The sequence below is a fragment of the Gopherus evgoodei genome, chromosome 5 (assembly GCF_007399415.2).
Source record: "Gopherus evgoodei ecotype Sinaloan lineage chromosome 5, rGopEvg1_v1.p, whole genome shotgun sequence".
NCBI classification, from domain to species: domain Eukaryota; kingdom Metazoa; phylum Chordata; order Testudines; family Testudinidae; genus Gopherus; species Gopherus evgoodei.
Window position 1 is genome coordinate 103,926,687 of NC_044326.1, and position 72,089 is coordinate 103,998,775.

Here is a 72,089-nt window from a genome sequence, read left to right on the forward strand (position 1 = left end):
AATTTTTTGGGTGGTGGCAGCAGTACCAACTCCAAGCTGGTAACTAAGCTTGGAGGTTTTTATGCTAACCCCCATATTTTGGACGCTAAGGTCCAAATTTGGGACTAAAGTTATGACATGGTGGCAGAGGTGGGAATAGACAGAATCCAGAAGCCAGTAGGAATATTTTATTTTTCTTTTCTCTGCTAGGGGCTTTTTAGCAGAGAGAAACAGTTTGGTTTTAAAAGGGAACCAAAGAGAATTTTTTTTTCTGCTCTCTCTGGCAGTTTGTGGCTTGCATATTAAGCAAGAACCCATTAAGGGGCTATTAAGAGTCTTTTGTGACAATAGCACTCCCATTGAGAGTCATTACCAGCACTATATACATGCAAATAAAGTGGTTTTTCTAGTTTACGCTAGAGGAAGAAAAGGAAATAAGCACTGTTGCTAGGCAGACCCCAGGAGGCAACACAGAGCCTGCAGTTCAGAAGATAAAAACCGGAGGGCACCCCAACACAAGATAACAGGAACCATGCCTTCCAATACCAAAATGGAGGCCGAAGAACAAATCAAAGAAGCTGAACACAGGCGACAACTGGAAAAAAGACAAAAAGAGGTGGAGCTGAAAGAAAAGGAAGAAAGCATCAAACTGGCAGCCTACCAAAGAGAACAGGCAGCCAAAGAGGCAGCACACAAAAGAAAACTAGAAGAAGAAGAGGTGGCCCACCGCTGAGACATGGAAGAACAACAAAAAGAGATGGAACTCCAGAGGGAAGCCCATGGGAAGCCCGACGGGCCATGGAATTAGAAAAGGCTAAGCAAAACACAGCCAACCCTAACAACCCTGCGCCAATTATCGTTCCACAGCACAGGAAATTTCCCACCTACAAGGCAGGTGATGACACCAAGGCCTTCTTGGAAAATTTTGAAAGAGCCTGTCTTGGGTACAGCATCCCTGAAGACCGGTACATGGTAGAATTGAGGCCACAGCTCAGTGGACCTTTAGCAGAGGTGGCAGCAGAAATGCCTAAGGAGAACATGAACGACTATAAACTTTTTCAAACCAAGGCCAGATACAGAATGGGGATAACCCCGGATCATGCTCGTCGGCGTTTCAGAACCCAAAAGTGGAAACCAGATGTGTCATTTCCCAAACACGCCTACTACGTTGGGAAAAATTATGAGGCCTGGATATCAGGACACAATGTTAAAACCTTGGAAGAACTGCACCTCCTCATACAAATGGAGCAGTTCTTGGATGGTGTTCCTGAGGACATAACACGCTACATACAAGATGGCAAAACCAAAAATCTCGCTGAGGCGGGGGAGATTGGAGCCAGATGGATGGAAGTGGCAGAAAGCAAGAAAGCTACGGTCAAGGGGAACGAGTACCCCAGGGGGCACACCGACCATAAACCCTACAACCGAGGACAGCCAAAGACCCCACATACAACCCAAGTCAAGCCACAGACGCCCTATTCGTCCACCTCACCAGTCTCCAGTAACTCACCTCGGCCCACTGACCCATCAGATGGAAGATGCTTTAAGTGTAATGAACTGGGACATATCAAGGCCAACTGTCCAAAGAACACCATGCGAGTGCAATTCATTACACCACCATCACACCAAAGATCCCCAGGCCCGGATGCTTCTCAAATACCCTTGGAGCAAAGGGAAAATTTGAGAGTGGGCGGAAAGAAGGTTACTGCGTGGAGAGACACGGGGGCACAAGTGTCAGCTATCCACCAATCCTTCGTTGACCCCAAATTCATCAACCCAAAGGCCAAAGTTACAATTTACCCCTTCATGTCACAAGCTGTAGACTTGCCTACAGCTGAACTACCTGTCCAGTACAAAGGCTGGTCAGGAATGTGGACTTTTTCAGTCTATGACAATTATCCTATCCCCATGCTACTGGGGGAAGACTTGGCCAACCAGGTGAAGCGGGCCAAGAGAGTGGGAATGGTTACACGTAGCCAAACCAGGCAAGCTTCCAGACCCATTCCTGTTCCTGAGCCATCCACAGAGGCCCCGTCTGTGTTACCAGAGACCCAGACAGAGGTAGTGGACCCGGATTCCATGCCTACCACTGAAACAGCCACAGCACCTCCAGTCCCAGGCCCGGAACTGGAACAGCAACCCGCACCAGCAATTGCAACCACATCTTCAAACTCAATGCCAGAGGGCGGCAGCGAGCCAGAACTGGCAGAAGCAACAGACAGCCATACCCAAAAGGCTCAGCCAGAGCCTGAAATACCCTCAGGTGCACCAGTGGAGAGCGGTTCACCAGCAACGGAAACCACCCCATCACCTACATTGCTTCCAGAGGGACCAAGCCCAAGTCCACAGTCTGAGGAAGAACTGGTGATCCCAGCCTCAAGGGAACAGTTCCAGACTGAGCAGGAAGCAGATGACAGCCTTCAGAAAGCGTGGGCGGCGGCACAGAGCACCCCACCGCCTCTCAGCTCTTCTAATCGATCCCGGTTTGTTATAGACCAAGGACTTTTATACAAGGAGATTCTTTCTGGTGGACACCGGGAAGAATGGCAGCCGCAAAAACAGTTGGTGGTTCCAACTAAGTACCGGGGGAAGCTCTTAAGCTTAGCCCATGATCATCCCAGTGGCCATGCTGGGGTGAACAGAACCAAGGACCGGTTGGGGAAGTCCTTCCACTGGGAGGGGATGGGCAAGGACGTTGCCAAGTATGTCCGGTCTTGTGAGGTCTGCCAAAGAGTGGGAAAACCCCAAGACCAGGTCAAGCCCCTCTCCAGCCACTCCCCATAATTGAGGTCCCATTTCAGCAAGTAGCTGTGGATATTCTGGGTCCTTTCCCAAAAAAGACACCCAGAGGAAAGCAGTACGTACTGACTTTAGTGGACTTTGCTTCCCGATGGCCAGAAGCAGTAGCTCTAGGCAACACCAGGGCTAACACTGTGTGCCTGGCCCTAACAGACATCTTTGCCAGGGTAGGTTGGCCCTCCGACATCCTTACAGATTCAGGATCTAATTTCCTGGCAGGGACCATCGAAAAACTGTGGGAAACGCATGGGGTGAATCACTTGGTTGCCACCCCGTACCACCATCAAACCAATGGCCTGGTGGAAAGGTTTAATGGAACTTTGGGGGCCATGATACGAAAATTCATCAACGAATTCTCCAATAATTGGGACCTAGTGTTGCAGCAGTTGCTGTTTGCCTACAGGGCTGTACCACATCCCAGTTTAGGGTTTTCGCCATTTGAACTTGTGTATGGTCACGAGGTTAAGGGACCATTATAGTTGGTGAAGCAGCAATGGGAGGGGTTTACGCCTTCTCCAGGAACTAACGTTCTGGACTTTGTAAGCAACCTACAAAGCACCCTCCGACACTCTTTAGCCCTTGCTAGAGAGAACCTAAAGGATGCTCAGGAAGAGCAAAAGGCCTGGAGCAACACTGCAGCAATGTTCTCTTATGTTTGGTTATTGGTATGCTACAATTCAGCTTGAGCTAGCCATGTAAAGGGCCAAAGAAGGTCCAAGTACAGGCTGCCCAAGCACAGGCTGCACTTCAAATTTGCCAAAAGCCCAAAGGGGTGTGGTTTGAGATTAGAACTGGTAGAAAAGATAAAAAGCAATTTCCTCTTCTGCACTCCTGTTTTTTATGTTGACAAATCATAAAATAAATAGTAACAACTATGACTTTCCTTTTGTTGTGCAGTGATTAGGTGCTTATTTTTTACTAATTGCTTCATTTATTTTAATGGAACATCAAGATGATACCAAATGATTAACACGCTTTTCATGCCAGTTATGTACATTAATGTCCCTATTTTTAGTCCCTTGAGGCTTTAGCACTGAATAGTTAAGATGTATTTCTAGATTCCATTTGAAAAAGATCTCCAAAGTATAAGCTTCAGGTATTACTGAGATGTGCTAAGTAAATAATCAAAACTCAGGAGTGCTGGGAAATTGGCTCTTTCACCTTATGTTTCTAGTGTTCCCATGTTGTCTTAGCAAACCTCTGCTAAGAAACTATTGAATCAACCTCTCATTCCCCAATTCCACCATTAAAGTCAACACACAGGATTTGTCATGATCACGTTAAGCACTTGCCAGAAATTGAGGAGAAGTAAAACAGCGAGTAGGAGAGGGAGAGAAAAAACAGTTACTTTTCCATAACTGGTTTTCTTTGAGATGTGTTGCTCATGTCTATTCCACAATAGATGTGTGTGCTCGTCATGTGCACCAGTGCCAGAAGTTTTTCCCCTAGCAGTACCCATAGGGGGAAGCGTCCTCTGCGACCCCTGGAGTGGCGCCTGCCTGGTGCGGTATAAGGGGAGCTGCGTGTTCCCCTCACCCTCAGTTCCTTCTTGCCAGACAACTCCAACAGACGGGGAGGAGAGCGGGATGTGGAATAGACATGAGCAACACATCTCGAAGAACACCAGTTAGGGAAAAGGTAACTGTTTTTATTACTTCGAGTGATTGCTCATGTGTATTGTACAGTAGATGATTCCAAGTTATGTCTGTTGGAGGTGGGTAGGAGTTCACAAGTTCCCAGGACAGAGGACAGCCCTGCCGAACCTGGCATCATCCCTGGTTTGGGAGATGATCGCATAATACGAGGTGAATGTGTGAACCGATGACTACGTGGCAGCCCTACAAATGTCCTGGATGGGGATGTGGGCCACGAAGGCAGCCAACGAGGCCTGTGCCCCGGTTGAGTGTGACCTCACAATGGGGGGCAGGGAAACGCCCGCCAGCTCATAACAGGAACAAATGCACAAAGTGATCCAACTGAAAAGCTGCTGAGTGGAAATCAGCTGGCCCCTCACATGCTCATCCGAGGTGACAAATGGTTGCGAGGACTTTCTGAATGGCTGAATCTGCTCAAGGTAGAAAGCCACAGCGTTTCGAGAGTGTGGTGGCGGCGCTCTACACTGGATGCGTGAGGCTTGGGGCAGAGGACTGGGAGAAAAATGTCCTGACCCATGTGGTAAGTGGAGACCTCCTTTGGGAGGAATGCGGGGTGTGGGCGGAGCTGGACCTTGTCCTTATGAAAGACAGTGTATGGTGGTTCAGAGGTCAGGGCCCTGAGCTCCAAGACTTGCCTGGCTGATGTGATAGTGAGCAGGAAGGCCATCTTCCATGACAGGTGAGACCAGGAGCACATGGCCAGTGGTTCAAAACAGGGGCCTTGTTAGACAAGCCAACATCAGGTTTAGGTGCCACTGTGGAACCAGGGGTCTAGAATATGGGAAAAGATGGTCTAGACCCTTAAGGAACTGTCCAGTCATAGCATGGGAAAACACCGTGTGTCCTTGCACCAGCAGATATGGTGGCCAGGTGCACCTTGACGGACTAGGGTGGCAGGTCCTGGGCCCTCAGGTGGAGGAGGTAATCAACGATAAGCTGGATCCGGGTGGTCACTGGGGAAACACCCTGGTCTGCCACCCACCTAGAAATCCGGGACCACTTCACCGAATAAACGTGGTGAGTGGAGGGCTGTCTACTTTCGAGGAGGACACACTGCACTTGCTCTGAGCACTACCTTTCCTCTCCACCTAACCATTGAGCAGCCATGCTGTAAGGTGAATAGCCACTAGGCTGGGATGGAGGAGGACGCCCTGGTCCTGTGAGAGCAGGTCCAGGAGGAGTGGCAATGGCCACGGCGGAGCTATTGCCAGGCCCGTGAGGGTCCCCTCCCAATACTTTCTGGGCCATGCTGTGGCAATCAGGAGGACTCAGGCCTCGTTAGACTTTATCTTCTCCAGGATCCTGCTGATTAGAGGGAATGTGGGGGAAGACATAGAGAAGCCAGCCTGACCAAGACAGGAGAAAGGCATCAGAGATAGAGCCCCTCTCCAGACCCCCCAGGAGCAGAACGGGGGCATTGCCACTACAGCTGAGTCACGAATAGGTCCACCTGGGGAGTTCCCCACCTTTGGAAGAGCCATTGGTCCACTTCTAGGTGGAGGGGCCACTCATGTTACAAGGACAAGTCCCTGCTCAAGCGATCTGCCCTCTCATTGTGGGTACCCAGTAAGTGGAAAGCCTTCAGGTGGATGTCATGGGCTACACACAAGTCCCACAGTCTGAGGGCTTCGAGGCAGAGGAGCGGGCCTCGCCTTGCCTGTTGATCTAGGCTGTGTCATCTGTGAGGACCCTGACTACCTTGCCCTCCAGGTGCGAGCAGAAGGCCATACACGCCAGCTGCACCGCTCTGAGCTCGTTGACATTTATGTGTAGGGTCAGGCCCCGAGCTGACCACAGGTGTTGGGTCTGAAAGCTCCCCACATGAGCCCCCCAACCCAGGTCTGATGCATCAGCCACCAGCTCCAGTAATGGGACTCCTTGGAGCATGTTGTTCGGGTGGACCACCATCACTGGAAGGTAAATCACAGCATCCAGCACAATGAGGACCTTGTCCATCCTGTCCATGGCCTAGGAGAAATTCAAGGCCAACCAGAGCTGGATGGGTCTAATCCTGAATCTGGTGTGATAGACCATGTACGTGTACGCAGACATATGACCCAAGAGTTGCAGGCAAGCCCTGGCTGTTGTCACTGGGAGCTTTGTGACTGAGTTGATGAGACCTTTCAGGGTCTTGAACCTGTCTGGTGGGAGGGAGGCCCTGGCTGACAATGCATCCAGGAGCACCCTGATAAACTCTATGCATTGGACCGGGACTAACGTGGACTGGGTGTTGTTTACCAGTAGGCCCAAGGTGGTGCACATGGACAGGAGGAACACGTGATCCCTCGCCTGCGACCAGGAGGTGCCCTTGACAAGCCAATTATCCAGATAGGGAAATACCTGTACTCCCTGCTATCTGAGGTAGGCCGCTACCACTGACATGCATTTTGTAAATGCTCTGGGGGCAGTGGACAGTCCAAATGGGAAGACCATAAATTGGTAATAGACTCATAGACTTTAAGGTCAGAATGGATCATTCTGATCATCTAGTCTGACCTCCTGCACAATGCAGGCCACAGAATCTCACCCATCCACTTCAATAACAAACCCCTAACCTATGTCTGAGTTACTGAAGTCCTTAAATTGTGGTTTGAAAACATCAGGCTGCAGTGAATCCTCCAGCAAGTGACACGTGCCCCATGCTCGGTCACTCCAATCCTTGGAGAACCAGCCTTACCCTGCTGTGCTACTTACAATGGAATGACACTAGCCAATATCTACAGTCCCAGAGACAACCCGAAACATCCTTAAAATTGTGGAGCTGATGGCTCAGTTTGATGCTGTACTGCAGGAGCATCTAAGAAGAGTCACCATCCAAGAAATGTCCACACACTACTACCTTGGAAAAATAATTCAAATTGAGATCACACATGATTCTGTCCCACCACAAAACGGAGGAAGTGCCCATGCCCCTCAAATATGTGGATCTAGAAGTATGCGTCCTATAGATTGAGGGCAGCATACCAGTCCCCGGGATCCAGGAAGGGGATGATGGAGGCCAGGGAGACCATGCAGAACTTGAGCTTCACCATGTGCTGGTTCAGGCCCCGCAGGTCCAGTATGGGTTTGAGACACCCTTTTACCTTTGGGATAAGGAAATAACAGGAGTAGTATCCCTTGTCCATGAATTCCTTGGGCTCTGCCTCTATCGCTCCTAGTCCTAGGAGCCACCCCACCTCCTGCTCGAGCAGAGCTTCATGCGAGGGGTCCCCCAGGAGAGACGGAGGCAGGAGGTAGTTGAGCAGGGAGGAGGTAAACTGGAGGGTGTAACCCCAGGAGACAGTGTTGAGGACCATCGGTCCGAAGTAAGCCAATGCCCATTCTGGAAGGAAAGCACACGACCAGTTGGAGCAGGGAAGCTTTATTGGGGGTGGATCCTTGATGAGGACTGGTGGGTTGCCCCCCGAGCGTCCCGTCAAAAATCACCTTTTCCTCACCTGCTTGCCTTTGGAGGGTCTCGGTTGGCGGGCAGGCCAAGACTGCCCATGAAAGCGTCTCTTATAGTCCTGTTGCTTCTTATGGGCAGCCTTGTACTTCGGGAGAGTGGTCAGGGTCGGAGTCTGCTGTGGTTTGAACTTAGGTTTTGCCAGAGCCAGGACATAGAGACCCAGAGAGTCCTTCATGCCATGCAGCCTTGTATCTGTTTCCTCTGTGAACAGAGCTTTCCCATCAAACGGAAGATCCTGCATGGGAGTTTGCACCTCACTGGAAAGCCCAGAGAGCAGGAGCTCACGGACACCGTGGAGGCCATTGAATGTGCAGCCATGTCCGCTGCACCCAAGACAGCCTGCAGGGAAGCCCGAGCTGCTGTTGCCCCTTCCTCCGCCAGCACCCTCAACCCCTCCTATCGCACTCCTGGAGGGAGACCTCAAATTTAGACAGGGAGCCGCACAGTTTAAATTCATACCAACCCAAGACGGCCTGATGGTTTGCCACTCATAACTGGAAGCTCGAAGATGAATAAATTTTTCTTCCGAAAGAGTCTTGCCTCCAAGAGTCTTTGTTCTTTGGGGTCAGACTGGCTGACCCTGTCATACCCTGTGGTTGACCGACTCGACCACCAGGGAGTTGGGTGTCGGGTCAGTATATAGGTACTTGTGCCCTTTAGTGGGTACAAGGTACTTGTGTTCTGCCTTTTTTGATATAGGGGCCAACGAGGCCGGTGTTTGCCATAGGGCATTGAAATTTTACTCACCCCTTCCTGGAGCGGCAAGGCCACCCGACCTGGTGCCGATGGGGACAACAGATTGAACAGGAAGTCTGAGGGCTCCTCCATCTCCTCTGCCTGGAGCAATCACTAGAAGTAATAAAAAGTTACCTTTTCCATAACTGGTGTTCAAGATGTGTTGATTATGTCTATTCCACATCCAACCCTCCTTCCCCTCTGTTGGAGTTGTCTGGCAAGAAGGAACTGAGGGTGGAGGGAATGCGCAGCTCCCCTTATACCGTACCAGGCAAGTGCCACTCCAGGGGCTGTGAGAGGGCACTCCCCCCTATGGGTACTGCTAGGGGGAAAACTTCCAGCACCGGTGCACATGGTGAGCACGCACACCTATTGTGGAATACACATGAGCACTCACTCAAAGAAGAAGGAGGGGATACCCTGATGAGGGGCACAGAGTTATAGGATTAGGAAATGGGCTGGGAACTTGAGGGGAGGGAGGAAGAAAAAGCAGCAGTGAATGAAGAGGTATGACATCCAGAGGAAGAGGAAAGCAGCATCTGTGGAGGTGGGATGGGTCAGGCACTCAGGGGACCGTGGGGCCTGGCCACTTAGATTATGGATGTGCAAAGCAGTAATGGGTGAAGTGGTGAGAAGCAGGTCTAGAAAGGCTATAAGGTGTATTCCAATTTCTTGAGATGTGGTCAGTTTTCAAAGACCTGGTCAGAAAAGCCATCCTAGGAAGCCTTCATTTCCAGACTCGGACAGCATGTGTACTGAAGAAAGTGAAAACTAATCTTTTTGGGAGACTCAGAGGCTGCCAGGCAAAGGCAACCATGCATTGTGCAGGCTCCAGCTAGATGACATAGGAGAAGAAAGGACAGCAACTAAATCGCCAAGAAAATTTTTACATCAAAGAGAAGGATTTACTTGGAAGCTGCCCCAAAAGATAAATTCCACACAGCTGATTTAGTGGCCTTGGAACTAAAGAATTTATGTTGCTTTGATAATAGGTTGACATTTCACTGAGAGCTTATACCCATCTTTAACCTAAGCCAAATTCATGATCTGGGGCACACTGGTTCAACTGTTGACTTCAGTTAAGTTATATCTATTTAAACTAGCTCTGAATTTGGCTGGTCTTTTCTTTCATATTTGTGTCCCCTGTGTTTGCCCCTTCACCATACACATTTCTGATCCTCTTTCTCCTCCCTCAGCTGCAGCTACTTCTCTGTAGGGAAACCAACATTGTTTTAAAAGTGAAGCTGACAGGATATTAGGCCCCAGGGGAAAAAAGCATGGTAGTGGCAGCAGTTTGACTTTCAGATGTTTTTTCTTTGGCTGTATTTGGACCACTGCCCACTTCAACAGTTCCCCCACATCGCATCCCAATGGCTTTTTGGGTTCATTGTTAAATCTCCATTACCAAGACCAAATATGCTTTTTTATTATGAACCTTCTGGCACAGATTATATCAATAGAAAATAATAATGAGAATGTAAACACCTATTTAAAACAGCCTATTACAGGTTTCTATGAATTATACAGTTATTAAGGGAATGTAAACTAAACTATCATACTTTCATCTTGAATTTCTTTCCTCACTGACTGAAAACCACCTGTCATCATAACTTTGATGTACTATGGGTTTCTGTGAAGTCTGAAAGGATTTAATGTGGTATTTTAGCTTGTTACCTCAGAGATATACTGAAATAGCAAGTGAAAAAGGACTTAATTGTCAGCAATTCATGCATTTAAAATTGAAATTTGCCATTAAAAAGTTGCCCCTTGATATTGTAGATCAGTGAAATATTGATTTTTACATACATTTCTCCTATATGCAAAAACAGTGCTATTAATTATCTAAAGATCTGTCCACAGGGGACAGCACGTTCAAATGATACCATTCATATTACATTGATGTACAGTCCTGACATGACCTCTAGTATCTTATATTTTGAGCTGATGTGTGCAGCAGAGTCTCTAGCAGTTTTTAAATCAATAATGCTAGATACAATATTGAAAGAAGTTGGTTTAGTGTCAGGGCATTTTTCTCAATCAGAAAATGTGGCATATTTTAGCCAATTAAAATATTGTCTGTAGGAGGCAGGGGGCAAAGTTGCGAGGTTGCTGAATCTATCATCTCCATCGTTTAAGAAAGCTTGTGCTCTGTCTGTTCTCAGCAATGCTATTCATATATGTTTAAAGTAAAGTATTTTTAAACTAGATTAACTTCAAGTGCTTCATTCTTTCAGTGGTCTTTGATATTTTATAGTGGATTTCTTTCATACATGTCAAGTGGAAATAATCATACATGTTTTCCATAGCCAACCATGGAGGTACACCATATAAGTGCTAACTACTTATGCTAAAGTTTAAACTGTTCGATCTTGCATTTAGCTATGACACAAGGTAGTGGTGTGTGTAGAATCTGTACCTGCAGTTCTGTGCTACTGATTATTCTTGGAGCAGTACACTGCCCAGCTAGTCACCATCCTAATGAACTGCGGGGGGAAAATCATGGTGTCTTTAGTTTCCTAGCAAGTGGTGTCCCACAAGGCAGCCAGTACCTAGAGTCATCTGTGCCATTTCCCCACCTAGGTCTACTCTGCTTCCCAGCTCAGAAATGACATATCAACTACAGAAGCTTATTCTTTCAATGTGGGAGACTAACTTCTTACAAGGAAGCTGGTGGTGACCTGTCACTCCAATTCAGGACTGGAGTGCTGCCAGTTTTACATTCTACCTTGTTAACTATTTAGAATTGATAATTAACTCAGCCTCTTTATGAAATTAGGGAGACCAATCTAGCCATAAAAAAATTAATTAGAGAAAAGCCAAGTGATCAAGAAACTAGAAGGATGAAAGGGAACAATTTTAGCAAAAGAATAAGCTGGACAAGGTTTTATTTTATGCATATGTGTAGTTTGCATATCATGGGACTCAACAGCACTCAAGTTTCCAATAACTTCTTTCCTGCTTGACTAAGTTTCTTTGTTATTTGAGTCCCTTTAGGGCTAGGAGCTGTTATTACAAACATATACATTACAGAAAGAACATTACCTGACATGCAAGTTTTTTGCATGGTTTTCATCAACTACTTTTACCAGCATTTCTTCATTTTTCTTACACCCTGACTCTTAATGTTACAATCTCCAACTGAAACTGAACAAAAGATGTGAAATATTACCCACAAAATGTGAGCATAGCTTAATATAAAAATAATCACTCGCTATATTTGAAACATGAAGGCTCTTCAGCCAATTTATTTGCCCAGTTTTGAAAATGTGTCCTCTTTTACCCATATCAAATAAAAAAATACTAATAGTCTCAAAGCACAAATTCAGACGTGAAAATAGTCCATTGTTAGGGCCAGCATTTTGAAAACAAGTACATAAACATGCAGTTTTGTGAGAGCATTTAGATGTTCCAAGGCTTGTGTTCACAAATCCTCATACCCAAAGCTGATATCCAGAACATTGGTCACCTCAAAGTGTATGCACACAAACTAAGAGGCCATGGTAAGGCATAGTTGAAAGTCCAGGTCTTAGCCATTATCTTTTTCATGACAAAAAAAAGAAAATAGAACCTTCTCAAAATAAGCTGAATAATAACTAATCTGATGCCTTCAAATTTAATTCTGACTGTAGCTCTGTTTGCCCAAGGAAGAGTCTATTTTACTATGGAACACAGACATTCAGACTAACTGATTCAAGTTGCAAATATGATCAGGAGCCTAAGGGATGAAATAAAGCAGATTGCAGGTTCCCTCACTTTCAATATGGGGTGGGGGGTAGTTCTGCTGACTACCTAACCCACAATAAAAATATTTGATTTTGATCCAAGTGCCCAGACCTAGGGCTGATAGTTTACTTCAGACCACAACTCTATATTAAAAGACTTTGCCGTATTCTGCAGGATGAGCTTTGACAATATAGAGGAGCTAAATGAGGTGCAGGAAGTTTTGACAATAGAATAAAAATCCTCTAAAATAGCCTTGAACTGCTCTGATCACAGCTACATCACTGACACTTCACACTCCTCTTTGGAGAGCAATGGAGACACCTCTTCACCCCCACAATTACCTTCCCAGAGCCTTCCCTTGTGCTGTGGGCACTGTCTTACTCCTTCTTGGACAGGGGATGTCTCCTGACATAGGGGAAGGAGCAAAACCCAGCAATCTAGAAAGAAAACCCATTGTGGGCTAAATTCTGTAAGCAAATACACTTCAGAAGACCTGTGATCAGATTCATTGACAATCTCTTTCCCCTCAGCTCACAGCCTGCCTCCAACACATACATTTGGCTCTGTCCCAGCCATGCTTTGTCCCTGGCAATTATGATGGAGGATGAATTCAAAATCATAACCTCTTTCCTTCCATTTAGAAATGGCCTACAGTATTTGAAGAAATTGTTTTAGTGCTTCCATCCCATTATAAATCAGCACGCACAATGAAATCTGACCTACAGTAACTCAGACTGGATACCTACTATCAATTCAACGCTCATAGCATTGCCAGAAAAGGGTTATTTTGAAACACTCTAGAAAGCTTTACAGATTGAAACTGTCAGTGCCAGCACTTCTCAAAAAAAGGTTTGTTGATGCTATAATGTGTACAACTGCAGTGTGGCATATAGAAGAGCCAAGAAGAGAGAGGGGGAAGCAAATTTGGTGTTGGTGACTGATTTACCATTATCAATTTAATTGCATGATGTTCATTATGAGCATTTCAGTCCTAGCTAATGCAGGACGTTTCATCTCATATTCCACAGAGGCTAGGGAATCCGTCCAAAATTACTGAGGGTGAGAGACTGTCAGCTAAAATTATTCCAAAAGTTTCAGTACTCCTGAACCTGGCAAATAAGCCTCCTGCCCACAGAAATTCCTCTTAACATCTGGTGCTGTGATTGTGTGTGCACATACACAAAGACAGGAGATTGCATACCCAATTGTATAAAGAGCAATGTCCAAATTCTATATTATTAAGGCTGCAATGCTTGAGTGGTACGTTATGTCAGTGGAACTCTTCAACAAAATTATAGCATACATTATACAGTTTCCTGGGTATACATGGGAAGTGAGGGAGAATAAAAAGAAAATAGCTTGATAATTCAGAAGTGCTGCTTCAATTCGAGAAAGCTCAGCATGTTACAATCATTATGAACAAAATCACATTGCAAAACAAATGAAACTGGCTTTAAAACTTTCTCCTGCAGTTCCTCACTAATTCTCCTTGCTAATCTGCAAACCCATTAACCCTGACACACAAAAACGCTCACCCTACTTTCAAGTGAGATTCAATACACGAGTGCCGCAGTGAGGTCTCTCATTAATGAAGCTTTAATACTTTTATTTACAATAATGTTTCACAATATCCTAATCAATGCAGTGTGTAAAACAACCCACATGTGACAAGTAAAATATCCTTGATTTTTTTATCATCTTTTATTTACTACTCATCCAAGGTCCAATTGTATAACTCTTACTCATTGCTGAGCACTTACTCATGTGAGTAGTCCCATTGACTTTAGTAAGACTTCCTGTATAAGTATTGCTCACAATTATGCCCTGATTTGGCAAGCCAAAATTCATTGAATTTAATTGACTCTTATTGACTTACCACAGAATCATGGAACTGGAAGGGACCTCGAGAGGTCATCTAGTCCAGTCCTCTGCCCTCATGGCAGGACTAAGTATCATCTAGAACAGTGGTCCCCAACCTTTTTGTGGCCAGTAGCACATTCATGTTTTCAGAAGAGTGTGGCGGGCGCCAAGAATTTTTCAAGGCTTATTTTGTATTTGTACATTAAATAATACGAAAAACAAACATAATATATGAATACAGAGAGAAGAGTGAAGCCAGAGAGAAGCCGCAAGGACAGCGAACACCGGCGCCCGCAGCCCCAGAGGCTTAAGCTGCGGCCACGCACCTGCCAGGGACCGAGAACACCGGCACCCACAGCCTGCAGTCCTGGAGTTCTCTGTCCCCATCAGGTGCGGGGCCGTGGCTTCTCTCCCCTGCTGGGCGCTAGGTGGGCGCACATAAATGCCCCGGCGAGCGTCATGGTGCCCACAGGCACCACGTTGGGGACCAGTGATCTAGACCATCCCTGACAGGTGTTTGTCTAACATGCTTCAAGGGGTTTGGGTCAGCCCCAATACTGTTTTAGGCTTTGCTTGCTTCATCAGAAAAAAAAAATACTAATGACTATCTAAGCAATTTTGTGAAAACAGTAGAATGTTTACGGGAGCTTAGCTTTCATGAGACTTTCCAACATCTTTTGTTTGACTAGTATAATAAGCATATGGAAGATCACAATGGAGAATAGAATTTAAGATGTCCTTTTTCAAATTGGACTTGTCTATTAACAATTAATCTTTTCTGAAGTGTATTATTTACAAACAGGAAATATGACTACCCATTGTGTTATATTTTTTCTAACTGAAAAATGTCACAAATCACTCAGTTTGTCTGATCTCAGCCTTTAATGAAAATTATATTTACAAAAACAAAGACCATCAGTGAGATTATGGATTAATTTTCTTCTGAGTGAAAGGAACAGCAGGAGGAAACTTGTGTTGTGATTAAAAATGACATCATGCTGCTGTCTGCAAACCAGCACAGTTTTAAAAAATCATGGGAAAAGCAGCTTGAGTGAAAAGGGAGGGGGAAGATTAAATTTTTGAAGAACAGTTAGTTTTGCAAATACTATTGCAAACAAATTGTGAGTTGAATTGTAAAAGCAATTCTTTAACAAAAACATTACAAATAGTTTTAGAATCACGTAATGAAGCTAAACACATATCTGATGGTTCTGAAAATACTACAAACCAACTGTAACTTAGATCTTATATCCATAGTTACTGATATTTACTTAGGCCTTGATCCTGCATAGACTTACACACATGCTGATTTTCACACTATATGTATTTCCACTGACTCTGATGGAATAAAGTTAAGCATGTGTGTAAAACTTAGCAGGACTGGGGCCTTAAACTGATATTTTCAAATGAGCTTACATGAGCTGGGTACTTAAATGAGCTGGGTACCTACCCTTTGGCTCATTGAAAATCCCAGTCTGAAGATATGAAGTGTTAATTATTTCAACTTTTAAAATTTCTTTATGTGTAAAAGTACTGCATGAAAAGATGTCACTCAGGTCTGGATCTAAGGAATTCTTCAGCTCCAGATAAACTGGCATTTGACTCAGCTGGCCCACAGTCAGCCAAAGGGGGGAAAAAAAAAAGTATTGAAAATTTTCCTGCCTTAAGTATCTGATTGTTCTATTTGAATTGAAGAGCTGGTCCTGATGCCATTAAAATCTTGACATTTATTGCTGGGAGTTGATATGTTTACATTGTCTCAGAATGCCATATTCTAATTGGAAGTGAACATAATTATTTTAATTTAGATCTGTGTAGGACATTACACTCCATATTCTTCATAGAAATATTGTTATGATAGGAATATGGCGTAACTAAGATATGTTTTATTCAAGATGGGTCATGTGAGAGATCTTTGGAAAGGTTATGATTTGCTGAATGTGTTTATCTGTATGCATGTTTCTTTCATTTCTGTATCTGGAGTTAGGAATGTTAACTATGTAAAAATTACAACTGTGTTTTCACCTGGGAAATGCCCACTAGACAGTAGACAATGATCCTGGATGAGCCATTAAGGAGAATAGAACTTTGAAAATGCTAACATCACTCCTTCCTGAGAAGTTTACTGGGATACTGCATTGACACTGCAGGGTCATGTGATTGTGTTACCTGGTACTTGACAATGTCTTAGTTTGCTGGTACTTTTCCACTGTAGGGGGATGGGGATCAAACAAAGGATTCTCACCCAAGTTAAAAGCAGCAAAGAATCCTGTGGCACCTTATAGACTAACAGACGTTTTGGAGCATGAGCTTTTGTGGGTGAATACCCACTTCCTCAGATGCATGTAATGGAAATATCCAGGGGCAGGTATATATATGTGTGCTAGCAAGCAAGCTAGAGATAACGAGGTCAGTTCAATCAGGGAGGATGAGGCCCTGTTCTAGCAGTTGAGGTGTGAAAACCAAGAGAGGAGAAACTGGTTCTGTAATTGGCAAGCCATTCACAGTCTTTGTTCAATCCTGAGCTGATGGTGTCAAATTTGCAGATGAACTGAAGCTCAGCAGTTTCTCTTTGAAGTCTGGTCCTGAAGTTTTTTTGCTGCAGGATGGCCACCTTAAGGTCTGCTATAGTGTGGCCAGGGAGGTTGAAGTGCTCTCCTACAGGTTTTTGTATATTGCCATTCCTAATGTCTGATTTGTGTCCATTTATCCTTTTCCGTAGAGACTGTCCAGTTTGGCCGATGTACATAGTAGAGGGGCATTGCTGGCATATGATGGCGTATATTACATTGGTGGATGTGCAGTTGAATGAACCAGTGATGGTGTGGCTGATCTGGTTAGGTCCTGTGATGGTGTCGCTGGTGTAGATATGTGGGCAGAGTTGGCATCGAGGTTTGTTGCATGGATTGGTTCCTGAGCTAGAGTTATTATGGTGTGGTGTGCAGTTACTAGTGAGAATATGTTTCAGGTTGGCAGGTTGTCTGTGGGCAAGGATTGGCCTGCCACCCAAGGCCTGTGAAAGTGTGGGATCATTGTCCAGGATGGGTTGTAGATCCTTGATGATGCATTGGAGGGGTTTTAGCTGGGGGCTGTATGTGATGGCCAGTGGAGTCCTGTTGATTTCTCTCTTGGGTTTGTCTTGCAGTAGGAGGCTTCTGGGTACACGTCTGGCTCTGTTGATCTGTTTCCTTATTTCCTCATGCGGGTATTGTAGTTTTGAGAATGCTTGGTGGAGATTTTGTAGGTGTTGGTCTCTGTCTGAGGGGTTAGAGCAGATGCGGTTGTACCTCAGTGCTTGGCTGTAGACAATGGATCGTGTGATGTGCCCGGGATGGAAGCTGGAGGCATGAAGGTAGGCATAGCGGTCGGTGGGTTTTCGATATAGGGTGGTGTTAATGTGACCATCACTTATTTGCACCGTGGTGTCAAGAAAGTGGACCTCCCGTGTAGATTGGTCCAGGCTGAGGTTGATGGTGGGGTGGAAGCTGTTGAAATCATGGTGGAATTTTTCCAGGGTCTCCTTCCCATGGGTCCAGATGATGAAGAGGTCATCAATGTAGCGTAGATAGAGAAGGGGTGTGAGTGGACGAGAGCTGAGGAAGCGTTGTTCCAGGTCGGCCATGAAGATATTGGCATATTGTGGGGCCATGCGGGTGCCCATAGCAGTGCCACTGATCTGGAGATATATATTGTCATCAAATTTGAAATAGTTGTGTGTAAGTATAAAGGCACAGAGCTCAGCAGCCAGTTGTGCTGTGGCATCATCAGGGATAGTGTTCCTGACAGCTTGTATTCCATCTGTGTGTGGGATGTTTTTGTGTAGAGAGCCTCTACATCCATGGTGGCTAGGATGGTGTTTTCTGGGAGGTCACCAATGCATTGTAGTTTCCTCAGGAAATCAGTGGTGTCGCGGAGATAGCTGGGAGTGCTGGTGGCATAGGGTCTGAGTAGAGAGTCCATATATCCAGACAGTCCTTCAGTGAGAGTGCCAATGCCCGAGATGACGGGGCGTCCAGGATTTCTGGGTTTGTGGATCTTGGGTAGTAGATAGAATAACCCTGGTTGGGGCTCTAGGGGTATGTTGATTTCTTCTGGTGTTAGTGTAGGGAGTGTCTCCAGGTTGGAGAGCTCTTTTCATACCAAAATGGACTAAAGGTAAAAAATCCACTGCTATCTACATACTACACAGACCACAGTGAGAGATTATGTCATACTCTATCAAAAAAACTGAGGAACTACCTGATCAGCATCCTATACAGCAAACAGGAAAACATCAAAAAAGAGCTCTCCAACCTGGAGACTCTCATTAATAACCAAACTTCTATACAAACGGACTTCACTAGAATAAGACAGGAAATCTACATTACTCACTTCACCTCTCTTCAAAGGAAAAAGGACTGTAAGCTGTCTAAACTCCTACCTGCCACATGGGGCCACAACAGTGGTACCCCTAACCCACCCAGCAATATCGTCAATCTATCCAACTACACACTCAGCCCAGAAGAAAAGTCTGTCCTATCTCGGGGACTCTCTTTCTGCCCTGCCACCCCCACCAACATGATACAGTTCTGTGGCGATCTGGAAGCCTACTTTCGCCATCTCCGACTCAAAGAATACTTCCAGGACAACACTGAACAGTGCACTGATACACGGGTACCCTCCCACCAACAGCACAAGAAAAAGAACTCCACATGGACTCCTCCTGAGGGTCGAAATGACAGCCTGGACCTATACATTGAACGCTTCCGCCGGCGTGCACAGGCAGAAATCGTGGAACAACAACATCGCTTGCCTCACAACCTAAGTCATGCAGAACGCAATGCCATCCACAGCCTCAGAAACCACCCTGACATTATCATCAAAAAGGCTGATAAAGGAGGTGCCGTTGTCATCATGACCAGGTCTGACTATCAAAAGGAGGCAGCCAGACAACTCTCCAATAACAAATTCTACAGGCCACTTCCCTCAGATCCCACTGAGGAATACACTAAGAAACTACAGCATCTACTCAGGACACTCCCTACACTAACACCAGAAGAAATCAACATACCCCTAGAGCCCCAACCAGGGTTATTCTATCTACTACCCAAGATCCACAAACCCAGAAATCCTGGACGCCCCGTCATCTCGGGCATTGGCACTCTCACTGAAGGACTGTCTGGATATATGGACTCTCTACTCAGACCCTATGCCACCAGCACTCCCAGCTATCTCCGCGACACCACTGATTTCCTGAGGAAACTACAATGCATTGGTGACCTCCCAGAAAACACCATCCTAGCCACCATGGATGTAGAGGCTCTCTACACAAAAACATCCCACACACAGATGGAATACAAGCTGTCAGGAACACTATCCCTGATGATGCCACAGCACAACTGGCTGCTGAGCTCTGTGCCTTTATACTTACACACAACTATTTCAAATTTGATGACAATATATATCTCCAGATCAGTGGCACTGCTATGGGCACCCGCATGGCCCCACAATATGCCAATATCTTCATGGCCGACCTGGAACAACGCTTCCTCAGCTCTCGTCCACTCACACCCCTTCTCTATCTACGCTACATTGATGACCTCTTCATCATCTGGACCCATGGGAAGGAGACCCTGGAAAAATTCCACCATGATTTCAACAGCTTCCACCCCACCATCAACCTCAGCCTGGACCAATCTACACGGGAGGTCCACTTTCTTGACACCACGGTGCAAATAAGTGATGGTCACATTAACACCACCCTATATCGAAAACCCACCGACCGCTATGCCTACCTTCATGCCTCCAGCTTCCATCCCGGGCACATCACACGATCCATTGTCTACAGCCAAGCACTGAGGTACAACCGCATCTGCTCTAACCCCTCAGACAGAGACCAACACCTACAAAATCTCCACCAAGCATTCTCAAAACTACAATACCCGCATGAGGAAATAAGGAAACAGATCAACAGAGCCAGACGTGTACCCAGAAGCCTCCTACTGCAAGACAAACCCAAGAGAGAAATCAACAGGACTCCACTGGCCATCACATACAGCCCCCAGCTAAAACCCCTCCAACGCATCATCAAGGATCTACAACCCATCCTGGACAATGATCCCACACTTTCACAGGCCTTGGGTGGCAGGCCAATCCTTGCCCACAGACAACCTGCCAACCTGAAACATATTCTCACCAGTAACTGCACACCACACCATAATAACTCTAGCTCAGGAACCAATCCATGCAACAAACCTCGATGCCAACTCTGCCCACATATCTACACCAGCGACACCATCACAGGACCTAACCAGATCAGCCACACCATCACTGGTTCATTCAACTGCACATCCACCAATGTAATATACGCCATCATATGCCAGCAATGCCCCCCTACTATGTACATCGGCCAAACTGGACAATCTCTACGGAAAAGGATAAATGGACACAAATCAGACATTAGGAATGGCAATATACAAAAACCTGTAGGAGAGCACTTCAACCTCCCTGGCCACACTATAGCAGACCTTAAGGTGGCCATCCTGCAGCAAAAAAACTTCAGGACCAGACTTCAAAGAGAAACTGCTGAGCTTCAGTTCATCTGCAAATTTGACACCATCAGCTCAGGATTGAACAAAGACTGTGAATGGCTTGCCAATTACAGAACCAGTTTCTCCTCTCTTGGTTTTCACACCTCAACTGCTAGAACAGGGCCTCATCCTCCCTGATTGAACTGACCTCATTATCTCTAGCTTGCTTGCTAGCACACATATATATACCTGCCCCTGGATATTTCCATTACATGCATCTGAGGAAGTGGGTATTCACCCACAAAAGCTCATGCTCCAAAACGTCTGTTAGTCTATAAGGTGCCACAGGATTCTTTGCTGCTTTTACAGATCCAGACTAACACGGCTACCCTCTGATACTTGTCACCTAAGTTAAATCCTTTTTAAGGCAGGGGAAGGGGTTAATCTGGTCTCCTGTCCATTGCCTGCCTAGGAAGGAAGACTGCTAAAAACACCTGAAGGGAAAAGAAGGCTGAGACAGGGGTCCAATCTGTAAAGAGAAATAACTGAAACTCTAAGCTACAGAAACTCTGCAACTTGCCTAACACAACATTAAGGGTGAGAAATTACATTTTGTAACCTGTTTCTTGAGTGTATTAAGACTAGTTTGTGTGTTTTGTTTTATTTGCTCAGTAATTGGCTTTGTTCTGTTTGCTGTCCCTTATAATCACTTAAAATTTACTTTTTGTAATTAATAAGCTTATTTCTTGTTCATTTCAAAAACCAGTTTGTACAATTCATATAGGGGAGGGGGGCAGAAAACTGTGCATATTTATCTCCACATTGAGGGAGAGGGCAAAGGTGAATTTTTATGAGTTTGTGCTGTGCAGATCTTTCTATACAGCGCAAGACAATATTATTTTGGGTTTATACCCCAAAGGAGGTGTGCACGTGAGTGCTGGGCGAATCTCTGAGCTGAACCCTCTCACACAGAGCTGACTTCAATCTGTCTGCAGCTGGGCGTGGCCTTATCCATGTATGTGTGCTAGTGAAGGCTTGAGGGCCTGGCACAGCAAAGACAGGGTGAGGAAGCCCAGGCTGGTTGAATAGGCGGACACAGTGGGATCCCAGCACATGAGGTGGCATCCCGGACTTGGGGTCCAACCTGTCACACTGTGCATATGAAGTTTACTGGTGTAGTTCAAGCAGAAGGCAGCAGATGTTGAGGACACCTGGAAACAAGCAGGCCAAACTGATGTGTAGGAGAGCATTCAGAAGCAATTCAGAGCTTTAGATATCTGATTCAAAAGATTTGGCACTACCTTTATTGGCCTCCGAGAACAGCGTCCACTGGAGTTAGAGTCTCATTAGAGTTGGTATGGCAACCCCCATCTTTTCATGTTCTCTGCATATATATACAGAGAGAGAGACACAGACAGACATCTTCCTACTGTATTTTCCACTCCATTCATCTGATGAAGTGGGTTTTAGCCAATGAAAGCTTATGCCCAAAAAATTTGTTAGTCTCCAAGGTGCCACAAGTACTCCTCATTCTTTTTACTGGAGGAGGGACAACCATGATCTGCTTTACAAATTTGTCCTGTAAGGAATTATTTCCAAGTGTTTGAAACTGTCCTCCCACTCCATCTCAGTCTTCGTTAGGGCTCAGCTTGATGTCCCCTGAAGTCAAGTCTTTCCATTAACTTCATTGGCCATTGGAGCAGACCCTTTTAGTACTGCCTTAACTCCTTGGGCTAAATGAAATTTGCCAGAGTTATGGTATTACATGTTTGCCTACATCATCATTCATCCCGCCTCTGTGACACTCCCTCAAAATATGAAGGGAGAGGGGGAAAGAAGGGTTATAATTTAATGTTATTAGATGAGGTCCCTTGATGCCTGTGTATTAATTGAACTGGAAATAGAAGTTAAAGAGAATGAATGCATGTATAGTACAGCACAGTACATACTAATCAGGAACATAGGAATTTCATTCACTGTTCCACAACAAAACATTCATATATCTAAATATTGGTGAATTAGTGCTTGGGCTCTGAAGGATGTATGTCCTGCAAAGGCAGGCTTTGTTGTCTGAGATAATTGACATAGAATTAGTTATGACTCTTAAACTAAGCCAAGGGATGTTAACTTAATTAAAATAGCCCAATGATACAATAATCCCCTGCTTAGACTTACAGTATTGCCATTATATTCAATTTTATATGTACTGTTATTTATTTTGATGATTTTGAATTTTACGCATGGGAAAGCTGCTGAGGCTTTCCTGTAAAGTATTTAAACATCCCTACAGTGCTATTAAAACCTTCTTTTCCTCCTTCCAATCCTTTCTCTAAAATAACTTCTTTTGACCATCTCTCCAGTGTACATCTGCACTCTTGCATCTGCTTAATATACATTTTAAATGTTATCTAATATACATTAACTGTATGTACATATACAGTACTATAAAATGATGCCTATAATATGAAAGTAAGAAATCTTCATAACTCCCTCCCTCTTGCTCTTACCACTTTCTTGATGCCAGCTCTCCGTTCATCATGTCATATATAACCTGGATTGTAAGAGCCTCAGGAGGAACTCTGTCTGTAAGGGTCCATACCTGCAGAAAATTTGCAGATGTGAACAAAGTTGCTCATGTCAACAGTCACACATATGGGTTGGGTCCAAAATCCATTGAAGTCACTGGGAATATTTCCATCAATGTCAGTGAGCTTTGAATTAGTCTCATGTGTAATGTTGCTCAAGTCAACAAGTATTTTGCAAGATTGGGCTATAAGTTATTATTGTGTATTTACATTAGTACATTGTGTGCAATATTGTAATCACTTTCCAAATATACAGGAATACATATGGAAGGATTCCCCTTTTAACAAATGGTTCCTGTCTCATTTCCCTTCAGGATTGACAGCAAGACTTTTCAACGGCTTCTTTGCATTCTCATTTTAAAAAAGTGGTGTCATTACTTCAGCACTTACCATGACTTTATACACCTGAAGATCTCCAGATATCTAGAAAGTCCTGGACTACTATATAATTATGAAGAGTATCTTTATAATGTCCATGGGATTCTCTATTCTAGCCAAAAACTCAAAAGGTAATAAAATGCTTTTAAATACATCAGAAGCAGGAAGCCTGCTAAATAACCAGTGGGGCTCCTGGACGATCGAGATACAAAATGAGCACTTAAAGATGATAAAGTCATTGTGGAGAAACTAAATGAATTCTTTGCTTCGATCTTCACGACTGAGGATGTTAGGGAGATTCCCAAACCTGAGCCATCTTTTGTAGGTGACAAATCTGAGGAATTGTCACAGATTGAGGTGTCACTAGAGGAGGTTTTGGAATTAATTGATAAACTCAACATTAACAAGTCACCAGGACCTGCCTTTAAATCGGCTTCTGTACCCAATGACTGGAAGATAGCTAATGTAATGCCAATATTTAAAAAGGGCTCTAGAGGTGATCCCGGCAACTACAGACCGGTAAGTCTAATGTCAGTACCGGGCAAATTAGTTGAAACAATTATAAAGAATAAAATTGTCAGACACATAGAAGAACATAAATTGTTGGGCAAAAGTCATGTGGACAAGGCAGATCCAGTGGACATAGCGTACTTAGATTTCCAGAAAACCTGTGACAAGGTCCCTCACCAAAGGCTCTTACTTAAATTAAGTTGTCATGGGATAAGAGGGAAGATCCTTTCATGGATTGAGAACTGGTTAAAAGACAGGGAACAAAGGATAGGAATAAATGGTACATTTTCAGAATGGAGAGGGGTATCTAGTGGTATTCCCCAAGGGTCAGTCCTAGGACCAATCCTATTCAACTTATTCATAAATGATCTGGAGAAAGGGGTAAACAGTAAGGTGCTATAGTCTGCAGATTATACTAAACTGCTCAAGATAGTTAAGACCAAAGCAGACTGTAAAGAACTTCAAAAAGATCTCACAAAACTAAGTGATTGGGCTACATAATGGCAAATGAAATTTAATGTGGATGAATGTAAAGTAATGCAGACTGGGAAAAATAATCCGAACTATATATACACAATATGATGGGGGCTAATTTAGCTACAACTAATCAGGGAAAAGATCTTGGAGTCATCGTGGATCATTCTCTGAAGAGGTTTACGCAGTGTGCAGCGGCAGTCAAAAAAGCAAATGGGATGTTAGGAATCATTAAAAAAGGGGAATAAATCATTAAAAAGAGAATAAGATGGAGAATATCTTATTGCCCTTATATAAATCCATGGTATGCCCACATCTTGAATGTTGTATAGAGATGTGGTCTCCTCATCTCAAAAAAGATATACTGGCATTAGGAAAGGTTCAGAGAAGGGCAACTAAAATGATTAGGGGGTTGGAATGGGTCCTATATGAGGAGAAATTAAAGAGGCTAGGACTTTTCATTTTAGAAAAGAGAAGACTAAGGGGGGATATGATAGAGGTATATAAAATCATGAGTGGTGGAGAAAGTGAATAAGGAAAAGTTATTTACTTGTTCCCATAATATAAGAACTAGGGTCCACCAAATGAAATTCATGGGCAGCAGGTTTAAAACAAATAAAAGGAAGTTTTTCACACAGCACACAGTCAACTTCTGGAACTCCTTGCCTGAGGAGGTTGTGAAGGCTAGGTCTAATGGCTATTAGCTAGGATGGGTAAGGAATGGTGTTCCTAGCCTCTGTTTGTTAGAGGATGGTGATGGACAGCAGGAGAGAGAGATCACTTGATTACCTGTTAGGTTCACTCCCTCTGGGGCACCTGGCGGACAGGATACTGGGTTGGATGGACCTTTGGTCTGACCCAGTATGGCCATTCTTATGTTCTATTCCTGAGCACATAGAAACTGCTGTCTGACTTGACAGCAGTGAAAAATATGCCTACATGCAAACAAAAGACACCATCAATACAGCTTTATCTGCCATGTGTATTTAAAGATCCATACAACACCAACCTGGCCATAATTTTATGGAGACTTCAAATCACATGCAAGAGGACCTGTTCAATTTTGTACCTATGTTTCTACACGTTGTTGACATGACTGGATGCATCAGTCAGGTGAAAATGTCTAGTTAGGCACTTTGCTAGCCATTTGTATGTGAAATCAGGTGATTCATAACAACTGTGTATGCAAATTTGCATATGAAAGTCAGCCCTCCATTTTTTAAAAACTCTCCCTAAATAAGCTTTCATATTGTTGCAAACAGGAATTTCTGATGCTTCAGAATCTATTTTTATTACCTACCCTGGGTCTTGGGTTTTTTTTTGGGGGGCGGGGGGGGGTTAGTTCTCCAGCAAAAGTCAATAGTACAAGCATATACAAATCCAGCCTGTTTTCTCAAATCAAGAATAAAAGAAAATCCAATAAAACATCATGATCAGTGCCTATAGATTACAGAACTACTTTTTTCAGACTTTTTTTTTTAAACAGAAAATTTCATTCAGTGTAATAGAAAAATTGAATACATCCTTTGAAATTTAGAGGCCGAATAAGAAATTGTTTATCTACTATATGACCTCTAAGAAGGGTATCCAATTAACAAGGCCTTTGTGACCTATGTCATAGTTTATCTGCTGGTTATCTTGGTCTGCAGTGATGCTGATGGAATGTGAGATAATAAGCCCCAGTCTCTCCAAGTAAAACTCAATCCCAAACTTCTTCCAAAACAAAAACAAAAGCCACTCTGTGGGCACCAGAAACCTGATTAATTGAGAGTGACATTGTGGGCCTAGTACTGGTGACCCAGTGAGTGGGTCTTGCCCTGAAGGTTTAAAGTCTCATGTCCTTCCAAGGCAGTAGTCAAACATGCAACAAAAATGCCTAGTTAACTGACATTAGCCAACTACTGTTTACAAATTTCGGGATCACATATGGTCTGCCCATTATTTGGCACAGAAAGTCACAATCAGAATTGGCACTCTAGGCTCCTGACAGATTGCCAACCCCTGGTGCAGATGGTGGCAGCTCAAGAATGCTAATTACCAATGACATTAATGATGAGGTAACCTGTCTTGCTTCAGATAATAAACAGATGGAATGTGTTTCCTATTAAAATTTAAGATAACAAGTTGTTTAGCTTTAATGTTAGACAGTAATAGAACTAAATTATCTGTTCTGCGGGGAAATTTGTTTTTCACTAATTGCTCTAAACAATCAATAAAAGAATTACTGGCATTATCCCACTGGGAACAGAAGCAATGGAGTCAAAGTCAATTAGTTTCCTATAGTACAATGCACTCAGATGGAAAGAATAAAAAAAATAAAAATCAAACTATCAAGTATGTGCTTGCAGTAACAAAAATCGGTTTATGAGGTCTAGGCAGAGTGTTTCCACATACCTATTGGTTTTTGTGTATCTCTGGAGATTCCAGTTTTCTTTTGGAGGCTCCAAAAAGGATTTAATACATGTCATTGTCTCCTTAGATCTCAGAAGGCCCCCTCTTTTACCAGAATGTTATGGTTTTGAGCCTTTAAAAGTCATGACCAAGAAGCCCCAGTAAGTACAGCTAATAGCCCAATTTTAGTTTTTCATTCCTCCATGATGGAAAATGTTATGAATGTGGAAAAACTTCAGGGCTCCAAGCGTTTAGTGAAGTCCTATCCAGGGGTTCTCAAACTTCATTGCACCATGACCCCCTTCTGACAACAAAAATTTCTGTAGGACCCCAGAAGAGGGGAACAAAGCCTGAGTCTGCCCTAGCCCTCCCACCATCGAGAGGGAGAGGGGAGGGGCAAAGCCCAAGGGCTTCAGCTCCAGGTCGGGGGCCTGTAACCTGAGCCCAGCCACCTCAGGCTTCAGCTTTGGCCCCAGGTGGCAGGGCTCAGATTTTGGCCCCAGGCCCCAGTAAGTCTAATGCCAGCCCTGGCAACCCCATTAAAAAGGGGTTGGGATCTACTTTGGGGTCCAGATCCACAATTTGAGAACTGCTGTTCTATACCAATGGTAGAAATCTTCACCATACTTCACTTCTTGCTGTCTGATCCTCTACCATGATGCTCAGTAACAACTATGTTCAGGAGAAAAGGAAAAAATAAGTCATGGAGGTAGGCCTTCCACATGATAGAGTGCAATGCAATTTTTCTGTTACATCAGAAAACTGCAAGAAGGAACATTTAGCAAAGTGATCTGTTTAGATACTCTAATATCTCTTGAGTCAAAACATGTACCCATGGCAAGTGAATCAAAAAGAGAAGCCCATATGACAATAGTAGGTGAGCACCTGGGGTACATTTACATTTTTAACAGACTATTACAGTAACTTGTCATTATTATCTCATCTGTGTCTCTTAACTAACCCCAAATGCAAGGTCTGTTGTTTAATAACCAAATTTACCCATTCTACATAAACCTGGAGTTATTATTGAAAGTTGTCAGATACAGCAGTGGTTCTCAACCAGGGATCCAGGGTTCCAGGCGGGCCTCAAACAGGTTTCAGGGAGTCTGCCAAGCAGGGCCAGTGTTAGACTCACTGGGGTCCAGAGCAGAAAGCTGAGGCCTCACTGCATGGAGCTAAAACTCTGGGCCCTGATCTAAAGCTGGGAGCTGAAGCCAAAGCCTGAGCAGCTTAGCTTCATGGGGGCCCCTGTAGCATGGGGTCCCAGGCAATTGCTGTGCTTGCTACCCCCTAATGCTAGCCCTGACTTTTATAAGCAGAAAACCAAATATTGTGGCACAGGTGGACCATGGAGTTTTTATAGCATGAGGGGGCTCAAAAAGAAAAAAGGTTGAGAACCCCTGAGATACAGTGTACTGAATCATGAAACTGGGATTACACTTGTTACATAATCAAAGGATTCAGAAGTCCACATTACTTCATGTTTTCCTACTGTAATACCCTTCATTGTATTGCTCAGTTTGGGTCCATGCCAGACAATTTTAGGCTAATGGCATACATCTAGACCTGAAAGGTTAAGATCTATGGATTCATCTTAATTTCAGCCAGGCAATTATGCATGTAGCTTTCTGTGAGTCAGTACCAGGGGGTTAACTTCTCCCTTGGGCTGAGCTCAGAACTACCACAATAAGCCATGGTTAAGAAGCCAGAATGCTTTTCCAAAGCCCAGTTGAACAACAGTGCTTTTTTCCTGAAATCATGCCATCAGGACATTTTTTCTGCTCAGGTTTATTTTTTCTGCCATTATGTCCCTAATTTTACATTGGACAAAATTGCTGACCACCCAAGATATCAATGCATGAAGCAGTTATATTCCGCAATGAAGTAATGTTGTATTTGAAAACACATTATCTCCCAGTTTCTGTTTTACATTGTTGCATACAGAAAAGTCAGTTGACTTTCCCATGCAAGCACAATCTCAAAAGCATCCAAAAACTTTTGTTGAAGGGCTACCTACTTATTCCTTGAGTTATCAGAACAACAAGACAGCCTATTTAGAAGTGGGCAACAGTGAATGGCTAATCTGGGCTAGGAAAGATTTACATGTATAGTCACAGTCCCCTTTATTCATAGCCTGCAAACAGCAGACGAGCCCTAAAGCCACTAATTTCGTGCCACATTAAAACTCACTCTGTTTTTTTAATATTTGCCTCTGGCAAAGTCAAATTCTGGTGACTTTTTTTTTTTTTGGCCAATGTAGGACACTGGTTCAATGCGACCTGGGTCCTGGATCTTAAATGTCTAGAACAAAGCAAAAGGATGCAGTCTGTCAGCAGCCTTGGCTAAGAAGTATACAGTAGAGTCTTAGAACAGTCAAAGATGTTTTGTCTTCAGGTCTTCTTGTGCATAGCAGAATAAAATAGGTTTGAGTTTTGTTAGAAGATGAAAATTCTCCCTTTGTTACAAAAGATTTCCCTGCTACACTGGCCTCTCTGCTGCTTAAAATGGTAAAGAAATTTCTTTTAGACAATAAGACATCCCAATGCCATACAATGAAGGAAATGATGAGACATTACAATTCTCAGTATTTCTCCACAATCAAGCTCTCTTGGATGACTTGCCACAGAAATAACTGTGAATATTCCCTTCTTGATACATGTGTAACATCCATTAGTTATTTGTAAACAGAAGTTTCACATACCCATTGAGAGGAGAAATCAGATACACGCGGGAAAAATCACACTTAGACTCTCTTTTTATTTTTTTAATATAGTGGCCTACCAAATTAACAGAACCTCTATAAGTTCCTCTTCCCCTTTCAGTAAGCACAAATTTTGTACTCCTTAGGATTCCTGTAGTATAGATTAGATATTTTCTTCCTGTGATATTACAAAGGCAAAATTCAATAGAATGTCAAATGAGTTCTTAAAAATCTATTCTCTGCTTCATACCCATCTAGTTATACAAGCCAAAGTCCTGCTTCATGGGAGCTGTACCCATGCAATTGAAACGTCCACAACAGTTGCACAAATATAATTTTGAGCAGAGTTTGGCTTATGATCTGAGTAAAATACACTTGATAGTAAATATTTAATAAACAAAACTGGAATCCTAAAACGTTATCAGTTATATAGGGCATTCCAGGCATACAGGAATGTTGTCTAATTAAAGTTACTCTTAAACAACTAGAAGCAGTATGTCAGCACCATCTTATACTTTGCCTTCCATAACCAGAAAAAAGTATATATGTGTTTATAAGTATAGAACAAAATTTTCCTCTCATGCCTTGTGCTGCCTGGGTTAGAAATGCAAAGAGTAGAATCAAATTCCTGCAAATAGTAAACAGTTCATCCCTCAGTGCTCTCTGCTAGATTTCTCTACACACAATGCAGTAATTGCTTTTGCTTGACTTGTTCAAACAGCCATTTTCATGATTTGACAGTTGGGGCACTAATATATTTATGCCCTTGGTAATCGGCCAGCATTGCTTGTAATTAGGTGCAAAGTTAATTAAGTGCAATACATCTAATAACTGCCTGCCAGTAGTTATAAAGTTTGACTTAATGCATGAACTGTCAAGGTGTCAGAATGGTGTGTTTAAAAAGTAAGTTGCTGTGACAAAAACATTCCTGTGAACAATGCATAGAAAAGTGCAATGAGTCAGTTGAGAAAAGGTAAAATTATTCAATCCCAGCTACCTCCAATATTGGGGAAAGGCTCCCAGATCCAAGATGGTAAATTACATCTTAATTTCATGGACTCCAAAGTCCAAACCAATAAGTTTCCTATCTGATAGCCAGTGCTTGTAAAGTCCTAATAACAAATATGTCTAAATACTAGGTACATATTAGAATTTATTAAAAACCAAACTGTTAGTAAGAGATATTGAGTTTAAAACTTGATGGAATGTATATATGGGAAGCTGGAAAGAACTAAGGAGGTCCATATATGTTTGGTTAAATACATTTATGGAACTGATCATTTTGTTTTATAACAGAATTTTAACCTCACTGTTTACTGTGCAAATTACATTTAAATCACCTGACTCTTCATCTGCTGAGTATGGTAAAACTTTGTTCACTGAAAATATTTGTAATAATTTTTGAAATAATAATGCACTTTAGTTATTTTTCAACTACTAATCTTAGTGATGCTATTTTTGATTTGGGAAAGCCTGGCCCCTCCCCAATCCTACTCATCACATTACATTGCTTTCCCTGCCCCCCCTCCACTTATAATATTTAATTTCCAAGGACTAATCATGTCTGGGGCTATCCAAGTCTCTAGCTTTACAAATTCAAGCTACATGCACTGTCAGCTGAACTAACTGACCAGTTTTACCTATCTGAAGCCAGCAAAACTCACTATACTTTACCCATAAAGCAGAAATACAAGTGCTGTAGCTCCACCCTGTGTAAACAGAGTAATAAATAGAGCCACCTAGCTCCTCCTCCTTGAGCTAGTGTACCATTAGGATACACCAATGAATTATAAACAGATTAGGCAACTATAAATTTGCCGTAAAGGGCCTGATTTTCTAAATTGTCTATACACAGTTGCACACCTTACTGATGCATGCAGTTACTGTGAATGTATGTGAAAACGGGCAGTATGATACACAGCTAGTGCAAGCAGTTACCTGCACTTTTTAATAACACTTAGATTATTACTAAATTAGCATATGAGCATACAAATTGGGTATGCTGGACACTGAGTCTAGAAAATTACACCCAAACTGTCTTTCCATGTTTTCAGGAGGAAAACAGACAACATCGAAAGGGCCTGATCCAAACAGACAACTAATATGAAGTACCTGATCCTGTCAACTCTCCATGTGTGGAAGTCTAACTGAAGTTAACGGAAGATCTGCACATATAGCACTTACAGGACAGAGCCTGATACCTTCCAAAGCAACCTACATTCAAGGACAAATTACTTATCCAAGTGTATTCACTGAACAAAGCTTGTTCTTTTCAAAAATACATTACAAAAATCCATATAGATAAACTCATCTGTGTGGTTAGCTGGTATAAACTGATATTTGATCTGGGAAATTATGCTAGAGATTGACATGAAATTCATAATGCTTCTTGCGTGGTGCCCGATGACAAAGGTAAATGCTAATAGCTCTGAAATTCTAATGATTGCCAAAGTACTCTTCTGAGCTTTGATTAGGATTTGTGCTGTGCAATTATGCCTTTCTATAATTACTGGAAATTATCATCATGATATTATTCTCATTTTTCTTTTTATTCCTCTGAAATTGTAGAAATTTCCTGCAGCTAAAAATGGATTTCATTTGCATTACTACAAGCTTTGATTGTTTAATGAAAAATAATTTCATGCAAACCCTCATATTAAATTGTCCTTTTTAATTTTTTTAAAATGTCAACATTATATTGAAGTGCTCCTTTTTTCATTTACTATTTGGTTTTATCATCACTAACTGTGTCCCTGCTTTATGTGGTACTGTTGAGAAAAGAAAATAACAAAAGGCACTTTTATTTATATTTACCTGCTAAGCTTGGAATTCCCACCCTGTACTAGCCACCCACATATTCAATTTTCTTTTAAATCTCTTCTTAGAACGCTTTCTGTGAGGTCTACATATGCTAACCCTTGTCAGCAAAAACGCTATCACCATCTCATATTAAAAGAAAACAAGAGATATTCTAAAGGGGCAAGCTAGGTCCTGTTAAAGTCAAGGGGAAATCTCCCAATGTGCCCAGGATCATGCCCTAAATTAAACACTGCCCTTCAGATCTCCCAGGTTATTCAAGTGTCCAAATTTTGCCTGCTATTGAGATTGTAAACTCCTTGGGGCATGGACCGTGTCTTCTTTTGTACCTTGCACAACAAGCAGCAAACTGCAGCCACTTCAATAAATCCATACATACATCAATGATAACACAGTGTGAGGCTTTTCTAATCACCCTTCTCAATTCCCCCTCAATCCCTTTTGCTTTTTCTGCTAATCCTGTTTTGGATCAAATCCTAGTCATGATAAGTCCTGTAACTCCAGTGGGAATGCTAATGGGACTACCTTTATAAATCACACAGGCAGGGATGGCCCTCTTCCTACTAAATGCTAAATAACTATTCTGTAAAATTGTTTCCTCTTATTTCTCCACAGACTCAAGTCCCTTCAGCCAATATAGGACAAAGTCTGCACTAGTGTACAAAAGAGAAGGGGATTCATAGTTTCTAAGGCTATATAACACAGGCCATAGAAGTTCCACAAAATAATTCCTAGAGCATATCTTTTAGAAAAAGATCCAATTTTGACTTTAAAATTGTCAGTGATGGAGAATCCACCACGACCCTTGGTAAATTGTTGGTAAATTAACCTCACTGTAAAAATTTAAGCCTCATTTCCAGTCTGAATTTGACTAGCCTCAACTTCCAGCCATTGGATCACGTTATGCCTTCCTCTGCTAAATTGAAGAGCCTATTATTAAATACTTGTTTCCCGTGTAAATACCTATAGACTATAACCAAGTTATACCTTAATCTTCTCATTGTTAAGCTAAACAGACAGACTCAAGGAGCTCAATCTATATAAGACATGTTTTCTAATCCTTTAATCATTTGTGTGGTTCTTCTCTGAACCTTCTCCAATTTAATCAACATTTTTCTTGAAAAGAATGTGGGCACAGGGATCCTGACCTCACCCCTGCACAGAGGTCTGCTAGAATCCCAGTGCTTGTGGGCTCTGCCCACAAGGTGAAGAGGCTTAGTGCCCTCTGCAGCACTACAGGCCACACAGGAACACCATAGTTTGTGGGGTAAGCAGTGGCTTTTCCTTTTCCATGTCCACTAGCTGTTGAATACCAGCCCATACTGAACACATGTAAAGGATGCAGCTGTTGCCACCTCAGAGTGTGCTTCCTTCTCAGTGCTGGAGGCTTTCACTCACCTCTGTCCTCCACAGACAGAATTCCTCTGGCGAGTGTGCATCTCTGCACCCAGTTCAGTGCCACCATAGTTTTAGCATTCTCAATATAGCCCTAAATGATTAAAACTAATAGCCACAATTTTCAAAAGTGCCTTCCAATTAGGGTGCTTCACTTTCTAGGTGTTGGATTTTGGGCATCTTGGGCCTTATTTTCAAAAGGTGCTGACTGAACCCTTTCAATCCCATTGACATCAGTTAGAGTTCTGGAGGGGTTCAGCATAGTTGCGAGTCAGGACAGGTGCCGAGTTTCTAATCTGCTAGGGGGGGTGCTTCCCCAATCTGCCCTGCCCCCATCCCCACCCTGCTTCTTCCCACCCATACTCTGCCCCCCTCTCTTCCCACCACCACCCTGCCTCTTCCTGCCCAGTCCTGCCCCCTCCCCTGAGCATGTTGTGCCCTTGGCTCCTCCCTCCTTTTACCCAATGCCTCCTGATGCCGTGAAACAGCTGATCCATGGCAACTGGTAGATGCTGGGATGGAGGGGGGAGGTGCTGATCACCAGGCCCCTCCAGCAGGCAGGAGGTGCTGGTGGGAGGGGGAGGTTCTGATAGGGGGGCTGCTGGTGGGTACTCAGCACCCACCATTTTTCCCCCCCATGTGTGCTGCAGCCCAGGAGGACCCACAGAGTCGGTGAGATAGAAGAAGCTGCCCAAATCCTGAACCAGCACAAGAAGATGGTCTATAGAGCTATACGTGATATTTATATATCCATACACACAAGAATTTTCCTTTAAGCTATTTCTATCATTCCTTTCTATTTCTCCCCCCCCACACACAGTGTATTTCACTCAGCTCCACTTTTCTCACCTTTCTGTTTTAAATACTTCCCCTCCACACACACCCCACATTTACTTCTAAACCCAACAAGTATGGGGCAAAACTTCATACCCATGACATTTAAATGGGGTTCAAAAATTAGAAAGAGTTTGTCCCTGCCCATTATGTGCATTCAGGGAGAAAAGGCTGAAGCGAATGAAGAAAAACAACTGATAATCAAAATGTCTTTTCTAAGGATATACAACCCTTAAATATTTTGGTTTTCATTTTTATCTAGGATAATAGCAAATATAGAAAGTTATTTTGTTATGTGGAAAAAAATTGAGCCCACATTGAACGTCTGCATACTGTATCTTTTGAAACAGTGCTCCAACATTAAGGTTTTATAATGATAGCTAAGGAATGTAGGGTTTTGAGGCAATATATACACTCTATGGAACCACAAGTAGTAGTTCTCCTCATGTTTGTCAGAGTAGATATTTTTTCATTGCTTCCTAGCCTCTTCCACTGACTCATTGGTGTGTGTGTGTGTGTGTGTGTGGTTTTGACTAAAAAGGTGCATAATTTGATCATCTCTGATCTGAAATACTAGTTCTGTGTAGCCTAACACATTAGGGACTTCCAAGTGAATGAAAGCAAGTGCCATCGATGTTAACGTTCACAGTCTCTAACACATTTACCCCGATCTGCTTTATATTAACTCCACTCAAAGCACATTATTATAGGAAAGTAAGGGCTAGACATCTATGTACACAAAACAAGGTTATATAAACAAACAGGTAGTAATAAATATACATAGTAGTAAATTATGAACAGATTTTGTCCTTGCAAATGGCCAGACAGTCCCCATTCGGGAATTACATTTCAGGGCAAATGAGAAATATGTAGGGATGGGATTTAATACTGGAAACACTGCTCCATTTCACCAGCACCACATTCCTTGACTAGCATTTTCTCTAAAGACTATCTTGGTATGTTAAAGAGCTACTTAAATTGACTAGAAAAGGAGGCAAATCCTCCAGACATGCTTCTGGCGAGATAGCAACTATCCCTGGCCAAGCAATTATAGTTATCCCTTTTATTCTGAGCTGCCAAACAACAAATCAAAACCAGCATCCAGCAGCTGTAGGTTTCACATCACATGCCATTTCAGATCTTGGATCAACACATGCTGTCTGGTAGAATAACCCCAGGCACTTTGTTACAATTGAATCATAACCAGCGACACGCTTTCCCATCCTATCACATTGGTTTTCTCTCCATAACCTACAGAGGACTCTGCATGCCTTCACACTCACTACTGCCTTGTCTATACTGGTGTGCACATTTGGGTTGTTCACCGTTTCCCCCATACCCAGGCCAAATGCTGTGCTGGAGATTATGATGTGATATTAGTACTACCATGTCAGGGGCAGTATCCCAGCATTCTGTGTGTCACAGGAGACACTCTAGGAACCACCTTGCTTCATGTTGTTTGTACAGTCCTCCACCTTCAGACATTCACTGATGGCAGTTCCTGCTCACTTTGTCTTCCTGCCAAATGGGGTGGAAGACCTGGAGCAACTGAGTGATGATCTGTTTCTGCTCCTGCACAGAACAGTCCAACATGCCAGACTGCTAGGCATGAGGTTGAATGACAATCCAGTTGGCTCCCATGAAACAGATATGGTAACTGCTGGTATTACCATAGTTTGACCATGGATGAACTGTCACTTCTGGTGTGGAAGAACCAGAACAATGTGATCCCACCATACCATCTTGGAAACCTGGGATGATGAGCAGTAGCTTCAGAACGTCCAAATGAGGAAGCAGACCTTCATGGATCTGCGTGAGGAGCTTTTACCATGTCTTCTGCACCAGAACATGTGATTTAGGAAAGCCATACTAATGGAGAAGCAGGTGGCTATTGCCCTGTGAAATCTGGCACAACCAGACAGCGACTAGCAAGTTGCAAACCATCTTGGGGTTGGAAAGTCCACGGTTAGGGTTATGCAGGTTTGCAATGCAATTAACACTGCTTTTCCTACAGGTGGTTGCCTTAAGCAAACTTCCAGAAATAGCAAATTGAAAGGATGGGCTTTCCTAACTGTGAAGGGGCCATCCATGCCACCCAGATCCCAATAGTTTGCTGGTTAAAAGGGGCAAGCAAGTAAGTGAACTAAAAAGGTTACAATTTACTCATCCTGCAAGGCTTGGTAGATCAAAGAGGCAGATTCATTAATACTGTGGGAAACACTACAAAGTTTCATGATGCTAGTGTGCTGAGGAGACTGGGATTGTATTTGAGGGAGGAAGAAGGGACTTTATGAACCCAGAAATGACATGGTGCTCTATGGTGCGTCTATACCAAAGAGATTTTGGGGGGCCCTCATGCATCCAGTCCTAACTTGGCTCATGAAACTATGTCCTGACTTCCAATGATCCTGGAAAAAGGGAATTCAATTACAAACTCAGTAAGTGCAGAATAGTCATGGAGTGCGCATTTGGTAGGTGGAAAGCTGGTTGGCACTGCTTACTTACCCATCTGGATTCCCCTGTGGTCAATGCCAGTCTCATAATCACCACCTGTGGAGCACTGCATAACATTTATGAGAGTAAAGAGTGCTTCCATCCAGAGTGAGCACAGGACAGGTCTGGGTTACAAATGCCATATAGATAGTGGGATCTCTCTCAAGTGCACATTTGTCATGGGTCCCAGCAAGCCAGGCAAATCAGAGATGCCCCATGTGCACACTTCCTGGAACATCAAGGAAGAAGAGGGTGACATTTGCCAGTGCCGAGGAACATCTCCACACCCTGTGCAGGTGCTAGAAAAGCACAAGGGAACATGGGATACATAGTTTTGTGAGGGCTACAGGAAAACAAAATCATTAGCCATTAATTTCTGTGACTATTCACTCATTAGTGACTATTCACTCATTACAGACATTTCTAACAGGACACCTCCACTGCCTTTAGGGGTTGGGTTTGTGCTATGAACTGTGGTGGCCAAGTTGCACTGCAATCATTGTACAATGCTTTTCTGTCACATCCACATTTGTTTACAAAACTGTGTTAATGGGAGCACTCAAATCTGTTTTAGTGACCTTATCAACATTTGCTTCCGGGTGAAAGGGGTGGGAATTATCACTTTCTTTCTTATCACTGTTTATGGTCACTAGTGCTAAGTGCACTTAACATCTGCTACAGAGCACTAACTGGAAGGTTTGGCGGGGGGGTAAAGAGGGACCATTGAATCACTATGCAGAGGCAAATGCCTTTGGTTATTTTTTGTTTTGTTGTCCCAGTTATGAGCAAAGTCATAAAGACATTTATCTACTGTGACATTCCCCTGGTGTTATTTGGACCGATAATCTGCTAGGTCACTCCAATCCTTGACTCTGGGAGCCTGTCTTACCCTGCTCTGCAGTGAGAACCCTCACTCTCAGGTTGTTCCCACACAGCCTCTAGCATGTAAGCTGCTCCCAGCTATGAGAGTGAGCACTTTTGGGCAGCCACTGCTTGGATTGTGCAACTGAATAACACTAGCCAATATCTCCGGTCCCAGACACAACCCTAGGAATCTCTGTCTTGCAGAGACCAGTTATGTCCACTGGATGCTACCAGCTTATATAAATTCATCAATTTAAATAAAGAAATGTATATGTATCAACTTGTTATCCCAAGGGGAGCCTCTGACACACTTCAAACCAAATGCACTGCTTCAGGTAGAACAAACAAACAAATGTATTAACTACAAAAGATAGATTTTAAGTGATTATAAGTCAAAGCACAAGAAGTCAGATTTGGTCAAATGAAATAAAAGCAAAAATACATTCTAAGCTGATCCTAACACTTTCAGTGCCCTTACAACTTAGATGCTTCTCACCACAGGCTGGCTGGTTGCCCTTCAGCCAGGATCTCCTCTTTGATCAGTGCTTCAGTCACTTGGGTAGTGGTGTCAGTAGATGGAGGTGGAAGAGAGAGAGCATGGCAAATGTCTCTCCCTTTTATCATGTCCATTCTTCCCTCTTGGCTTTGCCCTCCTCCCTCTTCAGCGTCAGGTGAGCATTACCTCATTGTAGTCCCAAACTGACCAAGAGAAGGGGAGTGACTCACTCAAGAGTCCAACAGATCCTTTGTTGCTGCCTAGGCCAGTGTCCTTTGTTCCTGTGAGGCTGAGCTGGGTTTGTCCCATACATGCCCTGATGAGGTGCAAACTGCCCTTCTGCTCCTAGAGAGTTTTGCCTGGGCCTGTTTTAAGCCATGAGGACACATTTTCAGCCTCATAACTATATACATGAAATTACAACCTATAACAATGTTCAGTGCATCATGAGCCTTCCGAAGATGCCCAACATGACAAACTTTTCATTTGATACCCCACAATCATATTATAAGGATGAACATGGGGGTGCAGGGTGTTCCCAAGATACAGAGTGTCACATCTACCCATTTTATGTGCTGTGAGTTCTGCTGCTTTTAGAACTACCAATGCTTTCTACGCACATAGGAATGCAACTTTCCCCATCCCTCCTGGCTATTCTTTGGAATTCAGATATTTATGGACCAGGGGTACGGGTAGGGATAGAAAGTGTTTGCAGTCTGATAGCACTAGACAATTACACTATTCAAATTTATGTGCTGAACCTGAACCTAATCCTGAACCTGAAAATATCTTATATTCATCATACTTAGGAAGGGTCATACACAAGTCAAGGCATGTATTATATTTATTAAAAGTGGTACATAGGATGCAAAATTGAAACTTTTTAGAAAGGAACTATAAATCAAAAGGCAGTGGGTCAGATTCCATGAACAATGGTCACATGTCAATGTCTCTGAACCAGTCTCCTTGTCCTCCCCTCCCCCTGACAAAAGGGGAGGGCAGGGAATGACTGTGGAAAATTGTTCATGAAAACAGCCAGGGATGTCTCTTGTGTGTTGTTTTGGAGACAGACACTTCAGCAAGTGCCACAGGCTCATTGTTCTTCTTCCAGATACTGATGTGTCCCCCTGCAAAGGGTTTTGGATGCCAGTGGAGTGTGTTGTCCCAGAAGTACTACAGACTCCTCCTTAGTCACTCAGGGGTCTGGGGAGTAGAGGTCCTTTTCCTCAGCAGCACTTGGGCGGTAGCTAGAGGAGGAATAGCAGCAGCAAGTGGTGGAGATGGTACTAGTTCCCAGAGAGGACCAGTGGTCATGGCAACACATTTGGGCACCAGTTGCATCAGTCTGTCCATTAGGGCATGCCTCTGTTCCCTTTAGGAAAGCTCCCATTCCCTGGGTTGTGCATCCTGTTCATCAGCATCTCTTCCTGGTAATGAACTTGATACTTCCATGCCTTGAGAGTCTCAAACTGTTCCTCATTTCTCTGGTCCTTGCCAATGAGCAGATCCTTCAGTGTTCTTCTCCATCTGTTCTCCCAGCAGACAAAAGTCCTGCCCATTCAAAGACAATTGGCATTCCCTCCCCGCTTTGGAAGAAGCAGAGAAATCGCCCCACATAGCAGAACTTGTGCAATATTGTGCAGAAGGCCACAATATTGATACTTTTCAGCAGTCAGAGTGTGACTTTTAGATCATCCTTGCCCCTGAGGAAGGACAGAGGCTGATAACCCAAGATACATGTATTAATGTTTATAAAAATTAAAATGTTAACAGTTCTTCAGGTTGTAGAGGATGTGTGTCAGTGCCACCCAGGGGTCATGTTACCAGTTTGCAATTTCCTTGCTGAAGGATGGCCATTATTTGGAAGATATCAGTTTTCAAGGTAGCAAAACAGAAAATGGAGATGGCTTTACAGTCCGGTGGAGAGATATTTCTGCTGTTGGTCACCCCTCTATATATTGCTGCATGGAGGGTTTGGTCAGCTATGGAGGTGGACCAACCACATTTGTGTTGCCATTGACTCTAAAGAAACACATGTAGCTTCTTCTATTCCAGAAGTTTGCTAAACTATACTTACAGGAGTGGGAGGCAATTAGATTGGAAACAGACTACATTCTCAACTAGCACAGGGATGCTGAAACAATTTTTCTAGTGGGAGTGTGAGAACCATTGAACCAAACTGTAAATCCTATATACATTGGAAACCACATCAAGCAGGTTGTGTGGCAGCACCCCCCATACCTCTAGTTCCAGCACCTAACTTCTACCAAATGCTTAATAGCGGTTCATGGGAATTCAATAAAATCATTGAGTTCTAGCAGCGTCTTGCTTGCAGACCATTTTGGGCTGGAGCAGAGGGGACTAGGCTTAAAATCAGGCATAAAGCACCAGAGCAAGAGGCGAGTGTGGGGGTCCATTGTAACTTATCAGGCGTGGGTTCTGTTTCCTGCCAGAGCTTTGGACCTACCTCAGGTTTGTCAGGTGGTGCTTGCTCAACCCTATAAATTCTGTAAAAAGAGCAGTGACAATCACACAGAAGGGGGCAGAAATGGGTGGGTCTATAGCCTCTGCACCAACTTGCATAGCTAACCGTCAATGGAGAGGAAAGCTACTGGCCTGCTGGGTGACCTTGGGCAAGTCACTTCACCTTTCTATACCTCAGTTTCCCCATTTGTAAAGTGGGGATCATGATAGTGACCTCGTTTGTAAAGCACTGTCAGATCTAGTGATGGAAATACCACTATACAAGAGTTGGGCATTATTAAAAGATGTTGCAATTTGTATACTCACATGCCAGGGAACTCACAGATAGGTTGTGTTGCTGTGTCCCAGTGCAGACGTGGGCCTTAAAAACAAAGTCTGGTTCTAAATTCAATCCACCAATTCATTCATTTAGGTGAATGGAAGTTAAGTGCCTAACTCACTTGTGCTTTTGTAAATCCCACTAGGTGAATATTGGCATCTGGAGGACCCTAAATATCTTTGTAAATCTGACCCTTAGAACCTGAGCAAAGGCCTATTAAAGTCAATTGAAAGTCTTCAACAGACTCCCCAGGGCTTTGTATCAGCCCCATAGGCAGCCAGCAGATGGTAGCAACTTTTAATTGCTACCGACCTGGATCACGCTCAGACTAGCCACTGATAAAATCAACTGTGCAACTGCAGTTTTGTAAAGATGAGTGACCTAACCTACAATTACAAGTATTGCCCAAATAAACCATCTCATCAGTGGATTTTTCAAATGGAAACCTGTATCTTGATGCATTAAGAACAAGTTAGTCCTCTGTGTGAGGGTGATAAATAGTGCCTGTACAAGACAAACTGGAGGTTGACCAATAATCCAGACCTCCTTTTGAATTAATCTTTGAATGGTGAATGTTTATCTAGAGATGACTTATTAAAATAAAATTTCTGATCCTGCCACATTGTGTGGGTTTTTTTTCTGCTGGTGGAAACTAACCTTAGAGGCTTCCTGATTACATCAAAGTAAAGAATAATTTAAACAGTTCTGTTTTGTAAGTATCATCACCATGAGATGCATGATGACCTACCTTTTACCAGACTTTTACCTAACTGAATACATACAAATATCAATCATTTCTTCTGTGAACATTAATAAGTTGTCTTGGCTCCCAACTCTCTAGAGCTTCTGCCCCAGTCCGGTGTTTTAAGGAAGATAGCTGTGCTCTCATGATTAACCAAAGCAGGTGCTTTACCCACCTGTCCCGCAGACTCATTTGAGTTAATTTGTGAAGAGTCAAAATACAAATAAAATAAAGCTCGTGAGCCCTAAGTCCAGCTCAGCTGTATTCCAACCAGGACCTGAAGGATGTGGGAGATATATGACTTAATGCCAGCTTTATACCTGCCACATCCTGGGGCTGGTCAGTTCAACCAGCACAAGTTTAGAGCAATTTTGACATTTCTCTAGTTTGCAGCAGTTGAGGAGTGCCAGAATGCAGCAGTATTTTGGCCTCAAGCCCTTCCAGGGCATACCTCTGATGTTGCCTGTAATTCAGGGATGCCAGCTCTTTACCACAGGCACCGACTTCCCCAGTTCCCAGAGAGAGGGGGTTCTCAAGTTCTGTTCTGCCCAGAGGCATCTCCCACTCCACCCCTTCCCCCAAGCCTTCACCCCCACCCTGCCTCTCCCTGGCCCTGCCCCACCTCTTCCTGCCCCCGCTCCTCACCCTATCCCCCTAGCACCTCTTGCACACCGCTGAACAGCTGATCGTGGCAGGAGGTAGAGGGTGGAGCTGAGCTGCAGGGCTGTCAAGTTTTTTTTTCCTCCCCATGGGTACTTCAGCCCAGAGCATCTCACCTACCAGGCATGACATTTCCCAGGGGTACTCAGGCTTATGAGACACCTTGCTGCCACCTGCCTTTAGTATGAGGAAATCTTGTCTGTAGTTGCTGTGTATCAGCTCCCTGACTCCACCAGTCTCAGGCACCACCTTCTAGGCCTTACTCTCTGTACAGGTTGGCGATAGGCACACATCAACCCCCAAACCCTCCTGAGCGTCCCTCCAGAGTGCCCAGCCCTTGTTCCACTGAGCAGCCAGAGAACTCAGATTCACGGCTCCCAAAGGAACAATACATATACCAGCTTACAAGATTCAACTCAGGCCCACCACTCCACTTAACACACAGCACTTAGATATATTCATACTGAACACACATTTATCGTCAAAGAACAGAGATTCAAATGATAGTAAATAAGCATATTGGAAGCAAGTGGTTACATATTAAAAAAATCATAACGTTTTCCAGAGCGTGAACTTAACTCACAAAACATTCCCTTATCTCCTACATGATAGTTTCCCCAAGTCCTTTTCCCAGAATTTTCAACCAGAATGGTTGAGATCCCCCTTTTCTAAGATCAAACCTGCTGGCAACTTGTCTGCACAGACTGAAGGATTCCAGGGTGTCTCTCTGCACTCCCAGATATATGACACCAGACCTTTGATAGATATTCACCTGAAAACGGGGTCCCCACCACTGTTTACCACTTCGTTAGGTTTCTTCTGAAGTCTGTGCAAGCCCTTAATTAGCATTTGACTCAGTGTGCTAATTGACTTCGGCTGCAAGACAATACACAATGGTTCAGCAGAGAGATAAGTGTCTCCCATCTCCTGTCTTCAGAAGTTTGTCTCATAAAGTGTTTACCTTTGAGTGACCTGCCTGTAAACTACCAGGCCTAGCAAACACAATTTTTAGCATATTTACATAACTCCTCACATATTTCGTGTATGTACAACTCACAATGATTATGACCACCAGTGCAACACCTTCGTTCAGTAGAGACCTTACATGGTGAACCCAGGGGATCCCTGGTACCATCCCAGGCATGCATCTGATGAAGTGGGTATTAACCCATGAAAGCTTATGCTCCAATACATCTGTTAGTCTATAAGGTGCCACAGGACTCTTCGTTGCTGTTTACTGGTACCTTTATGTATCCTTATGCCCTCTGCCATCAAGAGATTCTTGGGTCACACCAAGTTAAGGAAAATGTGCCATCAGAGTGGCATAAAAGGGACTCTACTGGGGCCAAAGATCCAGCCCCCAAATGTTCAAAGCATGCTCCCACTTCCCTCCCCCTGTCCTACTTTCCATTAACTCAGCTCAGCAACACACCACTCTTGGAAAGCAAAAGGTTGTAGTCCCAAGGTTATACAAATAAACAAACAGCAATCAGGAACATTGCAGAAAGTCAACATGCTCAAAGCAATGCTGTTAATCTAGCTAACACACTGACTTTCTCCATCTAGAAAGAACATCACAGGATAAAGGAGGGGCACCGCATGGAGCACTGATCTCACTCATTTGGAATACAGAATAGGTTGCTGTTTGACTTTCCTTTGATTGATTCTGTATTTATCGTTAATCCTTTTGGCTTAAAGTTTGTAACATAATTGAATCAAACATAGGGTCTGAACCTGCTCCTACTAAAGCAAACAGAAAAATGCCTATTGACCACAAAGGGAGCAGGACGGGCCCAAAGTGAGCAAAGAGTTGTTGCTGCATTTGTACCTGTGTAATTGATTAAGAAGCTGAATGTGTTATTCTGGTGCAGGTCTTTGGTATAACAGCATTCAGGAGCAATACTGAGCTCTATGCTATTTAGAGAGACCAGTAAAAAAGCATCAAAAGACATTCCAAAGCTAAACCAGTAGCAAAGAATGCTGTGAATGAGGAGCAGGAAGTTCTATGTGGCAAAGTAAATTTGCAGAAGTGGTCCCAATGTCTTTGTAGTAAAGTGGATTAACCTATTTGTAGAGACATAGATTTGACACAAACTTTGAGGCACGAGTACATCTGAACATAAATTGGCAGTTATGACATTAATTTAGGCACAGGTTTCCACTGCCACCTTACTCAGCAGACTCTACAATTAAATGACAACTTTAATCTCCACTGAGAGATGTGGAGAAAGGTGCATCAAGACTTTATTTGGCTGGGCCTCCACTCTGGCTGAGCCTCCATTTTGGCCAGCAGTACATTTTCAGACTTTCCACCACCAGATGGTCTAAGTAGCGGTGCAAGACTCACCACCATGCACCTCCTGCTAGCAGTTCTGGAATTAGCTCTGGGTACCTTCTACAAGGCACCCTCATCTTGCTCGCTGTTACTCCCACTTTGCTGTCTCCACCACTCTGTGACCCATGTCGCTCTTCAGACTGTGGCATCCTCTTCTGGGCACAGCCTTCCAGCAGTGCCCCGCTCTGCTGTCTTCCCACCTTTTGGGGGAACCAGCAGTCTATAGTCCCACCACTCACCTTGGTGATCTGCTGCAGTCACCAGTCTAGTCCCTCCAGAGGCAAACTGCAGTCTGTGTTAGCCACTTCCCTCAGGGCAAGTGTGGGCAGCCTAGCACATTATCTGCCCTTCCTCCAGGGCCTCAATCTGGCAGCAGTCAGCCAGAAGTCCCTTCTGCTCTGCTACCCTGCCCAGCACTGCTCTAGTCATGATGCTCCTAGACAGCCAGTCCTTCTTCTTAGCAGACCAGGGAGAGACTTTCCCTGCTGTGTTGATCAGCCCTTTATATATGGCCCCTGCAACAAGCCACCTCCTGACTGGCTCCCTTAGTGAGCCCTCCTCTAATTGGAGGTTTCTGTGCAGGCTCCCTCTGGCCTGCTTTAACCCTTCCTCTCTGTGTGGGGCAGTTGCCCCACCACAGTCTGCCAGACAACTGGACAGCTTCTGTTGGCACAGACCCTCCAGTGAATTTGGCACTGATACTAAAGGTTCATCCTGTTTATTATTTTATCCCTTAATTTTTAGAGTGTTTTTTTAATTGCTTATGAAGATCATTGGCCTGCCACCTTAAGAGAATTCTGTTTGGTTTTTATTTACAGAACAGGTACAACAATGGCAATCAAGAGGCATTTCATAGAATCATAGAAGATTAGGGTTGAAAGAGACCTCAGGAGGCAATTCTCCCGCCAATCTTCATGTGATGGGCCCACCTCTAGGCCCATCTCTGGTGAATTTGCTTTCCCATTCTCATCACTGATTGGTCTCTCCTTTGAGAACATTAACAAAGGCATCTCTATTAATATCAACTGAGGTTTGTGATGGGCACTACCTATCCACTAGAGAAAGGACTGAGACCACCTGCTTACTTAACTGGATAATCAAACAGCCATCAGATAGTAACATACTTGGTAGGCCAGAGGATACCAAAGCTTTGCTTAGCACTCTGAGTGGAGTACTGTCTTTGGTGATTTTCCACCATGGCTTTCCACCTGTAAATTCTGGGGCAGCTGGAGGTTTGCTCAGACTGCAGAGCAAGTTAAAGCAACCCTGAGGCTACAGGCTGTTCTGCCAGCCCAAGATCTCAGGAGCACAGCAAGCTCCAAGCAGGGCCGTCCTTAGGCATAGGCAGAATAGGCAGCTGCGTAGGGCCTCACTCTGCCTGGGGGCACCACTCTGCAGGCAGCCCAGACAGTGTAGAAGCAGGGCTGCTGGGTCCTAGAGAGAGCCCAATGCAGCACAGTCTGAGGAATGGGATTGGCTGCTGGGGTCTCTGGGAAGGGGAGAGGGTAGGGGTTGGGGAAGGAGCTCACCTGTGAGTGTGACTCTTTCCTCCCGGCTGAGGTGAGGTGAGGCGAGGAAGGCTCTGGAACCAGTATCATTTGTTGTCCCCTATAACATCCATTCTTCTCCCCCCCGCCCCATGGAGCACCCCCTCCTTTCTCCCTCCTCCCCAGGAGCAGCCCTCTCTCTCTCCTCCCTCCCCTCCATCAGGGCTGGGTTGGGTGAGGTGCTGGGAGATAGGTGGGGGGAGGGCTGGCTGGCTGCCTGCTGAGGAATGAAAGTGAAAGTAACTCACTTCCTCGGCAGGCAGCCAGGATTGGAATGTCACACAGGGCTTGGCTGGGGTTAGCCAGATGTGTGAAAAATCAAGATAGGCGACTGGGGTACAGATATCCCTATTTTATAGGGACAGTCCCAATTTTGGGGTCTTTTTCTTATATAGGCACCTTTTACCCACCCCCCCATCCCTGTCCTGATTTTTCACACTTTCTGTCTGGTCACTCTAGGTGGGGGTAATTGGTGCCTATATAAGACAAAGCCCCAAATATCGGGACTGGCCCTATAAAATCAGGACATCTGGATCTGGCCACCCTAGCTGGGGAGCGCCTCTCCCCCGGGCAGGCAGCTGCCAGCGATCCATCTCATCCAGGGGGAGCTGCACAGCGCAGGATGAGCTGCTGTGGCTCCATGGATGCCCCGTCCCTGAGATCAGATGCTGTGCTAACTTCACCATGGTCCGTAAGGCTGGTGGCGGTGCCCATTGGCGTATGATTGGACCTGAGGGTTTGCTACTGCTGTTGCCACTCTGCACCCCAAGAGGTGGATTTTGGGGTCCTGCAGTTTTCCACCTATCTCCTCCTCTACTGCAGCTGTTGGACCAGCAGGCTGGGGGGTGAGCCAAGCACGAAAGCAGTACTGTGTTGCCATTTAGATTGTCATTTAACAACTTTGTTTACCAAAAATTCTTGCTAACAATCCTGAATCCAATTTCAATATTTTTTTAAAAAAAAAATCAATATCTTAGCCAAAAACAGAAAATTAAGTTGTTGACAATTATTAGTGACAGGTTTGGTTTGAGCCAGGGAGTGGGCCAGTTTTCATCAGAGAAACAAAAAATGTTGACTGACTTTCCTATAGCCTGTTACTCCTGATAAGAGCCCTCCAACAACTGTAATATGCTCATCTCCTTACTAGTGTATAAAGCAGGGGTCGGCAACCTACGGCACACGTGTCAAAGGTGGCAGGTGAGCTGATTTTTGATGGTATGCAGCAGCAGGCTGAGCGGCTCAGCCCATCACTGCTCTGGGGTTCCGGCTGCTGCCCTATTGCCAGCTGAGATACCAGCCATCGGCCCCACTCAGCACCTGCTGCTGGCCTGGGGACCCCCAAGGAACCCCAGGCTGGCAGTGGGCTGAGCAGGCCAGCTGAACCACTCAACCTGCTGTCAGCCTGGGGTTCCATTCACTCAGCCGGCAGCAGGCTGAGTGGGCTCGTGGAGGGCTGAGCAGGGCCGGTGGGGGGTTGAGTGGCTCAGTCTACTGCCAGTCTGGGGTGCCAGCAGCACTCAGCCTATTGCTACTCCGGGGTTCCAGCTGCCGGCCCCTTGCCAGTCAGGAACTCAGCCGCCAGCCCCACTCTGCCTCCTGCCAGCCTGGGTGAGCAGAATCCCAGGCTGGTAGCGGGCTGAGGGGGGGTTGGCGGCCGGGATCCTGGCTGGCAGGAGTTGGTGGTCAGAACCCCAGACCAGCAGGTCTAGGGTTCCAGCCACCAGCCCGCTGCCGGTTTGGGGTTTCATTTACTCAGCTGGCAGTGGCCTGAGCAGGACCTGTGGCCAAGACCTCAGATAATAACAATAGTTTATTTATATAATATAGACATAGAGAGAAACCTTCTACAAACATTAAAATGTATTACTGGCACGAGAAACCTTAAATTACAGTGAACTTGGCACACCACTTCTGAAAGGTTGCCGACCCCTGGTATAGAGTGACCATATGTTGTACTAAGATTCTCCTGCTTTTTTTTCCCTGTGAGTCAGTATAACTTTTGCCAGCCCAGAAGTTGGGCAGTCAATGTTTTACGTTTTCACAATGTTTTCTCCAACTTTCATAAAGTAAATACATAGTTAATATGAGTTTAAAAGGCCAGGGACACTTCTTTGTGAAGAATCTGTACAGCAGATCATGCCCATAGATGATCCAGAAAAGAAATTTGAGGTTGAATTTTTTAATGTTGTGATGGATAAAGCAGTATCTGCTGTTGATGAAAGGTTTAATACCTTGCAAGTACACCATGAACAGTTTGGATTTTTGTATGACATAACTAAATTCAACGAAATAGGAAAACAAGAGCAACTAATGACAAAGTGCAAGAACCTAGAGAGCCTCGTGAAGCACGGAGATAGTTTTGATTTAAATGGACTTGAACTGTACGAAGAATTGAGTACACTGTCATCAATGTTGCCACACGCAAAATCGGTGATGGACATTGTACAGTTTATTCATACCCGCAAACTTGTTGACATATATCCTAATGTGTATATTGCCACTCGTATTCTACTGACAATTCCTGTAACAGTAGCATCAGGAGAATGGAGTTTCTCAAAACTAAAGCTCATTAAAAATTATCTCTGCTCTACAATGAGTCAGGAACGCTTAACTGGTCTTGCTATTCTTGCAATCGAACAAGACACGACTTTGTCTTTGTCATACAATGACATTATTACTGATTTTACAGCCAAAAAAGCCAGAAAGATTGCTTTTAATTAAAAACAAATCTTTGTTTCAATACCTCTTCATATAAATTTCCCATAAAATTTTGATAAATTAAAAAAAAAATTATTTGCATCATTCTGTCATATCAGAATTTTTTCTATAGTGCTGCTTCTTTCATGCTAGTCCATCAGCATTACAGTGTGCTTAATTAAGTTAAACTGGTTTTAATAACGTGAATGTGGCAAGTTTTCCAATACTGTAAGCTTATGTTTGTGTTGCTAAGAGCAGATCAGGCTCATGGGACTAGTTTAATAATCTCGCCTAGGGCACCATAAATCCTAAAGCTGGCCCTGGCTCCAAGCACACTAGCCATACAAGGAAGGCCAAACGCGTGTGCCATTGAGCTGGCTTTACAACATCCCTGTGCAAGGAGGATTCCCAGCTGGTCCTTTTAGCCAGCTCTCTGTCTCTTTGCCCTACTGTTCTGGGGAGTATTTGAAACAGCAGTTTAGAAGAGCCCTGAAATGGCATTTGTGGACTCCACCCCTTGGGGATTGTTTTCATAAGATTTCCTCAACATTACTAAATATTCTTAATTATTCTCTGGGCAACTTTGGTAATTAATCATTGGTCAGTAATTACTGACTGGTCAGTAATACTTTGGTAATTAATCATTGGTTCACAAGCAGTTTCTTGTTGGAGACACTGATAGTCAAAATCCAAGCTGTGCCTAGTCTGTTTTAATTGGACATATAGCTTCCATGAGAATGATTTTATTTTCTGATTAGATGATGGGGAACTCTCAGAAATTGGTTTCAAGCTGCAGATAACGACATTTACAAGTTCAACATTTGTTTTCCACTATTATTTTCAAATAGATGCTTAAAGGTCACTGTTTTTTTCCAAATATTTGTCAGTGAACTTGTTTACTGGAATACTGGCAGAAAAGTGAACAACAAACGCATAGTTAGCCAGATTCAATTTTTTATTTCAGTGAACATTTGCAGGATTTCTTTTTAAAGAAAAGAAATAGACAGTACATTTTCAAAAATATTTTCACAACTCTCATTTTAGATCTATGAGGCTTGCCATTTTCCAACTCTCAAATCCTCTGATAGGTTTTCTTACATTAAAATTTAAATAATTCCTTGTCATGGGTTGAATCACAGAACCCCTCTTGGAAGCTGCCACCTGATGTGCCAAGACTACTTCTGCCCCTGCTTTCCCTGCCAGCTTGGGACCCCAGCATTCTATCTTGCTGAGCCAGACATGCCCATCTGCTCCAACACAGACCCAGGGTCTGAATCACTTGCCTCAAAGTTGCAGACTTAACTGAAAGCAGCTGACAGAAGTGTTTTTGTTTTTAACACTTAGATGCCCAACTCCCACTGGGGTTTAAATCCAAATAAATTCATTTTACCCTGCATAAAGATTATACAGGGTAAACTCATAAACTGTTCGCCTTCTATAACACTGATAGATATGCACAGCTGTTTGCCCTCCCACATGTATTAATACATACTTTGAGTTAATTAATAAGTAAAAAGTGATTTTATTAAATACAGAAAGTAGAATTTAAGTGGTTCCAAGTAGTAACAGACAGAACAAAGTGAATTACCAAGCAAAATAAAATAAATCACTCAAATCTAAGCCTAATACAGTAATACAATTGAGTACAGATAATATCTCACCCTGAAAGATGTTTTAATACATTTCTTTCACAGACTGGATGCCTTCCTACTCTGGGCACAATCCTTTCCCCTGGTACAGCCCTTGTTCCAGCTCAGGTGGTAGCTAGGGGATTCCTCATGATGGCTCTCTTTTTTCTCTGTTCCACCCATTTATATATCTTTTGCATAAGGTGAGAATCCTTTGTCCCTCTGGGTTCCCACCCCACAGTGGAAAAGCACCAGGTTAAAGATGGATTCCAGTTCAGGTGACATGACAATCACTGTAAGACTTCATTGCCCACTTGCCAGCACACACGTATACAGGAAGACTTACAGATAAAACAGAGCCATCTGCAGTCAATTGTCCTGGTTAATGGGAGTCATCAAGATTTCAAACCACCACTTTGCATAATTACAATAGGCCCTCAGACTTGTATTTCATATTTCTAGGTTCAGATACAAGAGTGGTACATTTATACAAATAGGATGATCACACTCAGTAGATTATAAGCTTTGTAGAGACCTTCTGCACGAAGTATATTCCAGTTACATTAGCATATTTTCATAAAATCATATAGAGTGCAATGTCATATTCCTATCTTAACCACTCCAAACTTTATTTATATTGTCCAAAATCTCATTCAGTTAGAAGGTGTGAAATTAGGCATACCTATAACATTCCACTGTCCAGCAAAGTCAATACCTAGGTAGCTGTGATATTATCCTACATATGACAGAGTGAAATGCTGAAGCCAAATAAAAAGGTGTTTTCCTTACTATTTTGAGGAAAATTCTATCTCCTACTTCATCTCAATGAACGGAGCTGTTGATCCCCCTCTTTTCTCCAACTCAGAGGTAATACTTCAATAAAATGGAATAGATATGAGTAAAATCTCAAGCACAATAATGCTAATAGCTTTGAAAGTCTTACACCATTATTGCTGCAATTATGAAAACATCACTCAGCATTAACTTCCTACACAAGGCATCATCTGATTTTCCTTCTCATTTCAACAGTAGTGCCTACCCAGCTAAAAACTGATATAGACAGTAAGTTGAATCAATGCCTCATCAACCCTCCCTAAAATTGTAACAAGTCCATAATAGTAAAGGGGGAACGTTGGATAATGTTAGCACTTGTCAGTTTCTTTTAATTTTTTTTATAGACATTAAGCCCACAAGATATAAGACAAGAAGTTGCCAGTGTTTCTTTTTTAGAATGTTCTGTGATCATGTATACTACACCACCTGCACATTCCTAAATTCTTTCATATCAGCTATTTCTGCTCTGATCTAAGCTTCTACTGAGTTAGAGTGAATTAGAAAGCAGTTAAAGCCCAGTACCCTCAAAACTGCAAAGAGATATTTCTGGCACAGAACTCTTTTTTGCTCACATATACATGTCCACTAACAGTTCTGGAAGCTCTGGATTCAATTTTACCATCAACTACCCACTCCAAAATAAAAGGTCTTCCAAACCAACTGAGAATAGACATGTTACTTGTGACACTGGCACCATCTACTGGAATGTGAATACAAGGGAACATACTAAAGGACCCAGAAATGAAACATTCAAGGAACATTTCCCTCATTTCTTCCAATATAATATTGCACCTTGAAAAATTTTTAAATAATTTTCTCATCTCCTAAAAACTTTCCATTTACATCCTTACAAAGTTTGTTGTTTAGAATTTTGTTACTGTTGACATTCAACTGCATGCAGCGATAGGTTTTAGGATCTTTCCAAATGTATAAGATTGCCTTTTTGGTTTTGTACCGGTTCTGATTTGGCATGTAACTATTCACCACCCACACACTGAGGAGGAGCAAGACTGTCAGCCATGTTCTCAACTGTGCAAAATCCATTCAACTATGGTCACATATTAGGAAGAAATATGACCAGAAAACCCAGGGCCGGCCTTAGGATTTATGGTGCCCTAGGTGAGATTATTAAACTGGTGCCCCTGTGCCTGATCTGCTCTTAGCAACACAAACATAAGCTTACAGTATTGGAAAACTTGCCACATTCATGTTATTAAAACCAGTTTAACTTAATTAAGCACACTGTAATGCTGATGGACTAGCACTAAAGAAGCAGCAATATAGAAAAAATTTTGATATGACAGAATGATGCAAATAATATATTTTTTTAATTTATCAAAATTTTATTGGAAATTTATATGAAAAGGTATTGAAACAAAGATTTGTTTTTAATTAAAAGCAATCTTTCTGGCTTTTTTGGCTGCAAAATCAGTAATAATGTCATCGTATGACAAAGACAAAGTCGTGTCTTGTTCGATTGCAAGAATAGCAAGACCAGTTAAGCGTTCCTGACTCATGGTAGAGCGGAGATAGTTTTTAATGAGCTTTAGTTTTGAGAAACTCCGTTCTCCTGATGCTACTGTTACAGGAATTGTCAGTAGAATACGAGTGGCAATATACACATTAGGATATATGTCAACAAGTTTGCGGGTATGAATAAACTGTACAATGTCCATCACCGATTTTGCATGTGGCAACATTGATGACAGTGTACTCAATTCTTTGTACAGTTCAAGTCCATTTAAATCAAAACTATCACGGTGCTTCACGAGGCTCTCTAGGTTCTTGCACTTTGTCATTAGTTGCTCTTGTTTTCCTATTTCGTTGAATTTAGTTATGTCATACAAAATCCAAACTGTTCATGGTGTACTTGCAAGGTATTAAACCTTTCATCAACAGCAGATACTGCTTTATCCATCACAACATTAAAAAATTCAACCTCAAATTTCTTTTCTGGATCGTCTATAGGAATGATCTGCTGTACAGATTCTTCACAAAGAAGTGTCCCTGGCCTTTTAAACTCATATTAACTATGTATTTACTTTATGAAAGTTGGAGAAAACATAGTGAAAACGTAAAACATTGGCTGCCCAACTTCTGGGCTGGCAAAAGTTATACTGACTCACAGGGAAAAAAAAAAGCAGGAGAATCTTAGTACAACATATGGTCACTTTATACCAGGGGTCGGCAACCTTTCAGAAGTGGTGTTCCAAGTTCACTGTAATTTAAGGTTTCTCGTGCCAGTAATACATTTTAATGTTTGTAGAAGTGTCACGGAGTCACCGGGCGATGCTCTGGAACTGCTCCCCACAAAGCCAGTCAGGACTTTGGGGAGCCTCCTGTCCCTTGGAGCAGACTTGTTCAGGGCAAGAAGCTCACACGTCTTCACCTCCTGGGTCTCTCCTTGGAGCATTCAGCATCCTCTGCCCCTCTGTGCGCTTCCTACAGCGAGCCCACCTCAGTGGGGTCCTGGGGAAGCCACCGGATCCTGCACCCCCACTTTGCAGTCAGATGTGACTCTTAGCCAGCCAGTAAAACAGAGGTTTATTCGATGACAGGAACAGGTCTAAAACAGAGCTTGTAGATACAGTGAACCAGACCCCTCGGCCGGGTCCATTCTGGGGGGCAGTGAACCAGACCCCTCACGTCTGCACTTCACTCCTCGACCCCAGCCAGCTCCAGACTAACAACACCTCCCAGCCCCTCCTCTCTCCTCAGCCCCTTTCCCGGGCCAGGAGGTCACCTGATCCCTTTGTCTCCAACATCTTCAGCTGGCACCTTTGCAGAGAAGGGGCCTAGGCCATCAGTTGCTAGGAGACAGAGTGCCAGGCATTTAGGTGCACTGTCCCTTTGCTCTTCAGCAATCACATGCCCTTATCCCACCACCTAGATACTTAAGAACTGCATAGGGGACACTGAGGCACCAACATAGTATTCAGAGGAAACATCAAGAACATTCCCAGTTCGTCACAAGAAGGTTTCTCTCTATGTCTATATTATATAAATAAACCATTGTTATTATCTGAGGTCTTGGCCACCGGTCCTGCTCAGGCCGCTGCCAGCTGAGTAAATGAAACCCCAAACTGGCAGCGGGCTGGTGGCTGGAACCCTAGACAAGGATCCCAGGCCCTGCTCAGCCCACTGCTGGTCTGGGGTTCTGACCACCAACTCCTGCCAGCCAGGATCCCGGTCGCCAACCCCCCCCTCAGCTCGCTACCAGCCTGAGATTCTGCTCACCCAGGCTGGCAGGAGGCAGAGTGGGGCTGGCGGCTGAGCTCCTGACTCGCAAGGGGCCGGCAGCTGGAACCCCGGAGTGGCAATAGGCTGAGTGCTGCTGGCACCCCAGACTGGCAGCAGACTGAGCCACTCAACCCTCCGCCGGCCCTGCTCAGCCTGCCACCAGCCCACTCAGCCCGCTGCCGGCTGAGTGAATGGAACCCCAGGCTGACAGCAGGTTGAATGGTTCAGCTGGCCTGCTCAGCCCACTGCCAGCCTGGGGTTCCTTGGGGGTCCCCAGGCCAGCAGCAGGTGCTGAGTGGGGCTGATGGCTGGTATCCCAGCTGGCAATAGGGCAGCAGCCGGAACCCCAGAGCAGAGATGGGCTGAGCCGCTCAGCCTGCTGCTGCATACCATCAAAAATCAGCTCACCTGCCACCTTTGACACGTGTGCCGTAGGTTGCCGACCCCTGCTTTATACACTAGTAAGAAGATGAGCATATTACAGTTGTTGGAGGGTTCTTATCAGGAGTAACAGGCTATATGAAAGTCAGTCAACATTTTTTGTTTCTCTGATGAAAACTGGCCCACTCCCTGGCTCAAACCAAACCTGTCACTAATAATTGTCAACAACTTAATTTTCTGTTTTTGGCTAAGATATTGATTTTTTTTTAAAAAAAAAATATTGAAATTGGATTCAGGATTGTTAGCAAGAATTTTTGGCAAACAAAGTTGTTAAATGACAATCTAAATGGCAACACAGTACTGCTTTCATGCTTGGCTCACCCCCAGCCTGCTGGTCCAACAGCTGCATTAGACCCCAAAATCCACCTCTTGGGGTGCAGAGTGGCAACAGAAGCAGCAAACCTTCAGGTGCAATCACATGCCAATGGGCACCACCACCAGCCTTACGGACCATGGTGAAGTTAGCACAGCATCTGATCTCAGACAGGTCACCCATGGAGCCACAGCAGCTCACCTTGCCCTGTGCAGCTCCCCCTGGATGAGATGGATCGCTGGCAGCTGCCAGCCCGGGGAGAGGCGCTTCCCAGCTAGGATGGCCAGATCCACATGTCCTGACTTTATAGGGCGAGTCCTGATATTTGGGGCTTTTTCTTATATAGGCACCAATTACCCCCACCTAGAGTGACCAGACAGAAAGTGTGAAAAATCAGGACAGGGATGGGGGGGGGGGGGGTAAAAGGAGCCTATATAAGAAAAAGACCCCAAAATTGGGACTGTCCCTATAAAATAGGAATATCTGATCACTGTACCCCAATCCCCTGTCCTGATTTTTCACACATCTGGCTAACCCCAGCCAAGCCCTGTGTGACATTCCAATCCTGGCTGCCTGCCGAGGAAGTGAGTTACTTTCACTTTCATTCCTCAGCAGGCAGGCAGCCAGCTGCCTCCTCTCCCCTCCCCCGCAGCACCTCACCCAACCCAGCCCTGATGGAGGGGAGAGAGGAGGGAGAGAGGGGTGCCACAGAGCCTGCCTTACCTCACCTCAGCCAGGGGGAAAGAGTCACACTCACAGGTGAGCTCCTTTCCCAACCCCCACCCCCTCCCCTTCCCAGAGACCCCAGCAGCCAATCCCATCCCTCAGACTGTGCTGCATTGGGCTCTCTCTAGGACCCAGCAGCCCTGCTTCTACACTGTCTGGGTTGCCTGCAGAGTGGTGCCCCCAGGCAGAGTGAGGCCCTACGCCGCTGCCTATTCTGCCTATGCCTAAGGACGGCCCTGAGAAAACCAGAGTATGTAGCTTTAGTTCAAAAGGAAAATTTCCTATTTTTGCTTTTCTAGATATTTTATCCCCTAGATAAAACACATTTGCTATGCAGACATCATAATTAACGAAATAGTAAATTGTAGAATTTGTGATGAAAAATGAAGTGGAAAACTTTTGTACATAAAAAAACTTACAGGATTGGAGCTTTCCACTAGGTTTGTGTATATGTAGGAAATCACTAAATGGAGCTTTGCAAATTTTTACCACTAATGGAAAATCAGTTTCCCAGAAAGGAAACAATTTGCAGCAACATTTTACAACAGTACTTGAAAAGGGCTGTGAAAATGAAGGTAAGATTGTGAAATCCATGACAACCAGCAACATTTCACACTGCATATTGTTACATTTATTCTTTTCAATTTACACAAATTTTCTGCAGCAAAAGGTCAAGTAGCTCACAAGAGACACTGTATGGTATCTCTGTCGCATCTTGTTTCATTTGTGGTAATACAGAATCCTGAGAAACATCCAGAAGAAACTAAAAAGATCAAAGTGTATTTAGATAAAGTAAGTAGGAGAAAATATTAAGAAAATTTGCCTAGGACCAAAATCTACACACAATAATTTCACATCAGAGGGAAAAAGAATTCACCCTGTTACACAAATCAGTGCTGACCAGTTATGGTTTTATCCACATTAAGGCGGTGAAGGCACTCTAAGAAGATAGTAAATACAATTCCAATTATTATTCTGGAACAATAACAAGAATTGGTCATTTGCAGCTCTGAGCAAAGAAATGAAGTGAAGGGAAGGGATATGGATATTGTCTGAAGCCTGCTGGACACTGGAAAGTACAGAGTTGTCATTGCCACTAGGGTTTGCTGATTAATGGTTGGCTTGAGCATAAGATTTATTGTATTAAACCTGCAGTGGATAATTGGATAATCCCTCTAAAATGCAATAATTTCCATAAAGTTCATAAAGTTAATATACTCCAAACCTCCAAGCAGCAGAATAAAGACAGCTAAGAATTTGGTTTCAAAAGTCATTGGCAGAAGTGTATAAATGAGCATATATCTGTTAAAGGAAGCTTGTATCATGATTATATTAACACACGAAGAAAAAAAGAAATAGAATTTTAAAATACTTCCTCCACATGTGCATGCGCTGGATCTGATTGAATGGGCAAGGGGCAGTTTCTGATCTCATCATTTTTGCACCAGAGTAATTCCACTGATTTCATGGAATTATACTCTGGGATCACTGGTTTAAGATCAGAAGCAAAGCCAAAGTCAGGTCTAACACGAATATTGCTGGTGTTTTCAATTTGGCGAACAATATATCTAACTGTTGTATAATCTGGAGGCAAATTTTTGATGTAATCCTAAGGCTCTGTGGCTCTTATTAAAGTCAACAGGAGTTGTGTGGCTTACACCTGACCCCACACTTCTAAAAAAGACCACCTAAATAATGTTAGAGATGCTAATGCCAGAAAACTCAAAAGTTTAAAAGAAACTAAATCACACCATGTTCTTCACTCTCCAGGTTATCAGGTGAGAAGGAAGATACAGTTGGGTTAGATAACAATAAAATTATTATTTGCATTACAATAGCACTTACGATCCCTAATCATGGACCAGTGCCCCATTTTGCTAGGTGCTATACAAAAACAGAACAAGCAAGTAGTCTCTGCCCCACAGAGCTTGTAGTCTATGCACTTGATCTTTTTCCTGGCCTTTGTCAAATTTGTGTCACATACTTTAACTTAAGAAATGCAATTTCTTTGCATTGTGGTCATTGAGAGTATTCTTCAGAAATTTCCCTTTACCTATGTTAATATCTATGTACAGAAAATAGTTTCTAAATGAAATACTTTTAAAAATTTTTCTTTTTTCCTTCATTCCCAATACCCAAGGGCTGTAAGGCCACATCATCTCAAACCCCAAAGCAGTTAAAACATCACCAGGCTTCATATAAATTTGTCATATTTAACATGATTTCAATGCCAACTTTAAAGTTGTCCCCTATTTGCTCAAGGAGGGCAACATGTTTGATGGAAAAGTCCGTGACTTCTACTGAAGACGGTGTAAGAATGGGCAGAGTTTGTTGAAAATATTTTGCAGTGTCATAGTTCAACCTGGATGGTTGTCACAGACTGTGGAATGTGTTATGATATATGAAACAATCCAAATACAGGAGGAGATGCTGTGCGCTGGATCTTTAAATATATAACACTGCCCATGGGGGAAGAGAGAAGAAGGCTCTGAATCAATTTCAGATGGCTGTTCCTAGAGAGATACTCTCCATTTTCTATCCAGATGTAACTGTTAGAGAGTGAATAACAAATGCTTCTGGTTTTTTTTCCTGTTAAAAATAAAACAAATAAATAATTTTATTTGTTGTCTCTGTTTGTCTTAATTCAAAAGAAGTCATTCAGACTGATAGCACATCATTTGCTCCTGGTATGTACAGCTGTAACAATGAATCAGATTATCCTTTCACAATGCCTGATCCAACTCTCAAAGTCAATGGGGGTCTATTTACTAGGAGTTGGATTGGGCTCATAACACACATTTTATAATCCCTAATATAGTATGATGTCAGTTTTATATTTGGCATGATATGTCATCTGATGACACTGCCCAGATTTCTTCATGAAAATCATTTTTGGCACCACCACCCCAAACACCATTATACTGATTAAGATGAGAAGTCCGGTGGCACCTTAAAGACTAACCGATTTATTTGGGCATAAGCTTTCATGGATAAAAAACCCACTTCTTCAGATGCATGAAGTGAAAATTACAGATGCAGGCATTATTATACTGACACATGAAGAGAAGCAACTTTGCATCTCTTGGTATTGACATTTCCTCATCAATTATTGGGAGTGGACTACATCCACTCTGATTGAATTGGCCCTGTCAACACTGGTTCTCCACTTCTCTTCATGTGTCAGTATAATAATGCCTGCATCTGTAATTTTCACTCCACACATCTGAAGAAGTGTGTTTTTTACCCACAAAAACTTATGCCTAAATAAATGTTAGTCTTTAAGGTGCTACCAGACTCTTCATTGTTTTTGTATCTTGTGGATATAAACCCCCCGATACTTGACATTATACTAGTAAGTACTCAAGTATGTTAGTTTTCTCAGTAGGGATTTACTCTGTGTTTACAAACAAGAAAGCTTCCTAGGTTTATAATAGCTCACTTATGACTGAACAAAAAATGCCATGGTAGAGCATCTTTAAGTGAATTATCTCATGACTCTCACTCTGTGAGTCTTTGCCTCTTGGCTTCCCAGGGATTTGACAGACTTCTAATAGAAGGGGTGGGTTATCCCATCCCACTAGAGACTGATTCACATGATTACAAGAGAGGACACTCCACTGAAAGTAGCACACTGAACCACGAGTACTTAGACTTGTCTCATCAGAAGAGAAAAGCACTAGAGATTAAGCATATCTGAATGCATTAAACAATGACACCAACTAAAAAATAGTGGCAGTTGCATTGTGATCCATTTTTTAATCACTATCCTTTTGTATACTTGAGAGCGGGCATAAGAATGATTTTTGGTGTGTCTTTTTAGAAGGTAGATTCTTCTTTCTCTATTATCCTTCTTCCACACAGAGAGCATTAGTTACAACATAAGGAGTAATCTTACATTTGGTGGAAGTCAGAAAGCTGTTCGTGATTTGTTGCTGGATCAGTTCCAAAAGGTGCTATGAATCAGCTGGGAATTTGTCCAGACAAATCACAGAAGACTTTATTAAACAAATAGACCATCAAATATAGTCTGTAGTGTAATCAAGCTTCAAGGTTTACGATGAAGAAATGGCCCCAAATATGTCAAATGATAATCCCTGGCTAAAGGATTCCCTGTATTCTACCTTGAATGGAGAAGTAATGAGACTATCTTTGTTTACTTTGAGAGTAATTGTTTCACAGTTGGGTTCATTATCTACAGACTGATTGAAAATCCCTACAGAAATTCCCTTGAACTATAGTGATGCAGTTGGAAAGGGGGTGGGGGGTCACTTCTGCAAAACTTTTGTTACTTTAATCTCTTTCAGAACATTTGTAAAGAAGAAGTAGCTAGAGTAAAACCTGGAATCTTCTACTATATATCATAGCTATTCTCTAAACAGTGAATCCTTTTGCTGCAATATCCCTTTAACTGTGCATGCTTCCAGTCTCTTCTAATTGTAGCCAGTGCAGATGAAAGGCTAAAAGGTCCAGTGGCCAGAAATGAGACGTGGGGCTCCAAGAGGCGCAGGCAAGGGTTTAAATTAATGAGGAGGGAGCGAGGAGCCAGTCCACTTCCATCTCCCTCTGTCTGGTCAATAGGAAAGCCAAGGAGAGGAGGGGCCTGAGACAGGAGGAGCAACCCTTGTATCCTGGTGGCTTTTGCTCCCCTTTCTCTCTGAATATTATCTACTCCCCTGCAGTCCATTTCCACCCATTGAAGTGGCACTCTAGGTCTGATTATTCAAACTGTAAGCTCTTCAAGGCAAGGAATATCTTTGTGTCTTGTACAGCACTAAGGGTGAGACTGTAACTTTGTGCCCACTCAGGAGTGTAAGGTGTACTGTCACTCACCTGTGCTGGATAGCTGTACCCCAGGTTGAGTATGGGATGGGAAGGGCAGGAGGAGGGAAGAGAGCAGTTTCTATAGGGCTGCAATTCCCCAAGCCCATGCAGATAAGTTTGGAGGGGGTGGAGCCATCCACATCTCCCTACACCAGAGCTCCAGCCAGCAGTGCAGAGCGGGAGAACTGGTGCAGATTACTTTTCCCCTGGAGCAAAGGGTAGTGCACAGTTGCAATGCCCCAGGAGCAAGTAATAAAAACCACTATATAAGAGCTACCTGTCAGTAGATCTCAAACTTCTTTACAAACGATGTCCATGTTATCCCCTGTTTTACAAATGAGAAATGGAATCATAGAGAGGAGAAGTGACTTGCTCAAGGTCATCCAGCAGGCTAGTAGGAAAGGTGGGGATAGAATCCAATTCTTCTATCAATGTCCACAATTGTTTGTATTGTGGTAGCACTGAGCCCTAAACACAAGTAAGCAGAGTTTGGGCCCAAACCTGTATTTCTTTCACACCCAATTAACTGAAGGGTATTTTGAAGTTCACAAGATATATGAAATCAGACCTTTTATTTGTGATACTAACTGATATTTCTTAAAATGCACAGCATTATCTGAAATAAACTACAATTATTTTCATAATTTTAAGGTTTTCAGTGTTTGGATCCTACATACACAGATTCCTCTCTTGTACTGTAAATGTGTGTTGTGTATAGCACAAACTTCTGAAATAAAAACCATAGACGCTAAAAAATAGCAAAGCCACTATATTCTGTCATATTGATAGATATCATCTGTTTTAAAAGACATTTCACATATACAAGGAGACAGATGAGAACAAGAATACTGGAGTCTAGCCATATGTTATATATTTTTTAAAATGGAGATCACACTAGGAAAAAAGAGCCATCTAAATGCTACTATAGGGAAAACAAACTTCTCTATTTGTACTGTGCCTTCTGGGATGCCTCAGTCCCTAAAATACTACAAGGGCAGTTGGCAGTGATTGCTGCTCTATGAAAAACAGTACTGCTAATTCTGAACTGTGGGGGATGGCTGCTCCTTTAGAGATAACATTGTATGAAACAGCCTGTGCTTGCAAACCAAGCAGCTAGCTGCACCTGAAAGACAGTTTGGTTCAAGGAAAGAGATCAATCTCCCTTTTCTGAAAGTGACCTTAGAGATGCAGCCTGCCTGCCACAAATCACTTCCAAAAAGTCAGAGTTTGTTTGAGGTCTTAGTGAACCAGCTGTCTAAAAAGTGGAAAAAATGATGCCAGAAATGAAAGGCAATTTACACTGAAGACCGGTTCAATGATTTGAGAGACTTCAGATCTAGGAAGATATTTCGACTTGGGTTTGATCTGGAATGCTGGTCTGTGCATCATCTGCATTTGCTCTCCAGGCCAAACTTAATCCCAGTGTTAACAGATGCAATCCCATTGACTGATTGTCATAAACAGATAGCTAAGGGTTAATGTCTCTTTCACCTGAAAAAAAAAAGTAACCTGAAGCACCTGACCAGAGGACCAATCAGGAAACCGGATTTTTTCAACTCTGGGTGGAGGGAAGTTTGTGTCCTTGTTCTTGGGTCTTCGGCCTGTCTAACTCTTTCTCAGCTATGGGAAGGATTTTTCTATTTCCTGCTTTCTAATCTGTTTCCAAGTTGTGAGTACAAAAAGGGTTTGTTGTTTTTGTATTTACATGTCTATAGTTGCTGGAATGCTTTGAATTGTATTCTTTTTGAATAAGGCTGTTTATTCAATATTCTTTTAAGCAATTGACCCTGTATTTGTCACCTTAATACAGAGAGACCATTTGTATGTATTTTTCTTTCTTTTTATATAAAGCTTTTTTTTAAGACTTGTTGGAGTTTTTCTTTAGTGGGGAACTTCAGGGAATTGGGTCTGCAGCTCACCAGGGAATTGGTGGGAGGAAGAAGTCAGGGGGAGGTCTGTGTGTGTTAGATTTACTAGCCTGACTTTGCATTCCCTCTGGGTGAAGAGGGAAGTGCTTTTGTTTCCAGGACTGGAATTAGAGAGGGTGGACTCCCTCTGCTTAGATTCACGGAGGTTGCTTCTGTGTATCTCTCCAGGAGCACCTGGAGGGGAGAAGGGAAAAGATTTATTTTCCTTTGTTGTGAGACTCAAGGGTTTGGGTCTTGGGGTTCCCAGGGAAGGTTTTCGGGGGGACCAGAGTGCCCCAAAACACTCTAAATTTTTGGGTGGTGGCAGCAGTACCAGGTCCAAGCTGGTAACTAAGCTTGGAGGTTTTCATGCTAACCCCCATATTTTGGACGCTAAGGTCCAAATCTGGGACTAGGTTATTGACACTGATATATAGTTGAGCTCGATACAGTACCTGGAACCAAATGCAGCTGTGGTTGAATGGTTCCAAAAATACAAATACTGGAAAATACGACCCTGGTGTTAGTGGACATAACTCCACTACAGTCAATGAAATTGTACTCATTTCAACTACATTGCAGAGTTGTAAAGTGTTTATTTGTGTTGAACAAATAGAGAAAGGTAACAGTCTCAGGCTTTAAGAGTCCTTAAAAATATTGAAAGAGCCATAGAATAAGAAGAGTTAATCAGTAAGAGCCTAGAAACAGAATAATTTGTAACAAAATCAATAAAACCTCACCCAAAAAAACAAAGTTCCCATCTCTCAACATCCCTGAATACCTTCCCTCTCATCACCACACATCTCAACCCTCTCCCAATGACTGCAATGTTGGCCTTTGTAAAGTGAACTGAAGATCAACAGATTCAAGGCATTTGGACCAAGGACAGAAGACTGAATTCCAGAGCTGAGGAACTCTTAGAGAATGCTCTGCCAGCAACCCCCAGCCGTTAAATGGAAGGTCTACATCTCAAGCACTGATGCCAATGTCATTGAAGAGAGAAGCAATCCCTCAAACAGGCAGGTTCCAGACCATATTATGTCTATACTGTCACTATTTTAGTAGGTTTTTCTGTGAAACTGCCTTAACGTGACACTTAGAGATCCTCAAATGTATTTCTAGGGCCAAATCCTCAGCTGGTGTAAATCAACATTCCACTAGAGTCAATGGAACTATGACTATTTACATCAGCTGGGGATTTGGTCCTTGGTTTTAAATCTTTATTTTTCACCTGGCACTGACAACAAAATGGCTTTCTGGCTGGGACGTGCAACTCACACTTTTAATATTACCCTCCAAGGATCAGAGTTGAAAATGTTGTGATTCCATTTTCATTAGTGAAAAATTTCTCAGTCTGGGCTGCTAGTGATGCAATACATTTCAGGCATTCTTATTCTCTGAATTAATGCACGTGGGAGCAGCTAATGTCGTTCTTTTCACATAAAAGAGATAGTTACAGAACAAAAAGCACAGCAAAACTACACTAGCAATGCCACTGGAAAACTGGAATTCTGCATTCATCGATAGCTTTTGTACTGAACCACCTGGTGTTTTCAACTTTGTACCACTCTAAAATGTGCACAGAATTATGATACTCCAATATACATTCAGGATGCAGAAGTGAATTTTGAAAATCCCAGACAAAAGCATTCTTAAACAATGAGGAATATTTACATTTAGAATTTGAATAAATTATAGATGACACATGCAGATATAGAGCAATGAAGAATGAGGCCATGCTTTTTGTATTGGAGTTTACTGATGTAGACTGTAGGGCTACTGGTGGGTATGTCTACACTACAAAATTAGGTTGATTTTATAGAAGTCCATTTTTTAGAAATTGATTTTATACAGTCGATTGTGTGTGTCCACACTAAGTGCATTAAGTTGGCAGAGCGCGTCCACAGTAGCGAGGCTAGTGTTGACTTTCGGAGCTGTCATAAACAGATGGTTAAGGGTTAATGCCTCTTTTACCTGTAAAGGGTTAAAAAGTTCACCTAGCCTAGCTAACACCTGACCAGAGGAACCAATGAGGGAACAAGATGTTTCAAAAGGAAGGAGGGAAGTTTTTCCTTTGTTGAGAGTTTCAGTTTCAGCCGGAGTGAAAAAGATCAAGGAACCAGCCTCTTATCAGAGTAGTAAGTTTTAGAAAGGAATAAATAGGTTTATGTTTATTTCTTTGTTACCTGTCTTATGCAATTAGAGGTAGAATCAAATTTGGTATTTGGGTATTTTTTTGTGTAACTAAATTTGTGCCCAGGGGAACATCCTCTGTGTTTTGAATCTGTTGTTTTTGAGAGTAGCTGGTATGCTAATCTCTCCCAGAGGTTTTCTTTTACCTTTCTTTTCTTTAATTAAATGCCTTTTTCTTAATACCTGATTGATTTTTTCCGTTTTTAGATCCAAGGGGGTTGGATCTGGATCCACCAGGAGTTGGTGGGAGAAAGGAAGGGGGATGGTTAATTTTTCCTTGTTTTAAGATCCAAAGGATTGGATCTGGACTCACCAGGGAATTGGTGAAGGAGTCTCTCAAGGCTACCCAGGGAGAGGAAGGTTTTGGGGGGGGAAAGGGAGTGATCCAGACACTGAAAATTCTGGATGGTGGCAGTGATACCAGATCTAAGCTAGTAATTAAGCTTAATAGTGTCCATGCAGGTCCACACATCTGTACCCTAAAGTTCAGAGTGGAAAAGGAACCTTGACCTATCCCACAGCTCCTGCAGTCTCTGCTGCCCATTGGAATTCTGGGTTGAGCTCCCAATGCCTGATGGGACAAAAACGTTGTCGCAGGTGGTTCTGGGTACATGTTGTCAGGCTTCCCTCGCTCCTTCCCTCTGTGAAAGCAACAACAAACAATCGTTTCTCACCTTTTTTCCTGGGTTACCTGTGCAGACGACATACCCTGGCAAGCATGGAGCCCGCTCAGCTCACCGTGTCTCCTGGGTGCTGCTGGCAGACATGGTATTGCACTGCTACACAGCAGTGGGTCCTTGCCTTCCTGGCAGCAGAGAGTGCAGTACAACTGCTCGCTGTCGTCGTCTCCTGGGTTCTCCTGGCTGACCTCGGTGAGGTCTGTCGGGGCAACTGGGTAGACATAGGTGCTCCTGGCAGAGCTCAGTGAGGTCAGTCAGGAGCACCTGGACATAAATGGAAGTGACTCCTCGTCATTCTCTTCTTTAAGTTTCTTCTCGTGGAGATTCAGTCCTGCCTGGAATATCATGCGAGCTGGAGGCTTCTGCCTCAGACTGCTCTCCCAGCCGGAAGCACTGCGTGGTCGCACCTACCCCAGCCTACCCCTTGCTCCCATGGCTCATGAAACCTGGACAGTAGTAAGGAACAGTTCAACTATAGGCTGAGTAAGCGCATAATGGTGGTAAAATGTGCCTTTGGATATTTAAAAGGTCACTAGTGCAGTTTACTGACGCTGTTAGACCTCAGCGAAACCCATATTCCCATTGTTATTACTGCTTCCTGTGTGCTTCACAATATCTGTGAGAGTAAGGGGGAGCCATTTATGGTGGGATGGGAGATTGAGGCAAATTGCCTGGCCACTGATTACGCACAGCCAGACACCAGGGCAGTTAGAAGAGCAGAGCAGGGTATACTGTGCATCAGAGAAGCTTTGAAAACCAGTTTCATGACTGGCCAGGCTACGGTGTGAAAGTTCTGTTTGTTTCTCCTTGATGAAATTCCGCCCCCTTGGTTCACTCTACTTCCCTGTAAACCAACTGCCCTCCCCTCCCCCCTTTGATCACCGCTTGCAGAGGCAATAAAGTCATTGTTGTTTCAAATTCATGCATTCTTTATTAATTCATCACACTAATGGGGGGATAACTGCCAAGGTAGCCTGGGAGGGGTGGGGGAAAATGGAAGCACTGGGTGGGGTGGTGGAGGAGGGGAGGAGGGAAGGACAAGGCCACACTGTACTTCAAAACTTACTAAATCCCAGCTTTCTGTTGCTTGGGCAGTCCTCTGGGGTGGAGTGTAGTTCTGATAGCATGGATTCCTCTCCCCATATAGCAATCAGATCCAGTACCTCCTGTTCAGTCCATGCTGGAGCTCTTTTGCAATTCTGGGAGTCCATGGTCACTTCTGCTGATGACACCTGCATGGTCACCTATGAGCTTGCCATGCTGACCAAACAGGAAATGAAATTCAAAAGTTCGCAGGGCTTTTGGCCAGTGCATCTGAGTTGAGAGTGCTGTCCAGAGCGGTCACAATGGAGCACTCTGGGACAGCTCCTGGAGGCCAACACTGTCAAATTGTTTCCACACTACCCCAAATTTGACCCAGCAAGGTCGATTTCAGCACTAATCCTCTCATCGGGGATGAATACAGAAATTGATTTTAAGAGCCCTTTATGCTCACAAAAATGGCTTTGTCATGTGTACAGGTGCAGGGTTAAATCGATCTAATGCTGCTAAAGTCGACCTAAACTCGTAGTGTAGATGTGGCATGTTTACAGTCATTTTGCCTGGGGTGTTCCATACAAAAGACCATTTAAATTCTGAGATATTGTTCCAAACTAGATCGCTGGATGAACTGTTCATTGTGGCTCCATCAGAGTAGACCATTAGCACTATTCTAGTAAATGTGAGTGTGTGGCTGACCTAAGCCAGAGAGAGGTGGAGGAGAGAGGTCATAGGGAAGCAACAGGGCCTTCAACATAACTCATGGACTTCTTTTATTTTGAATAAAGTGTTTGTCTGCGAAGACCCAGATGGGTTTCAGAGAAAATTGAGGTTTAAAAAAAAAAAAAAAGGGAGCTCTTTACAGGAAGGACAGCCATACCCAGAGAAGTTAACATGCACCAGGAGATGGTATACTCAGTGACTGAGTCTTACTGTAATGAAAATCTATTCCACTTCTCAAGTGGGCATTTCTTTGCCTAAATATTCCTCCCAGTTCTTCCACCTGAAAAGCAACACGTTCTAGGCCAAATTCTGCTCTCAGTTAGGCCCCAGTTCAGTAAAAGATAAAAGTATGTGCATATCCTTAAGCACCTTGTGGAATCAGGCCCTGAGATCAGGCTAACTCAGGAGGAATTAAACTAATGGAAGTAATGTAAAGCTAGAGAGAGATCAGAATTAGACCCAAGAAAGGCAAGATGAGGATTTCTGGTACAGACACACATCTTAACAGTACAGCCCTGTGGAGTATAGTCATCATCCAGCCAGAAAGTATGAGAGACTTCCTTTTTAAAAAAGAGTGAACATTTGTTGAAATTGTACAAGAATTGTAATTCCTTAAACTAATAAAATGAAACAAACTGGTGGCTAATAAAAATATGGACAGAGGTAGTTTGGAACTAACTGAATGTTGCACACTTGTCCTACTAACATTGCATTCTGCGTTAAGCCAGCAAATATGAAATCTACCATCAAAAACGGAGAACTTTGTAACACATTGTGTTATGTAGTAAGAAGTTCTATCACGACAGACACTAGCAGACAAGAAAATGGAAAAAGGAAGTGCAGACATGGGAAGCAAGTTACAATGAGCCACATGGGAAATTATATAATAGGATGGAAGTTAGTAATGGCTGATTTTTTTTGCAGAAACTTATGTAAAAAAATAAAAAACCTGAGGAGATGTGAGATACCAAGTCTTGCCAAAATTTATTTGCCTCTGAACTAAGCAGGAGAGATCTTCAAATGAAAAACTGTTCGTAACAGTGTTGGCTAATAAAAAGTAAAATTTATGGCCTTCTCATTGTAAATGTTGCCCCAGATGTTCAACCACAAAGTACATAGATTAATCACCCAAACTAAAGAAGCGTTTTATTGATCTTTCTTCCAATGTCAAAGATATTCTTTTAGCAAAGAAAGCATAATATTCAACCAAAGAGCAAGCAGCATATGGGATCTCAGCTGACACAAATATCTTGCTATAGAATTATTTAAGCAGTTGGTATGAGAATTGTAACAAGACCAAGGTCTATTTCATACTTTTCTTTTACAAGAGCAGAAACAGAGCAGTTTTCAGAAACTGGATTGGATGCTGATACTATCACTAATATGAGCAATATGGAAAGTTCACATAATATAAAATCCCAAAACATGAAAGTCCTAATCTGTGAGCATCCTTCCACAGAATTCTACTGTACTTGTATTTTATCAGATACAATTTAAAGTGGAGTTATGTTAATGTTATAACAGTAGCCTATTTTCTGAGTTTCTAGCTAGTTAAGAGAATAATAGAATTATTAATATTCAGTGCTGCACACGGGAAGGCATTAAGTGCAATCCTTCACATCATCCAATCAGTTGCTTTCAAGACACACAGCTGCATTTTGATACATCTTCATTTCTATGTAACACTTGTGCTCTATAACCAAGTGCATCCCAGTGCTGAAGTTGTTGACATGAAATCCCATGCTGTTAGCTCAATAAGCTTGATAAAGCCTAAGCGCTCATCTCAAAATGCCTGTTATCAGTTGTAAATTGGATTTTTGCTGTGATTTATAGGGTTTAAGCTAGAAGGGATCATTACAATAACCCTCATGGTAACATACTATAAAATGGAATCTAGTAAAGATGAATGGAACCCACAAAGGAAGATTTTTGGATGCTTATAGGAACTGAACAGTCAACTTTTTCATTGCCCCCCCCCCCCAGTAGTTTTATATGTAGCTCTTCAGTGTTGTGGCCTGTTTCTTGTGTGCTTTTACATCTATCTCAGTTTTAATGCTAAAGTTTGCACATCATTTAAAAATTATATCACCCTTGCAGACCTAGAAATAAGGAAAGAATTATGTAAAAGAGAAAAGACTTATTTTACTCCAGGGGTCACACTTGAACAAGGGAAACGTGGAGAGTATAAGATAGGCCTATAGACCAAGAGTCAAAAGCCAACATTTTTTCACCTCATCCCAGCTCTAGTTTTTGTATCTGGCAGCTACGTAAAAAAAACCCAGAACATGATTGGGCAGTAGTTGCCTCATTAATTTCATTTTATATATATATTGTCTCTGATAAAGGTGCTCTACACTTGATGGCATCTACTTTGGTGGCCCTTCTCCTTTGGTGGGGCACAGGGCTGGGCATGTAGGTGTAAGGCAGAACACACCTTTCTGTACATTACAGTAGTTCTGGTGTGTGAGTCAACGCCACAGCTAATCTCCTGCCTACCTTCTGTGCATTAAGAGTAATATGTGCAGAGGCAGTGTCGAGGGCACCAGAATGGACGTCAGGAGAGCTAGTTTTAGTCCCAGCTCTGCCATTGACCTGCTGAGAAACACTGGGTAAGTCACTTAATTTCTGTGCCTCTGTTTTCTCCACATCCACTGTTTGTGCAGTGCCCAGCACAATGGGGTTGGGGCGCTATACACTACTGTAATGCAAATAAACATGCTCCATTCCTCATCCAAGGAAGACTTCGAAACCTGAAGATCTCTGCCTCATTGTGCTCTTCTCTCAGCTATCATCTGCGTCCTCCTCTGCTGTCTTCCTTCTTTCTGGCAACTCATCCCTGCCCCCCAACTTCTTCCTTTCTTCTTCTCAGTCTTGTTATACCCTTACACTGAATAATACTTAACACCATGAACAGATCAGAGATCACATCCCTCATGTTTTATTTTGTTTACATGACAGTATACGTCCAAACTAGAAAGATGATGGACTGCAGCATTTAACACAGACCAAATAAGGAGTCATCACCATTGATTTTTAAGTTCTAGCAATATTGGTGCTGGTAAACATTTAAAGATAAATATTGCTACTTATAATGGACAATGTAGGTTCCTAGTGTGATTTTTTTCTTTTTCAATAAACATTTTTGGTGCTGTAAATAAGTTCCACACAACTGTTTTGAATCTGACAATATAAGGTCACGTAATTTAGACTTTATGGACTCAAATTAAAACATATAGCCAGCCTACCACCTACTGTGTTTTCCTGCAAGATTATTCTATGACATTTGTAATAATAAAACTGTTAGCAACAGTAAATACAATCCAAATTTCACTTCCTTTCACATTCTATTTTTGTTAATGGAAAATAGCTGAGAAAAATACTGAAACTTTAATAGGAATAATTTATGCAGATGGAGGAGGTCCAGATGCATTTAAGCAAAGCAATTCTTTGCCAGTCAGGAGGAGTCCAGTGGACAGATGGGTTGTTTGCTAGTCATTCAGAACACCGTTGGGACAAGAATCTCTTAGATCTGACAAAGCAAGCCAACAGAAAAAAGATGCACAATACACCAGGACCATGGTGTTCCCTTAGGGAAAAGAAGAGCTTCCTCAGCCAGAAATCAGTAAGAACAATGTAAATGAGATTATGCATAAGAGTCATATAGGCTACACTGGGGATGGAAAGATTTAAGTCCCATAAATCAAAGAGGAAGACCTGGTAAAGGGCAATATTCAACTATCTTACAAGTTAACAAGGCTGGAAGAAAAGCAATGAGAGAATTTCCTTTAAACTCTTACCCATGGAAAACAGAGATTGAGGCTTGGTCCTACACTAGCAACTTATGTCAGTATAACTGCATCGCTCAAGGGGGTGACATATTTATACCGTCCTAACCCCCGGTATAGACAGCATTATGTTGATGGGAGGGCTTCTCCCATTGATATAGCTATCGCCACTCGGGGAGGCGGATTACCTGCACCGATGGAAGAACCTTTCCCGTTCGTGTAGGTAGCATCTTCACAGCTGTATCGGTGCCGCTGCACCTTTTGAAGTGTAGAAAAGCCCTTAGAACTAAGCTAATAAGTTTTGACTCCAGATAAAACACAAGTGGAAGA